General features: G+C 40.4%; 3 protein-coding genes, 1 long non-coding RNA gene and 2 pseudogenes across 7 annotated transcripts in view; 5 read left to right on the top strand and 1 right to left on the bottom strand.

Moving 5' to 3' along the window:
* Positions 1–7,659: 7,659 nt before the first annotated feature.
* LOC104591987 (arogenate dehydratase 3 pseudogene) lies at positions 7,660–9,288 on the top strand (annotated as a pseudogene).
* A 184-nt stretch (positions 9,289–9,472) lies between these two features.
* Positions 9,473–34,234, top strand: EMB3011 (RNA helicase family protein). 3 transcript variants are annotated; one of them, XM_010250652.3, is made up of 18 exons: positions 9,540–9,631; positions 9,964–10,030; positions 11,695–11,833; positions 14,761–14,985; positions 16,494–16,564; positions 21,216–21,483; positions 21,653–21,826; positions 21,953–22,095; positions 22,324–22,412; positions 23,402–23,510; positions 29,034–29,211; positions 29,996–30,225; positions 30,330–30,509; positions 31,466–31,537; positions 31,641–31,817; positions 32,022–32,083; positions 32,212–32,364; positions 32,450–34,234. In XM_010250652.3, the coding sequence occupies exons 3-18, from the start codon at positions 11,695–11,697 to the stop codon at positions 34,050–34,052; spliced, it is 3,873 nt and encodes a 1,290-aa protein (XP_010248954.1). In that variant the 5' UTR covers positions 9,540–9,631; positions 9,964–10,030; the 3' UTR covers positions 34,053–34,234. The 3 variants fall into 3 exon arrangements, with proteins under 3 accessions (XP_010248953.1, XP_010248954.1, XP_010248955.1); XM_010250653.3 differs by lacking the exon at positions 9,964–10,030 and adding an exon at positions 10,604–10,662 and having other exon boundaries at positions 9,569–9,631; XM_010250651.3 differs by lacking the exon at positions 9,964–10,030 and having other exon boundaries at positions 9,473–9,631.
* Positions 34,235–37,294: 3,060 nt separating this feature from the next.
* LOC104591686 (calcium-binding protein CML37 pseudogene) lies at positions 37,295–37,956 on the top strand (annotated as a pseudogene).
* Positions 37,957–51,392: 13,436 nt separating this feature from the next.
* LOC148791986 (uncharacterized) lies at positions 51,393–54,795 on the top strand. Its single transcript, XR_016085561.1, has 3 exons — positions 51,393–51,593; positions 51,812–51,874; positions 52,119–54,795. It is a non-coding gene; the product is annotated as an uncharacterized LOC148791986 (long non-coding RNA).
* A 2,921-nt stretch (positions 54,796–57,716) lies between these two features.
* LOC104591988 (protein LYK2-like) lies at positions 57,717–60,391 on the bottom strand. The gene is given in 2 exon segments (XM_010251138.3): positions 57,717–59,546; positions 59,549–60,391. Coding segments are annotated over 2 exon segments (1,875 nt in total). The 5' UTR covers positions 60,033–60,391; the 3' UTR covers positions 57,717–58,155.
* Positions 60,392–63,552: 3,161 nt separating this feature from the next.
* The window catches only part of LOC148791985 (uncharacterized), a 7,215-nt gene continuing 5,034 nt past the window's right edge, over positions 63,553–65,733 (top strand). For both annotated transcript variants that reach the window (XM_088902848.1, XM_088902847.1), the window contains exons 1-3: positions 63,553–64,040; positions 64,148–64,290; positions 64,505–64,593. In XM_088902848.1, coding sequence (XP_088758974.1) covers positions 63,824–64,040; positions 64,148–64,290; positions 64,505–64,593 — 449 coding nt within the window. In that variant the 5' untranslated portion in view covers positions 63,553–63,823. The remainder of the gene's footprint in view (positions 64,041–64,147; positions 64,291–64,504; positions 64,594–65,733) is intronic.

Genomic DNA, 65,733 nt, shown 5'->3' with positions numbered 1-65,733 from the left:
CCTTACGTGTAAATCTAAAAAGAAAGCAAAAGTGTTTAAATGCCATAATGATTGGAACTTGGAACCTCGGGGGATGTTTTTGTTATTTGCAAAACACAAGATAGGTTTAAAAATGGTTATAAAATACAGGGTAGGTTCTATTAACTTACACAACACTACTTTACTTTGAAAAAATAATTAAAAGAATGGGAAAATCTCTTAAGTTACCCTTAATTTAAAAGAAATGGACTAGCGCTACCTTTACTGCTTTCAAAGTCCCTTAAAAGTACCCTTAATTTTTATGACAATTGACTATATTTTCCCCCATGAATGCGCCATCACAATCTGTTTACACGTGACACCATGTGACTTATATATCTTTTATTCCAATCTTACCCTTTTATGGTCAAGAATGCCCTTTGGCCTTGAACCCTTGGAACATTGGGTTAGGTCTCATTTAAAAACAATACTAGTGGAAGGGGTTGGAATTGCAACGCTGCTATTTGCTATATTAAAAAAGATAATGGTTTTTCAATAAGAAACTTGCAATTATAAGTACTCAAATCTTGAAACTCATATAAAGAATTAAAAGAGATCATCATGTGCTCATTTTTTAAATATTGTTCCAACAAAGCATCTCATATAAAAGAATTAATACGATCATATAGTGATAGTTCTGACTTATGAGATCTACTTCATAGTTGTCCTTTGTTTCACATCGAGAACTCCTAGTTGACTTGGATAGTAGGACTATTTGGCCCGAGAACCGTCCAGGCATGGTTTAAAGTATTGATACGATATGCCCCATATCATATCTTTTGAAAAAGATACGGGTGTTTCAGAACCCCATCTTTTTTTTTTAATAAAAAAAAGCTTATTTTTAGCTTCCCAAAAAACTAAAATTTGAAAAAACATAAAAAAAAAAGAGTTTCGTGTGTTTCTAAGTACCGATACGATACTATCGATACGCGTATCGTATCGATACTTTGAACCTTGCGTCCAGGCAACCAGTTCCATTTTACCCCAAACCCAGTTCTTGGCCAAACCCATTTTTTATTCATTTTTATTTTTGTTGTTAAAATGGGCCATCCGTTCGAACCGTCGACTTGGAAACCGGTGGCCAGAACAGTTTCATTTTTGGGTCGTTTTTTCTAGACATCAATAATTAGACAAAATAACTTTGTAGTCATAGTCATGGGAAGGGTGGACATTACAAGGGATTTCAAAACCTTGAAAGATAAATCCAAAGTGACCTTAAACACATAAAAAAGAAATTGGCGGTAAATCCACCAAACTGGAAAACCCAAGGAAAAAAAACCAAAAAATCGAATTCAAAGTTCCGCTTTGAAACGAAGTTAAACATAGATGCAATCAAAGAAAGAGACAAGGCAAATCGTCTTGTAAGAAAATAAAGAAAAAAAACACTACACAATAAAACCCAAAGAAAAAACAAAAGGGAAGAAATAAAATAGTGGTAAACCCTATACCGTTTTGGAGGATCTTGAAGAAGAAGACCAAACACACACACACACACACACAAAACAAAAGACAAAAAACAAAAGCAAAAAATGAAAAAAAAAGAACATACCACACACGCTCGAATAAAGCCAACAGTAGAAGAAAGCTTTGAATAGTGAAAATCCAAAAACACAAAAAAGCATGGTTTTCGAACCGCCTTTGACCCAGACGGAAGGACATTTTGGCCCAGGAACCGTCCAGGCAACCGGTTCCGTTTTACCACAATCCCGGTCCCCTAGCCGAAAACCGTTGAATCAATCAATGACCCATTGACCCGGGCAGTCGAACTGTTATCCAAAATTCCCAATCTCGGTCCCTGGTAAAAAACTGTTGAATTGATCATTGACCCACTAACCCAGGCGGTCGAACCGTCGACCCGTTCAATGTTTTTTTGCCTTTATTTATTTTTTCTTTTTAATTTTTGTTGTCAGAACGGGCCGTCTGTTCGAACCGTCGACTTGAAAATCAGTGGCCAAAACAATTCCATTTTCGGGTCATATGAGTCGCACGCTCAAATGACATAACACGTATAATACTGCTTAATGGACCTCACACACTCAATTTTTTTGCTTGTACTTTTTGTTGTCATAACGGGCCATCCATCGAACCGAATGATCAAACTATCATTTTTTTTTTTTAATTAAGAATCGTCTAGACAACCGATGGCCAAAACGTTCTATAATTTTTTGCTTATAATTTGTGTTGTCAAAACATGCCATTCATTTTGGACAGGCATATGCAGAAATAGAGAAAAGGGTGGTATTTGTTTTTTCAATAACATGATTTCAATGTAGAAGATGATTGGAAAATCGGTAACGATGCTAACATTACTGGGTTGTTGTACGTTGGGTCGGAGAGCTGAATAGTTGTTGTCACTGAAGACAGAAGATTTCTAACACGAAACCAATGCATTGTTTCTAGCCAGTAAGAGGTCTTCATATTACTATTCAAAAAAGATACTAGTTGTAGAGGGTCTGAATTGATGATTTGCTTTTTGATTCCTTCTCTTTGTGCTGCTTCTATGCCATCTATAAGAGTTCGAATTTCTGCATCATAACAAAAAATGGCCCAACCTGATCTAATCCAATATGAGTCCATTACAGATGGACCAAATTCATTAAGTTTGCACTGGTCCAATTCAACATTATCTTATCACATTCAACACATTCAACACATTCAAATTGGTTTTGATTCAGATAAGGTCCAACAAAAACCATAAAAACACATTAGCCTCAACATCTCTTTATTGTCATAAAACTTGAGCTGCAGTTAAGCACTTAAGCCTACTAAACTAGAGTTGATTCTGTTTTGTCAACTGGAATGAGTATAGTAACCATATCATCTGAACATTTTTGGATCATCTGAGACTAATAATCAACGTAATCAAGCATAAGACCAGTAACCAGATTCCTATTAGTAGTGGCAAATTATAAGAAAATGTCTGATTTAGTGTCTCATTCCATAATTAAAAAGCAAAGAAATAAATGCGTTTAGAATACATGATACATTTGTTTAAGAACATAGCAACTCTACAGTATAGAAAACAGATCATTCAAAAACTATATTTGGTTCCATTGAAACCTGTTCAACTTTTCCCCAGTTTAGGAACAAAAGTCGAACCCAAAACCAAAAACAAAACAAAAACTAAAGTGTTTGAATGACAGGGGAGAGAGGAAATACCTGAACGAGCGAGGAGTCTACCACTGGATAGAAAGAGAGATGTGATATAGATAATTACATGAGGGACTAAGGAGTGCCGATGTACTGGATAACACTAGAACGATGGAACAATGACCACTGTTGCTATTCGCTATAGCCTAGAGAGAGAGGGGGAGAGGGTGAGAGAAAATAACCAAGTATAAATCACTGGAGAGAGGAGAATGCCACAAGGAATACTGCCAGAGAGAAACCTTCTTCAGTTCTTCGTTCAACCGTTGGAGGGAGCGGTGGAGGCATGGAACGCTAGGTCTTTGAATAGAACTTCTGAATAACCTCAAATGAAAGGGAATAAACCTTTCGATTCAGCGGTTTTGTCCAAATTCGGTCTGCATTATATATGGACCACTTAAATTTGGACTGGTACATGTCCATGCAAGTATTTGGACTTTCCAGTCTGTCTATAACACCTTCAGATTGGACAGGATCCAACCCGAAACCGGTCGATTGACGCCCCTAGTTGTCAAAGATAGTGGTGGTTTTATTAAGTTATTAAAAGTAACTTGGTTGGGGTTGTGACCGGGGAAGTTTTATCTGGTTCAAGGTCAGCAATGGTCGATGGAGCTAGTAGGGGTTTGATGATTGATGTTGGGCTATATGTAACTTAACTTTTGAATTTCCAATTGGGTTTCTTAATAGGACGATCTTAATGAGTTTCTCAGCCAATCACTAGTGTTTTTTTTTTCTCAAGCTATTTGTGATCTTCTTTAAGATATGTTGTTGGGTTTTAGTTAGAATTAGCGGGGACTTGTGTGTAGACCTGTTCATGGGCCGGGCAAAACCGCGGGCTTAACCTCGGGCCAAAAAGCCCGGTCTGTATAAAATTCAAGTCGGGCTCGGGCTTTGCCAAAATAGCCCGGCCCGACCCGACCTATAGTTAAACCTAAGTAAAAACCCTATGTGATGTCCATTTGAATAAATTTTTTGATTTGAGAAGGTTGTTGATTCACTTGTAGGCCCATTATTCATTTAAATAGGGGAAAAAACACCTGAATTAAAATAGATAATGTCTATTTGAATAGGGAAAAATTTGAATTTCTTTTATTAGGTCGGGCTTCGGGATTTTTATCAGGGCCGGGCTCGGGCCCAAGTTGTAGGCCCGTTGGTCGGGCCGGGCTCGAGCTCGGGCCTAACATTTTTCTGTTAATAAAGAGTCAAAGCCCGGCCCGGCCCATGAACAGGTCTACTTGTGTGATGTATGGGATTTGTTAAGCGAAAGCTAAATAATACAAACACATAAGAGTATACAATTTATTATATTTTAAATTTTTTAAATAATTAATAATTATTTGTATTTTGGGTTCGACTATGATATAGGAAAGATATAATATCTTAACAATTTTTTACCAATCAACTAGTACCATAAGCTTGGTAGCCAATCAAGTGTTATTTATCAAAATTAATGGGTGGCTTTTGATTGGTCAAATCTCTTAATGATACCATATCTTTCCCGAATCATAGATTCTCCCTTATATTTTATATACTACTTTTAATAGTTTTTTTACAATACAAAAAATAACAATAGTTAATTTCAACTAGGGTTGTTCATCAAACTGATGAAATTGACCAGCCTGACCAGCTTGATCGGTTTTCTAGTATTTTATGATTGACTTTGGCTCAACAATTTCTCAACCTAGCGAGGTTGGATTAGTTTCACTTTGGCTATTTGTAAATCAACCAAAATCAAATGACCTAACAATAGATATATATTAATATTTTATAATTTAATATAAATTTCCAATATAGGGAAGTGGGAAAATTCCCATATTCCTTAAATTTTTTAAAATGTTTTGTTTAATAAATTAAATTTTTATTTTTTTAGTAGTGCCACTGTAATTTTTTAAATTTAAATCTTTTGAACCGACCGACCAAACTGAAAATCGGCCCAAATTGATACAACTTGAGTTGGCCGGTTTTCACTAATGGTTATTTGGTTTCAAGTGACCAACTCCCCAACTTGACTAGGTCGATTTGATTGGCCAAACAATCTACAACTGAATCGAACCAACATGTGAACACTCTTAATTTTAGCTAAATTAATAGTTTAATCTTTAATAAATAACAATAGTTTAATCTCCAATAATTATTGAAAATTTGTTGCAAAAATACATAATTATTGGAAAATATTAATAATGAAAATACAATAGATAACAATATAAATACAACAAATACTAAAAAATATGTTAAATTAGCCAATAAATAAGTAATCCCACATAATAATTTAATATATAATAAATATTAATCAATAAGTTATAAACAAATACAATAATTATAATAAGTATAATAAATTAAACTTAAAAAGTTAAAAAATAATAGTTTAATCTCCAATAATTATTGAAACTTGTATGTTAAATAATAAAATAAAAATAGATTTATACATAATTATTGAAAATATATTTATCATAAAACAACAAATAATTATTTAAAACCTAATAAATATTAATTTTAGAATACATAAATATATAATAAGTATACATTAAAATTTTAAAATTATTAGTAATAAATATTAATTTTTTGAAAGTTATTTGGTAGAATTATTAAGTGATATAAGTGAAATTAGTTATATAGAATATTATTTAGTTATTTAAATTATATCATTATTTATTTTTAAAATATTAATTATTAAATTTAATAATCCATAAAATTATAATTTATTAATTTGAATGTCATGTTACAATTATTTTTCTAGCTTTAAGAAAATTTTTATTTTATTACATAATTTCATTATTTTAACTATTTTAAATCTAGTTATGTTAAATGGTTCGTTAGTTAAAATATGTAGTTATTTAAATATTTAAATATTATTATTATTTAAATTTTATTTGTTTCAAAGTTATTGCATAATATTAAACATTTTATTATATAATTATTTAGTTATCTTTAATATTTTGTTATCAAAATACTTAAATAATATTATATTTTTAATGTTAATTTTTATTATTTGAATAACATTTAAATTGAATAGTCTAGAAAATCAAAATTTATATTGTTAATATATAATTCCATGATGAATTTTATAAATATAAAAAAATTGTTAAAAAGCATTCAAAGCGAGGCAAGAGGTGTACGTCTAAAGGCGAGGTTGCCAAAAATGCCTGGCCTTGTTAGCTTTTTTTTTTGGTAATAAGCCTTGGTAGCCTCTTCAAGATGTTGTAGGGCGTTTACGTCGTGAGATGTATGCCGCTAGCCTCGAGGCGTAAAATAATTGACGCGGTAGCATAAAAAAAGGGTAAATTTCTTAAATTACCCTTATGGTTTAGCTAATCGATTAAGTGTACCTTTACTGTTTGAAAATTGACTAACACTATCCTTGCTATCTCTGACAATTGACTAACTCTACCCCTGTCGTAATGTCCATTAACAAAAGGGTGAAAAGACTATTTTACCCTTTATTCTTCTTCAATTTTTCAAAGTAAAACAGAGAAAAGGGAAAAGAAACACTGAACTCGGTGATTTCAACACTTACATCCCTATCATTTTTGCACCTAACCCCTTTCATAACATCGGATAATGCCTGTTGGAGAATCTACTATTTAGCTCGGAGAATCATTGGGAGGGGTGTCATTGTCATTGTTTTTTTGTTCGAAGGAAGTAGGCGATGAATGAGAGAGAATGATTGTGGCCACTATTGTTTTGCCCGAAGACTGCTCTGCGAGACGATGAGCCCTTCGTTCTCTCTCCCTCTCGGCACAACGACGAAGGGCTCCCTCCCTCTCTTTCTCTCCTACTCTCTTCATCCCTTCGTTCTCTCTCCCCCATTTACCCTCGTCCCTGTTTCATCACTGCCACTGCAGCAACGACAGACCCCTCCATGCACTCAAATACAGACGAGTGCTCTATTCACTACTCAACGACAACCCCTCCACGCACCGGCTTCATATTCAAATCAAATGGGTTTGGTGCGCAGCTTCTCTCCACTCTACGCACCGGCTTCTCTCCACTCCGCTACAACTTCCGTCTAAAACCTGTTTGCAAACTGAATTGATGATGACCAATCCTTTTCGCCATTTGAGAATCCGAGAACCATTGATGGAGATTTTCGAGTGGTAGATTCTGGTACATACAATGAAGATGAATGGGGAAGGTTTTAAACTGAGGCACCGTCAATGATGCATCAACTATGAAGATTGGTTTTCCTAGTTCGACTTATCTCCCCTCCACGCACTGGCTTCTCTCCGCTCCGCTGCAACTTTCAGCTTCTCTCCCCTCCATGCACCAGTTTTTAAATGGGTTTGGTACGCAACTTCTTTCCCCTCCACACACTGGCTTCTCTCCACTCCGTTGCAACTTCCGTCTGAAACCTGTATGCAAAACTGAATTGATGAAGACCAACTCTTTTCGCCGTTTGAGAATCCGAGAACCATTGATGAAGATTTTCGAGTGGCATATTCTAGTACATAAGCTACGAAGATTGGTTTTCTTGGTCTGACTTCACCAACAGCTACAATGGTTCTCGCCGATGCTCTCGACGATCTAGGCTCCGTCGAATATGAAAAGATGTAGAATCTCAGTCACTCCGATGACTCTAGGCAAGAGCGGAGAAAGATTGAAGCTGCTATTCATCAGCGATGGTCGGTATAAGTGGAGCAGTGGCATAGATGAATGATCCGTTTCCGCCATTTCTAGAGGCGTTAGCAAGCCAAAGTTGGGTTTGCCGAGCAGCGATGATCGGTATATGTTTGCATCCATAGATTGAGAATGGAGAGAGAGACCAAAGAGAGACGAAGGCAGAGGGGGAGGTATTAAAAGAGAGAGAACGGAGGCTCAGGGTACGAGGGCAATATTGGGTTTTAAAAAAACTGTATAGGTCACATGGGGTCACATGTGCATAAATTGTGATGGAGCATTAATGGATGCTAACGACAGGGGTAGAGTTAGTCAATTGTTAGAAACAATAAGAGTAGTGTTAGTCAATTTCCAAACAATAAGGATACACTTACTCAATTAGCTAAATCATAAGAGTAGTTTAAAAAATTTACCCTAAAAAAATGGGAGAAGTACGGACAGACCCCTTGCAGAAACCTGAATCCCAGGCCAGCCCATACAAAATCTATAATAATAGTTAAATTCAACTTTTGAAATTATAGGACAAATTCCCACGCCAACTAAGCATAATGCTTTTCCCTATGCTTTTCCTGTGAGGTGGCAATCCAGCTTGCCATCACCGATCGACAACATCAACAACAATCTCCCCAAACCCCTTACCATCACCAATCTCTCTCTCGCCCTGATGCATGGCTCCTAGCTTAGCGTCACTTATCAGGGCGTCTCTAGAGCTTACAGTGAAGCTACTACAGGCAAGGCCTCCCCAAAATGCCAGGCCATCCCTTGTGACCAATTCGAAGTGGTGTGGCATTTCAGGCAATGGAGCTCTAGATCGCCAATCAGGCCATCTTGCTCGTTGAGAACTCGCTGGGGGTAGCATTCACCAGAATTACGACCCGCTCCTCTGTCATCGCCTCCACATCATGGGGGAAGTACAACTCCTCGTCCACCACTGCCTGCTCGCCTTGCTCAGAGTGAAGAAGGAGTACTTGAGCCGTGTCATAGCTACCCGCAAGCCCTCTCTTAGTGTGAGCTGACTCTGAATAAAATGGGTCTCAACGTGGTGCAAGAGGCGCAGGACGACATGGTGGGAGTAGCAGAGTTCGTGGCGACAAACAACCTACGGGACACGACGGCCATAGCGAGCGCGCGGGCGGCGGAGCTTACGGGATGGAGGTGCTGGCGGACGGGATACAGGACGACTCAAGCAATGTGACCCAGTTCGTGATGCTGGCTTGAGAGCCGATAATCCCTTGGATGGACCGTCCATTCAAGACCAGCATAGTGTTCGCCCACGACAAGGGGACGTCGATGCTGTTTAAGGTGCTATCGGCGTTCGCATTCTGGTATATAAGCCTGACGAAGATTGAGAGCCGGCCGCACAGGAACTGCCCGATAAGGCTAGTGGACGACGCCAACGTGAGGACGACGAAGCACTTCGAGTACATGTTCTACGTGGACTTCGAGGCATCGATGGCGGAGGTGAGAGCTCAGAACGCACTGGCCGAAGTGCAAAAGCATGATGCTTAGTTGGTGTGGGAATCTATACTATAATTTCAAAAGTTGAATTTAACTGTTATTATAGATTTTGTATGAGCTGGCCCGGGATTCAGGTTTCTGCAATGGGCCTGTCCGTACTTCTCCGAAAAAAATTGGGTTTAAAGTCGTTCTGGGGGTAAATATGTAAAAAGACGAAAAAAGCCGAACAGGGACTTGGGGTGGGAGTCGAACAATTTTTTTTTTTTGATAGATAAAAACCCATGTTGGGTATCATGCCGTGGGAGTCTTAGCATATTGGGGTTTTCCCTCTTTTCTTCTTCCTGGTTCGAACTGAGTGAGAAGTGAGAACTGCACAATTGAAACGACGATCAAGGTGAGTTTTCGCATTTTCTTTCTTTCTTTTCTTCCTTTCTTCTTCTTCTTCTTCTTGCTCTTCTGTTCTGGCGCAAATGCGCAAGGGTTTCTCCCTTATTCTTCCGTTCATCTCTTTCTTCTTCTATTTTTTTATTTTTTTATTTTTTTATTTTTGCAATTTTCATACGGTTTTTGCTTGTCTACCGCATTGGTAACTCCAATTTTTGAGTTTTTATTTGAAATAGAAACTGAGAACAGAGTTTTGCTTTGAGTTTCCTATTGTTCCATCTTCAATATTCAATATAGCCTTTTGTTTTTCTAATTTTCTAATTTTATTATAACACAAAACAGAGTTTGGTTTGAACTTTGAAGTCTGTAACTTACTAACAATCGACTAACCAAGTGATCAACGGCCAAGGTAATTTCTTATTCTTATTTCTTAAATCATAATTTTCTATGGTTAATCTGTTGCGGTTCTACTTAGTGTTACATAATTACCAAAATTTTAAAAATTAAAACCGTGGTTATGGTTATTCTGAAAGCCTTTTTCATTGCCAAATGAAGATGGAGTCCGAAACTATGGTTTTAATGATAAGGTACTTGCTCCAAAAGAAATGGGTGTAATTTGAAAGGTCATTAGAAATTTAGAATTTAGAAAACAGGATTTTAAATTTTGATATCAAAGTTCAAACCAGGTTTTGATCTTTAATTAGGCTTCGAGCCTTGAAATTAGAATTTTAATTAAAAAGTTGGTAATTTTTTTTTTATTCAATTGGGAATTAGAGAACTTGCTTATACTAATAGGAACAAATTATAGTTAAATTCTCATAACTGGATGAACATGTTTGATATACCTTGCTTGCTAGTTGGTACTTTTAATGAAAGTGTATCTACTAATTTAAAAATTTAATTGTTTTGCCTAGTTTCATTGGTAGGAAGTCTATTTATTATAGGAAATACATTTCAAAAAATTTATTGTAATTTTTTATAGGAATTTGCAATTTTGAACTTCACGGATTCATATTTTGTAAATTGGGTATTGAGTGTCAGGTGTGTTCTTCATCCCATCTTCCTTGTTTTTACCTTTTTCTTATATAGTCTAGAATTTGTATCGTGGTATCAAATTCTATATGGTGATTCGTAGTCACTAGTTATTTCGATTATAGTATTGTTTTTTTAGTGCTTAGATTTCATAAGAGTAACCTTGAAAAAATTTCAACACATTTAATAGTTATTAGACCATTATACATTAAATAAGTCACACATGATTACATAAAATTTAAATTATTTGTTTCTTTTTATGCTTTTTATTGAAGGAGCTCTAATCTAGTAGTCAATTAAACTTCACCTTCAGTCGATCAATCTCCATTGATATAAGTATTCAGGGTACAAGTACAAGTAGGTATTTATTTATTTATCTTTCTGTTTGTTTCTTTTTATCTCATTTCCTTCTTCTTAGACACTAAAGTAGGGAATTCGCCCAATCTCCTGAAGTCCTCTCCCTTATTTCCAAAGCCTAAAATACGAATTTTGTACACTCTTCTTTCCCTCATTCTCCATCTAAATGAAGGGCTTTGTCACTTTTTTCTTTTCTTAAGGCCATCTGGGTTTTGCCCATCCTTTTATTTTTATGCGGTTTTAATCTCCATTAAAGGGAAAAACCAAAACTTCGATGTTTTACTGACCCGTATGTGGCTTACTGGTTTTGCATTTTAGGAGCTCCTGAGCACCACTCTTCCTTGCAATTGTCTTCTGGAATATATAGGAACTACTGTTGAAGAGTATGCATTTGTTGGTCTATTTTGAATTGTTGTATGTCTTGGTTTACACAACACGGACATAGGATGTCCATTAAGTACTGCATTTGTGTTTTGACCTGATACACCAGCTAAATGTCTTATTTGTTGATGTAGTAGAAAACAGGAGAAAAATCATAATTTGCTAATCAGAAAAAAAAGAAAAGTTGAAAATTAAAGATGACAAGTGTCTCTCTTCAATTTATTGTTAATTATTCAATTACTTATTTAGTCAATATTTGGTTTAATCAATTTATGAATTGTTAGCATTTCTGTTAATTTCTAGATGCCTGGAGGTGAAGCTGGACCCATTGACCTGGACCAAACAACAGCAACATTGGAACCTGAGAAGGTTACGGGAGGGTTATATGTTCCTGGGAAAGATAGAGTGGTGTTCAAACCTCCTGAGAGGAAATCTATTCTAGGTATGCTCCTGATCTGCACACAATACAATTGGTAAAATCTTCTTGCTAGGTTGTGGTTGATAATAATAACAATCTTTTTTGAGATAATATTCTATCCTTTCTAGAATATTGTTTTATGTTTCTCAATGAATATTTTAAAACCATTATTTAAGATTAGGACCTGCGTTAGACAGTTAGTTGTTGAAAACCAATAAGAAACACCGTTGGTGAAGATATTCCATTATTTTAGACATGTCAATTATACTTCACTAGTCTATTCCAACTTTTATGTTGATAAACACTGGCAAATAATTTTGCCAAAAAAGGGTATTTATAATCAAGCTCAATGTCAATCACAGCATAGTTGTTATTCTGCATGCTATTTACTATTTCTAAAAGCTCTTCTCTCTCTCTCTCTCTCTCTCTTAATGGATGTTAGGGATTATTAAGGAGGTGGTGGATGAATTCAAAGAATTTTAGTGCAATTCTGCTCATAAATGTTGAACTCTCTCCTTCAATATCTCAACATCCTCGGATCCTCCTAAATGATCTCCACAATGAACATGGTGTTGACTAGAGTCATTCAACTATGAGTGTCCGGTCTTGGGATTGTTTTTTTTCTTTATCGTGGGTGATTTCTTATTACTTATTTTTGTAATCTCTTTGTTCTTTATTTCTTTATAAATTTCTTTTTAATATAAAAAAACTATGACACCACAATGACTCTGTAAGCAACCAATTAACGGACTCTTATCAACACATGTCAACATAACTAATCTGGACTATAAAATGCTAAATCAATATAACAAAATAGCAACTTATGACCAAACTAAATTTATTAAAAAAACTACAAGATACATCTGAGGTAGCTTCATTATTAGAGGTTGGACTTTTGGAAAAAGGTGCACTAGTAGCTAAGTATGTTCAACCCCCTTCTGTTGCATGTTGGTAACTATGTATCCTTCTTATGGGTTGAACTTTTGGAAAATTCCTGGGAAAAGCCTTGTTGATCACAAGGCATTGGCGCATTGCCTGGTTTTGAAGTGGGGGATGTGACCTTTTTTCCAAGAAAATGTGGCCTGGGGATGTGTGTTTCCAATTTATGTGCATGTGACAAGACCATAAATTAGATTTACTTATAAAAAAAGACCATAAATTAGAATTATCATCTACAAGCTGGTTTGGCAGTGTGGTGTCCAATATTTTGAAAACCTCATTTAGCTGGTGAGGTGAGCGATTGCTTTTTTTCTCCAAAATAATTATTTATTTATTTTAATCTGTTGAAGGGTTTGGAATTGGATGAAGGGTTTGGAATTGGACTCAAAGGAAAGTTCTTGGAAAAAAAAACTTTGTATTCTGTTCTTGATAGTGATGCTTTGGAACTAGTAATTTGGATTGCATTTTCCCCATGATATGGGGGATTTTGGATGAATTGGTCTTCATTTTAGGTGTTTAAGGTGGTACTTTGTAATGGTTTTTCTGCAGGTTTTGTGTCTCTTTTATGTACATCCATATACTTAAATTATTTTTTTCGATGGTTGTGGCAGGAAGGGGAATAAAAAACTTACAAAACAGGTAGACTTGAGTGTCATCCCCACTTCTAATTGGTAAAAGAGACTTCCATAAAGATTGAGAGAATGAATAACCAGTGCTGGTTCAACATTTTACATCCCAATTCCCTTTTAGGTCCTCTAAATAACTGATGTACACTACAATCAGTGCCCCTACTGGGATGCTGATGCTGTGCTGGTTCAAGAATTGCAAAAAGAATGTGGCCTCCTTCACTCTTAATGCTTGAACCTGAATGGTAGGTTCTGGCCAGTGGAGACTGGCAGAATTCCCTAATGGGATTAGAGATATTCTGAGCTCCTTTCATCTTCCTCAAGATGGATTCCTAGGGGATAAAACACCATGACTAATGATCTTGCTAGGAGAGATGTGATGATTTTGTGTAGCATCAGTCCTACCCCCCCATTATTTTGTTCGAGGATGAACTTCTAATAGAATTGGGTGTTTTTAATGAAATTTATCAGTTAAAAATTCTATCTGATTTTTTTTTTGCTCTAAAAAGATCCTTATATTTGATTTGGAGAAAAAACCAAATATCCTAACTAGCTTTAATTCTAGATAGAGATAAACTTTAATGTGATCCCATCAGCTATCAGTGAAGGAAGAGTGTCTTATCTTTTTCTGTTACTAAAATTCTTGTTATTTCCTTGCTATATAAAGAAGAAGAGTGGCTCCAATTAGGGGACAGGGAGGCTTAAATTGGGAGTGAAGAATCTTAATAAGTTTCTCCTTTTGGGTATCTCTTAAGGCCTTAAAAAGCTTATCTATTATGTGTGTGTGTGTGTGTGTGTGTGTTGCAGCTATATCTGGGGTCTTAGGTGGGGTGCACCATGCACTGGGTACATGCCTAACTTTTGGCCTTTTTTGGGCACAAGACTCAAACCTGCATTCTCACGTTTGTCAGCTCGTTATCTTACCATTACACTGAACTGACTCCTTCCCTATCATGAAGGTTGTTAGAGACTATGTTTGGGGTGAGACTATATTTGAAAAATACCGGCTGAGGGGGCCGCTTTCCAATTTGATGTGGTTTTGGTTTCAAAACATTTCTTTTATTTTGATCAGTGGTTTCAATTTTTTTTTTCATATATTAATAAGTTCCTGTTTGCACTTAAAAATCTTGGAAGCCACAGTTCCCAATTTCCATACGATGATAAAGGACGAGTTCAACCTTTGCATTTTTGTATTCAATGTTGAATATTTAAAATACCTGTCTTAAATGAGTTACATGTTCAACATGCTTCTTCCTTGAATCATCCTTGTGCTGGTTAATGGTACCTTGTTACTGCATTTGAATTTGCCCTTGCTTTGTGAACGTTATTGAACTTTGTTTATACTCTAATATGTCTTTTAACGAATTGTCCTATTAATTTTAACAGGCTTAGATGTCCTTGCTGATGCCAAAAGAGCGTCTAAGGGTGACAGTGTATTTAAAGTTCCAAGAGAAAGACCTATATCAGTTGCAGCTTCCATAAATGAAAATGAAAATGAAAACTCTGCTTCCTCTGGATTAGATGAGGTTGAGACTGATATATCACATAGTGGACATCAGCATGCTGGTCGTCGTTATCGTGAAGCGACTTCAAAAGACACATCCCATTCAGGTACAAATCATGCTATTACTTGACTGATCATAGACCTCAATTGTTAATGATTTTTATTTCTTTCAATTTTATCTTGTCCTTGAATTTGATAATATTTTCTTAAAAACTTGATCAAATTAGTATATATTAGAAAATTTTTGGTTCACTAAGTTGGGATTCCTGATGGTTGGGAAAGGAGTGGCATTTAATCTGGGGCTAGATAAACATGCAGTTGCAGTATGAATGCTCATGTGTTGCCAATATGAACTATTGCCTTACAGGCTTACAAAAGAAAGTAAATGATTTAATGATAACTTACATCTGATTGAAAAAAATGACTGATGAGGTTTTAATAACTAATTTGCTTCAACAGGGAGTAAGGGCCCTAATTTTTCTCTCTCTCTATGTAAACTCATGATTATCGATATCGATGGTTGTCCACACTCGTATCAATATATAAAAGGGGGCATAATCATTTATTTGTCCCCATTAATAGGGCTGTTCATGAATTGGGCCAAACCGATGACCCAACTCGATCCGAGTTGGTTGGTTTTCTTAAATTTTCAGTCGACTCCAGTTTAAAAATATAGATAAACCGACTGATCAGTTTGGGTTGCGGTTTATGAATTTATAAACCGAGTAAAACTGACCGGAACGACTATATATAGTGTGATATAGTATAGCCGTTAAAAAAAGTGATCTCTCTCTCATATAAGAAATGTCCCACTTTCCCGTAAACCACTTTTTACAATGAAATGACCTATCACTTTCTGTTGTGTCTGCAACCTAGCCCCTACCTCCTAGGCCTATTTTAGGACCTACCCCTATGACCTACCAATTAATTAATTTTTATTTTAATATTTGAATAAAATATTCAAAATTTTCAATGATGATTGCTGTCATAACAATTTTGTCCTAAACCTATAACTCTAGGATTCATAATGATTTTCTTTTTTTCTTTTTAATTTTTACATCATTTCTGACAGAACATTAAGCTACATCTTATGAGAAACTGCAAAAGTACAAGAAAAAAGTATCCAAAGTTAGAAAGTATTAATGGAGATCTCTGTTCGGTTTAAACCGACTAAACCGAGCACCCGACAGAATTTTTACAAATCGGTTTATGCTATTTGTCGTCAGCTTCAGTTGGCACAATAGCCAACCCGAAATGTTCTGTTTGGTTGCCAAAAATCTGTATAACTGAACCAAACCAACCTGTGAACAGCCCTACCCATTAAGATGATTTTATCTCTACCACCTGCTTGGTTGGTTGCCTAGGTGGCCTCCCAAATGCCCAGGTGGTCACCTAATCTTAGACATTACATGGTCGGCTATGCCCTGTTGGGGATCTGTTGGGGGAAGGGGAACTATGCACAACTTGTTTAGATCAAGTGCAAGTACTTTCCAGGTTGTGTATGAATAATATGTACTTACAAGTTCTCCATGAGCTTCTAGTTAGGCTTCCATTATTTTTTCTTGTGGTGCTACCTTGTTTTAATTTAGCACTGTGGATATGTTTGGTATTGCAGAAAGTGATCTGACATTGGAAGGACCAGTTAGTGATAGAACTCATCGTTCAAATGACCATGCACGTTCCAAGGTAAGTAATTGTATCTCCTTAGATCATATTAATTTATTGCACATCCTTATATTCTAGTGACTTTATCTGATAACCAAACTTGTTCCAAGGTAAGTTATTGTATTCCTTACCTTGTATCAATTTCATTTGATGGTGATCAATCAATCATGATTGATATTAAAACTGTATTGTAGACCTTCATTTTTCAGATCAACACTTGTTCTAATTTGCAGTGCTTCATCCTGATGTGCACTTAGATTTGCAAGGGGATCATTCTCTAAATATTTTATTTTTATTTTATATATTTGTTGCTCTAGAATCAAATTTGGATTTGCATAACTAAGGCCTTGTTTGGCAATACTTTGTGCTTTGCAATTTTGATAGTATAAAAGTACAAACTACAAAGCATGTGTAGTACTTTTATTTTCGTACTTTTACTTCGAAAACCGTTTGGATGAACATTTTTCAAAAATATACTTTTCAAAGTAAAAGTAAATAATGGCATTTGGATACAACAAGATGCTGTATTACGTGTGCATGCCACCATGTGGCATATATTGAATATGTTCAGATGCCCAGTGACATCCATATGCGTTGCCATGCAGCATCTATATATGCTGCCACATGGCACCATGACATAAATGTGTCACTAATTACATTCAAATGCCACATGCCATCCATATATGCTGCCAAATGGCATACGCTTGTCACTAACTTCCTTTAAATGCCACCATATGGCATAGATATGCCATTGAATATGTTCAAATGCCATGTGACATCCATATATGCTGCCACATTGCACACACATCATTGAATACATTGATGTGCTTATACTTCCATGTGGCATCCATATATGTTGCCACGTGGAGTGTGTAAGTATTGCATGTGTGGCTGGTGCACACATTTTAGAAAGTATAAAGTACATGAAAGGGAGAAAAAGCATAGAGTATCGAAATTCAACTTCGTGCTTTTCACATTTTTTTGTACTTTGCCTAAGTTACTGAGTTACTTTTTTTTTGTTAGCGAAGTTACTGAGTTACCTTATGAGAGCCAAAATTTGGTCTGGTTTAGGGTGTCTAGTGTTTTTAAATTTTCCAAGGCATTTACTAGTGCTCCTTTCTTTCCTCCCGTCCCCAGCTTCTTTCTTTCCTCCCTTCTCTTCAGGAATAGTGCCCCTTATTTATAATGGGAAGGAAGGGGGGTTTTTGATTAAAAATTGAGAAACAAAGGGGGTTATGGTAGGGAAGCTAGGGATTGGGGGGCACCCACTTGATATTTTTGGAAACTTGGGGTGATCTGGGAGTTAGGTCGGGGGGAAACTAGGGAATTGGTCATAGGGTAATTTAGGTAAATTTTGATAATTTTGGAAGGAGGGGTATTTTTGGGAATCAGGTTAGGGGTAATTTGGGAATCGATCAAAGGGGTAATTCGGGTAATTTTGGTCAAGGGTATTTTGGGAATTTAGGCGAATTTTGGAAGGAGGGGCATTTTTGGGAATTAGGTCAGTGGTGTATTGGAAATTGGTCAAAGGGTAGTTGGGCAATTTTGGTCAAGGGTATTTTGGGAATTGGTCAAAGGGGTAATTCGGGTAATTTTGGGACTTTAGGGAAGGTGGGGTATCTTGTTAGGTCAGGGGTATTTTGGGAATTTAGGTTAGGGGTATTTTGATAATTTTGGCTCTAAAGGGTATTTAGGTATTTTCAACTGAAATCTGGGAGGGTGGGGTTTTCGGACATTCTGAGTTGATTGGTGGAGTGGGACTGGGCTAAATGGTCCTGGATCAGGAAGATCTGGCAAGGGCTTGATTCGGTTAATCTAGGGGCTCAAAACAGAATATTTGTGTGATCGAGGGGCAAACAAGGTCTGATTTGGATGAAATTTCATAGGGTAGGATTTTTCGGCAGTCTAAGGTGATTGGTAAGGTTAGATTGAGTAAATTGGGCCCGGATCGGGCAGATTTGTAACCTGGTCAATATGGGAAATGGAATCTTGGTGCGATTAAAGGGTAAACGGAGGTATTTTGGGTTGAGATTTCACAGGTGGGTGTTTTGGGAGGTATTGGGTCTGATGGTTGTGTCCAATCCAATGGTTGAGGTGTAAGTGGAAGTTGATCGGGGCCATCGGATAGGTATCAGGCAGGTTTAATGGTGGATCTGAGGGATTTCAGGGTGAAAGTTGGGGTTTTTGGGTGTTTTGGAGGGATCAGAAGGGTCTGATTGGGTGTTTGGGGCAAATTGGAGGTTCAGGTGGCGGATCGAGCGAAAATCGGGTGCTGACAGTCCCTAATTTCCTTGGCAGTTTCAGCCAACATTAACTGATTCCTAAGAGAAGCCTGAATGGTGGAAACAAGCCAAGTCATTATCATGTAATTTTCTTGCTCCCACTTCTCATGATCACCCCCATCACTAGTAGGTTCCTTAATCTTTCTAGTAAGATATTCCAAATTTCCCCTTCCTCTAATAAACATCCTCATAGCCTTGTCCCACTCCAAGTGGTTGAGATCATCAAGAGGGATGATAATAATTGGAAAACTCATATTGTCCAAGCTACTACCAGGCAGGGACTGACTTCAAGAGGAGACTGACTCTCCGAAGATTTTGTTTCAGGCACCAAATATCACCCTCACACACTGCTTGAACCGTCCAACAATAAACTATCACCACACACCTCTAGCAGCTTAATGACTACATGAAAAAACACTAGATGAAAACCCAACAGCACCATTGTAACAGTCAAATTACATATAGTTCAATAACGCACCATCAAATACTTGCAGAGCATCTTCCAAGGCTGAGATTAATAAAATTTCACAGTAGCCGCCCCCACTGAGATGATGTTTGGGGTAAAAAAGTTTTACATGATAGTTATGGACCTATAGTGTAGGGTATTTTACCCCAAGGAATAAAGTAACAAATAGGTTTCAGAAAGCAAGAATGTCAAGAAAAAGAATTTTCTAGCAAAAGTGTCTAAAAGATGAAGAAAAATTTAAAGAGATTCAAGAAGATAGCACGCTCAATTCTCATCACCAGCTGTCACCTTGTCACTAAAATAACCATAGCTTTCTAAAAATATGTTGGATTTATAAGATCTTGACCTTGTTTGATAGAAAACTGAATAACGTATCTAATGACAATGTGGTACTTAATGCAACGAGCATAAAGCTTTTTACCTATACAGAATAGGCTGAAAGAAACATGATTACAACTTTCACAAAAGAATTTTTTGTTAAGTGGATACTCCACATACAAAGACAATTTAAAATCTCTTTATAATACTATTACAACCTGTATTGATAAAAAAATACTACTCTAACTTGTTGATACTAAAGAAGCTAAAAGAAATGTTTAAATCTAGAGAAATCAGCCCAGTTAATGGAACATGTGGAATTTGGCAGAACTTATATTGAAAGAAAAAGAGGTTTCGAAATTTATCTCATGGCTTGAAGTTTTTATCTGCTAATTGTATTGCTCATCATGTCTAGGCATGCCCTGTGGGTCCCACTTTTGGCTTTTGCCAATTTTTCTCCTGTGAACTTCTTATTAGTGGGACTGGGGTCAGAGGACTTTCAGGCCCTTTCTATCTTTATTTCATGTCTGTCAGCTTCTCTTTGAGTTTCTAAAGAGGCTCAAACTGATCTTACCATGTACACACTGCTGCACCAATCAAGTATATTTATGGTTCTTTTTGGTAAATGTTGGACTGGGTATGCTAGTAATTCAAATGTTTTGCTGTATTGAGTGGACCACCCTGTTTCTTGTTTACATGATGAAACTCTACTTTTTCCCCTGCAATTAGGAGTAGATATATGAATCAGGTGTTTGGTAGGCCCTTACCGAGTAGGGAAATCATAGAACACATGCTTCTGTTCCTAAAAAAACTTGAAAAGATCCTTTTTTTTTCCCTAGTCATGATATTAGTTATGGTGGAAGGTTCTCAGTGAGGTAACTCTATATTGCCTTTGCTAGAAGTGTCATGGGGAACTGTTGATTTTTGATGCATTTAAGGAAAGTGGTCCCTCTTTGGGTTGAAGCCTTAATGTTGTTGGCTTTCCTTAACCAGGTGCTCGCCATGCATCAGATAGTGGAATCTTTCTTTCCTGCGAGGCCTCCTTCTTGGGGGAATTCTTTTTCCCCATGTTTCAGACATTTTGGATCTGTTCCTTAATTCTTGAGGCTATTTTATCTCGGACATTGCTGTCTTTGGGACTAGGGGTTTACTTGGTGTTGTGTATCTTTCGTGTTTGTGGTCTTTATGGAAGGATAAAAATAGGAAAATTTCAGACTAGTCTTATACACCAGTAGTGTGTCTTTGTGCTAATACCTGTCATCTTTTGATTGATTTGGACTCTAATGAATTCAAAGGGCTGAAAGTTAGAGATATTATTCATGGGAAGTTTTTCCTTTGGGTAAAAGGTTGGGGTGGGGGTATATTGTAAAGCTTTTGGCCACGGGACTTTCTGTACATTTTTATACTCTCTTCTAATCATTAATAAGTTTCTTATATTTTCTTTTATTTTTTGGTTATTTAAAAGAAGGTTCTTAAGTTCATGTTTCAAATGTATGCTTTTATATGTGTGTGGTTGCATAGGTCAGAGAGATGTCATTGTATACCACGTCATTAATGGTACTTTATCTCTACCACAAGATTTTCTTACTTTGCTTTCTTATTGAAGGTTCCTTCTCCATCTACTGGAAGTTCCCGGAGTATTCGTTCTAGGAGTCCTGTTCGTCATGATAGAGACGGACATCATGGTGAGAGAAAAAATATCCAGGATGAAATGAGGGGTGAGAGCAGGAGGGTGAGGCAAAGATATAGTGATGACAGTAAAGAACACTCTCATGGAAGAGAAAAACACAGCCGTTATGCATATGACCAAAAGTATGGTGGGGAACATGAAAGAAAACGAAGTAAATATGAGTATTCTTCTAGGAGAACACCTGGTAAGTTATGCTTTTCAGTTTCTTTTATAGGAGAATGAATGCATTCATATCCCAAAATCATCATTATCATTATCGTAATCAATGAGAGTTATATTTCATATTTTAACTTAATAGCAGTAACTGTAATTATTTTGTTATTTATATAATAAAAAAGTAATATACTTTGTAGGTAGATCTGCCTGGGATGATGGAAGATGGGAATGGGAAGATACACCACGGCGGGATAGTCACACTGCAAGTGATAGGTATCATCAACCTTCACCATCCCCAATGCTAGTTGGGGCATCACCTGACGTACGATTGGTTTCACCGTGGTTGGGTGGTCATACACCTCGTTCTGCAGGTAGAAAGTGAAATCAGTTTGAAATGTTGGTTCTTACTTCAGCTGACAAAAAAATTGTTATCCTATTTTAAATGTCGTGATGGTTATTAAATTGAACACCTAAGTTTATGTAATTGTATTGTACAGGACATTCTTCTTCTCCCTGGGACCACATTTCTCCTTCTCCAGTTCCAATACGTGCATCTGGATCCTCAGTCAGATCATCAAATTCTTATCCTGGTAGAAGGTCCCATCAATTTTCTTCTGAAAATTCAGAACCAGGTTATGAGGTATTATGTGCTTATGAACCTTATTTATTCTTGAAATTAAATGCTAGTGCTGGGTGCACATTCATCCTTGTCTCCTCTGTGTTGCTTTTTTTTGATATCTCTATGTGTTGCTTATGCCCTGCTTTTTGTGTTACTTTATGAATTATATTGTATTTTTGATGTGCTGCTTACAGATTTCATTTTTTCCCTTTGTATAATGTTTCTAAGCTTCCTTTATCTTATTTCCAGGATGGGGAAACTGACAAAACCAAAGAACATAACCATGAGGTTACTGAAAGAATGCGTCTAGAGATGGACTATAATTCTGACCGTGCATGGTAATTGAATGCTTTGAGTTTTTTTTTTTTTTAATTTGTTTCCAAGATAATTGGTGGAAGTTTTATATGTTTTTGTTTGTGAATAATGTTTGAGGTTCATTTGATGCCATATTTGGTTATCATTTTTAGTAACCTGAAAAGCATTATAACTTGTAAGATCAGTTTGTACGGAACTCAAGTAATTCTTCTTCTAGTAATCGGTTTTCATTTGTACCATGTTAGTTGTTTTCAATTAGCAAGGTCAAGTAGATGGTCGGTCATAGAGGTTGTGGATAGAACTACCCTGAAAAATGCTTAAGTTAACTGTACATATTTAAATTGCTTATTTAATGTATGTTTGGCAATGATGTATTTCATGAAAGTTTTTTTTGCCATCTTTGCCACATCAAAAAAATGGAAACATCATTTAATTGCATTTGGAAAAATGTGTTTTTTGGAAAAGTGTTGCTGCAATGGTTATGCGTTGGGTTTAGGGTGGGTTTCTTGAATTGTCAAGATGGTGTTTACTCAGTTTGCATGGTGATCTTGAATCACCAATATGATGTGCACACTGAAGTTTGAAAAAGTTGACAGCTTTTCTGAGATGTCATACCCTTGTTATAATGAAAATATTTTAAAATAAAGTCAAAGCACTTTAGCGGTATGCATCTCTACCAAATGGTTTATGTGTTTTTTTAAATGATGCATAATCAGGAGGTGGCATTCCTGATTCTTGGTAAAACAAAAACACTTGTAAAATGCAGTGATGCCAAACACCCTCTTAGTGAACTTCTAGATTTATTTATCCTTAACTTGTTTTCGAGTGTTGGTATTTATGAGGCTTTGATTTGTTGGTAGTCTTTATCTCTACTTTGGTAATTGTGGTTTCAGCACTGTCCAGATTATCAATCTGGAGCTTCTGTTATGTTTTTTTTTTTTTTCATGCACAGTTACAGTTTATAACGGCTACCCAATTGTCCTAACCTTTATTGTTTCTGGTTTTCATTTAGGTATGATAGAGAAGAAGGTAATACAATGTTTGATGGTGATAGTTCCTCATTTTTCTTTGGGGATGAGGCTTCATTCCAAAAGAAAAAGGCAGAATTGGCCACGAAACTGGTATGTGTGAATATATAGTAGGTAGTCTTTCCAATTGAAAACAATATTCTATCAATGCTTGCATGCTTAGTTTTGTAAATGTTGCGAGAAAGACATGTTATCCATTCCTCTAGAATCCTTTTTAATTTATTTTTTCCCCTTTTCGGTGGATAAATATGAACATATTCATGAGGCAATACATCACAAGTTTGAAACTTTGAATTATGGGCTTAAATAGTATGATAGTTATTGGTCAGTGCTCATGCACATTGCAAAAGAAGAAAACCAGTTATCATAAGATGAGTGACTGTGTAGTAGTGCCCAATGCCAAGAACTCTTTTTTCAAGTCTGTGGATAAGTGTAAATGACTCTGGAAGAGAGGAATTATGAAACTCAAGGAGACGATCTCTTAGTTGCCCATCATAGGTACAATGGGTACCAAAAGATTTTTGTGGGGTGTTAAAGGATTATGCTATACTACAATATTTCATACTTCATAGGCATTGTTTTATTGATAGGTGTAAACTATTGGCATTGTTTTCTGCAATATTGTGCAGAGAACTTGATATGGGATTTTGGGTAGCTTGAGAATTGCTTTTCTAAGGGTGCCCTTTTCTTGAGGTCCTTTTATGTACAACTACTCATTATACACAAGACCTTTTATTAATACAATATGCTTCACCTTTTTTCAAAAAAAAAAAGGATATGTACCATAAAATCTCACTAGATGGTCTAAGCAGGATCATTCTTTTTTATTTTCATTTTCTATTCCTTTGGAATATTCAATAGAGTCAATCTAGGCAGATCTGGATATAACACAAGCCCAAGCCCAAGAGTGTTAGATTCAAGTTATAGGATGGATCAACTTGATAATCAGTTCAGGTGGTAAAGTGAAACTTGGTGGATTAGGACAAGTTTAGAGACAATACAAGCCCAATCCTAAGACCTGGACCTTGGGCCCAATTAGCCTGAGATAAATCCTATAAATAAGGCTTGTGCCTGAGTGCCACGGTCTGACACAGGCTTAGCCTTGCCTATGCTTGGTGGGCTTACGTTAAGGAACACCATCGTCATTTTTGCATGTAAGATTTTTGGGAAAAGTGATGTTATCTTTAGGCAGACCACCAAAAGCTTAACGTACTCTTTGAGGAGGGGTGGTCGATCTCCTTGGGTGCCTAACCTTGGCACTCCTAGACCAACATCCCTTGTGGGGCAGCCCTGGTTAATGGCTAGCATGGCTACCAGGGTTCCTCATGGGCGCACACATGCTCATGGGGACAGTGCATGGACCGACATTGCGCCACCGACACTCAAGTTAGGCTTGGCATGCAGGCTTGGCTCAAGCATGACCCTTCACCACGCCAGCCCCTTGCCTAAGTTGAATGAGCTATCCCGTTGCCCATAGCGCACGGGCGTGTTTCGGTCCAAGCGGTTCCCTATCATCATCGACACTTATGTGCCTACATCATCGGCGTATAGGCACATCGGCGCCAAGTCGCCTCACATCATGGCCTTCCCCCTTTAGCACGTAAGAGGCGCCTCCCATGGATCGGCAAGAGCTAGTCGAGAGCCCCGGCCATGCGACTTGAGGTCATGATCCAGTGCTACTGACCTCGGTTGAGTCATCTCATCGGGCAACTCCTAGGCCTAAGCACACATCAGGCTTGTCCTGGCCTACCTTGGCTTGGACGCCACACGGGTTTCTTTCGCTGCAGAACTACCCCCGTGACAGTTGGTATCAGAGCAAGCTAGCCAATTGCTGCCGTAGTTGGTATCAGAGTCGATCAACATAGAGCCAGTTGAAGCGGTCATCACGACAAGCAACACATCGTGGGGTGCGGTCCCTAGGCACTTCCACACGGGTTCAAGAAAGAATTCATATCAGGCCTGGCAAGAGGCCATTCATTCGTGTCCCCATTCCAATGACTCCAAAACAGCGCCCTTGTGGGGGTAGACGCATTGAGCGCTGTGCTCATGCGGGGGCAGACGCGTGAGCCATTACATGGAAGGCATATTGTGGCGATTTGAGTGGGGGAGTGCCATGCTTCCTCACGAACATTAGTTGCTGTTCATTTTAGTGAGTTGTGGGCGGTGCGCCTACATCTTGGTTTCATGACAGATGAGCCATTGTTCTATAGCTTTGTCTGAGGCACTACTAAGGTGGGGACAACAGTCCGAAATTGGTTGGTGTCGACGGTTGGTCAAGGAATATCACTGCAGTGACAGTTTTGCCTCAGATGGGTCCTTGGTTGAAGCCACAATATTGGAATGATAGGAATGTGGGTACACTGGCCGTTGGAGCATGGCGGCCCTACACCGGCAAAGCATCGAAGGACATGCTCAGCATTCACAAGGCAGAACATTCGCAGCAACACACATCACATGGCGAGTGCATGTTCGGCAACATCATGGGAAAAAGTTGCCACGCTCGCGCACAACTCAGTTAGATCTCCTTGAAGCATCACACGTTGGGGCCCCCTCGGAGCGAAGATGTAGCCCGAACTAGCGAGGTGAAGTGTAGTTTCGAGGGCCAAAAGAGCATAAGCATGGCTAGGTTTGAGTAACCCGAACACAACGAGGTGAAGTCTGCAAGCCAGCATGGTGAAAGGGTACACCTAGGAGACATGCCAACAATAGGAGTAAATCCATCACATCGTATTCGGTAGCACCACCGAAAAGCTACCACGAAGACGGTCGGGCCTTGAGGTAAAGAGATACATGGGGCGGACCTCTGCGAAGCACACATCCAATTTCTTCGAGGGCCCTTCTCACACATTTCAACGGCATAGCCATTGCGCGGTTTGAGTAACCTCAACATAGGGGGTGAAGTCCAGGCCAACTGACATGGTGAAATGGTTCCGTCCCCATAAATGGACACCAATATAGGCGAGACCTGGGTTGGCCAGGCGAGCCCAAAACTGGCACAGAAGTGAATGGTGCGGAACACAAACACCCATTCACAAGAAGAGCCATTGTCGAGGATGACAATGGATTGAGTGGGGGAGCTTGTCACGGTCTGACACAGGCTTAGCCTTGCCTACGCTTGGCGGGCTTACGTTAAGGGACACCATCATCATTTTCGCTTGTAAGATTTTTGGGAAAAGTGATGTTATCTTTAGGCAGACCACCAAAAGCTTAACGTACTCTTTGAGGAGGGGTGGTCGACCTCCTTGGGTGCCTAACCTTGGCACTCCTAGTCCAACATCCCTTGTGGGGCGGCCCTGGTTAATGGCTAGCATGGCTACCAGGGTTCCTCATGGGCGCATACATGCTCATGGGGACGGTGCATGGACCGACACTGCGCCACCGACACTCAAGGGAGGCTTGGCATGCGGGCCTAGCTTAAGCATGACCCTTCACCACGCCAGCCCCTTGCCTAAGTTGAATGGGCTATCCTGTTGTCCATAGCGCACGGGTGTGTTCCGGCCCAAGCGGGTTGCCTATCATCATTGGCACTCATGTGCTTGCATCATCGGCGTATAGGAGAACCTGCACATCAGCGCCAGGTCGCCTCACATCATGGCCTTCCCCCTTTAGCACGTAAGAGGCGCCTCCCATGACTGGCAAGAGCTAGCCGAGAGCCCTGGCCATGCGACTTGAGGTCATGATCCAGTGCTACTGACCTTGGTGGAGCCATCTCATCGGGCAACTCCTAGCCCTAAGCACACATCAGGCTTGTCCTGGCCTGCCTTGGCTTGGACGCCGCACGGGTTTCTTCCACTGCAGAACTACTCCCGTGACATGAGGGAGCTTGGTTCTGCCCAGGCAGATGGTCGGTCTTGAAGTTCTTGCTCATGTTTGAACTTCTACAACATTATAACCCAATATGCACAGAAAATTACATACAATTATCATTAGTTAGTAAATATATACTTGTACACGTATACATGAACATAACTATATGTGCATGTCTTCGAGAATGCGTACTTATGTATATGTATATGTATGTATGTATTTCCATAACATGTAATGGATATATGTGTTTCTATGTGTTCATGCATGTGCGAATGTGTGCCATGCTGATCTTGTACAGTGTAAATGTACTCTAGCATGGACATAATACTATATAAACATTCAGAAAGCATATATACAGAATGTATATATCACTACATAAAAGGGTTATCAGCCAATGCTAGCCGACTCCATGGCATTCATGTCAAGCACAAAAGTGGAGTTGGCTAGATAAATCCTGTTTTATCATTCTGTCTTGTTTAGTGCTATATCCATTATTGGCTCTTATTTCTCATGTTATCCTCATATTTTACTATTGCAGCAATCAATGGTCTGTACTGTACATCAATTCCATGGGGTTCATAATTCATATATCATAGAAGATTGGGTGGGCTTGGGTTGGGGCAGGATCAGACTGGGTTGGTCAAACTGTGCTTGGTCTGGGCTCTGGGTGAGGCATCAACCCGAGCCCAACCTGAGTCAGTGTAAAGCCTGAGGTTCCAGGCCCAGTGATGTAGGACCAGCTCTGTTCTAATCCTTAGAGAATGTTGAATGGTCTTCTTGATCAGAATTTTATAATGGCTTCTTAAAGGAATAAGAGAGAAATAGGGAGAGAAAGAAGAGAGAAAATACATTTATCAAAAAAAAGAAGAGAAAATACCTGGAACTCACAGGGTGCCTAGAACCACTCTAGGGCATGGGAAACACTCACCATAGCCAGCATAAGCTGAAGAAAACTCGATATAATTCATTGCCTTTGTGTAAAACGTCCATACATATTTATAGTCTCTAAACTCGTAATAATCCTAGGGGTCAAACTGTTAGACTCAATACTCCTGGTAGGACTCAAACTAAGTTGTCATATCCTATTTTAATTCAAAGAAGACTCAATAACTCTAATCCTACTTATGCAATTACTCTGAAACTTTAGACATAAACAAACTATAACTAGACAAATTAAACCCTATCAATGGATCCCACAGAAAATTGCAAAATGAAAAAAGTACCCTTGGTGTTCAGTTCAGTCCAAATCCCAAGTACCATCACTATGCCATATCAGGACCTGTTGTAAGGCCTTCTTTCTATAATAAGTCTTCAAGGGTGCCGATAGATTCCTATCACCCAGGATCAGAGTAGACTGTAGAGTCTGAGTTGCAACCTATATTCAAGATGGTTTAACCCAAGTTCAATCTGACTCATAGAGGTGTTTATTGTGTTGACTTGTGTTAAGCTTAGTTACAATATCATTTAATTGGTTGTTCTTACCTCATTGAGGATGCCTTGAAATATTGTAGCATGGTTCCTGAGGCTATTTGTCAGCCTTTGATATCATCACAACATCTCAAACAACACCATCTCATGATCAAACAGAATTTTACACATCAGATGTACAACTGTTTTTCTGTTTTTCCCTGTTTGAGGCATGGTCATAAACTAGCCACGCATTAATTACCAATCATACAACTATGGTGCGCACACTTGCTCAGAGTATTGTCATAACCCAAGTTCAATCATACAACTGCTTTTTGGGAGGTCTGTATTGTTGTCTATCATGTCATTATTTTACTCTTACATGAATATGATCTATTTCAGGTTCGAAAGGATGGAACACTGATGACACTTGCTCAGAGTAAAAAATTATCACAATTGACTGCTGATAATGCTCAATGGGAAGACCGGCAACTTTTGAGATCTGGAGCTGTTAGGGGGACAGAGGTACAGACAGAGTTTGAGGATGAGGATGAACGGAAAGTTATTCTTCTTGTTCATGGTATGTAAATACAGTGATTAGATTTAACCAGTTACAAATGGAACTATACTATGGCTACCTATGCTTTCCCTATTAAAGCATTGCCAAGCAGTTGATCCACCTAGCCAATATTTGGCAACTATGTTAGGGTTTAGATGATTTGTGGTTTTTGGACCAGCAATTAATTTTGTATTAATTTTAAAATACAAATTGTACTCCTGAAGAGAGGAAGAGATATCCTCGAAAGAGAGGAGTGTAGTTCTGGAGAATTGGATTTGAAATGCTGTATCTTAGGCTGCAGTTAACAGTAAATATGATGACTCAAGGTAATGATGGGTGATTTGGAAGCAATGAGAACAAAATCTAGAACTTTTTCTACATAATTAAGAACATCAGAAACTAATTTTAGCCGAATATGTATATATTTTGGCCAGATGTTTGAGTCAATTTGTTAAAATGACCTAGGAATCTTCCACGTGCAGTTTTCCGTCCTTCGGGCAAATCTCATCTGATGCTATATATCCAAACTAAACCATTTCTTCTTGCAATTTTGAATTTAAAAACTGGAAGGTTTTGACTGTATATATCCTTCTTAATGTAGTTGCTCACATTCTCTACTGAAGAGAGACATCTCACTGCCCCCTATAGTCTAATTATTGGTAAAGGATCAAGGAAAGGCACACCATAATTAAGTTATTGACACAATTTTGGAGTATTTATCTACTACTTTCTCACTGTGCTTATGGTTAAAATGCGTCTGCCTTGTTAATCCGTTGACCTAATTCAGCACATCTTGTTATTGCAGACACAAAACCACCATTCTTGGATGGGCGGGTTGTTTTCACAAAGCAAGCAGAGCCTATAATGCCATTGAAAGATCCTACTTCTGATATGGCTATCATAGCACGCAAAGGATCTTCTTTGGTTCGAGAAATTCATGAAAAACAGAGTATGAGCAAGTCACGTCAACGGTTTTGGGAGCTTGCAGGATCAAAACTTGGAAATATCCTTGGTGTTGAAAAGACAGCTGAACAGGCATGCTTCTTTCAATTTTGAATAACATCTATAAATTTTTAATTACCGTTTTGCAACTATATTTATTAATGCTTCATCTGTCTCATTTTATTTTTTCAAACCAGATCGATGCTGATACAGCGTTAGTAGGGGAAGAGGGTGAAGTTGATTTTAAGGAGGATGCAAAGTTTGCACAACACATGAAAGAGAAGGGAGAAGCCGTTAGTGATTTCGCAAAGTCAAAGTCCTTATCCCAACAGAGGCAATACCTGCCAATTTATTCTGTACGTGATGAATTATTGCAGGTTAGCACTTAGTCTCTGTGGAAATCAATTTAGTTTCACATCAGGTTGTAACATGTTAAGATGCCAATGCATGTGGTGCACATTTGAAGTATGCTTTGCTCTATGGATGTACACATTTCCTAATTAGGACCCAATCATTTCATAATAAAATTAGAACAATCTAATTGATATCATGCAGCCAATCTGATATATCTCATTCATTTGGATAACTAGAAGAAATGAGAGTTAATGAAAGTTCCTTGTTGTTTGTAGAAAAGAAGAAACAAGAGAAGCATTAGAAGATTGAATTGTTTTTGTTTTGCCCATTTTCTGATTTTTGACCCAGAAGGACAATTTCATGGATTGGGTAGAACCAGGGCTGGGAATTACTTTGTAATGTTGCTGCAATATATTGAAATCTGATTAGTACTGGGCAAGCCATGAAGGCATTGTAATTATTGAACTGCTACTTGTTTGGGGCAGTTTGATTTTACATTAATAAAAAATATGTTAATTATCAAGAAAGGAACATGTACACAAACATTTTGTGTTTGAGCTCCTGGATGGACCATATCTTGTCAAGGAACTGTAGTGTAGGGAGGGTGATTCCTTCAGTTTATGCATTGCCTCACTAAAATTTAAGGGTCAAAAGTTTGATTAGGCAAGTATTTTGGGTACGGGTTCTTTTGGCCTGTGACTTGGTTAACACTTTGTTAAATCCAATCAGAAAGTCCAGCATTTTATTTTCTCATATACTGGAAAATGGTTTCTGTTAAATGATTTTACTAATTTTAATGAACATGGTATTCTTTGTATCTATGTACTTGCTGCTTGTAGCAATTACATGGTTTGTGGAGTTAAAAAGAGAGAGAGACAGCAACACAATTTTCCACATTTTAATTCAATTTTGGCTGGTAATTTCCCATGTATCATTTAGTAATGCTCCTCTAATTTCATTTCATTTGGTCATGGATTAGGTAATTCGCGAAAATCAGGTAGTTGTAGTAGTAGGCGAAACAGGTTCCGGAAAGACAACTCAACTTACACAGGTTTGTTCAAATCCTCACATGTATCTTCCACATGGTTACACATTTAATAAGAACTTCAAGCATCTTTTTTCCATGCTTTCTAATGTATAGATATTCTTGACAGTATTTGCATGAAGATGGATACACTATTACCGGAATTGTTGGTTGCACTCAACCAAGGCGTGTGGCAGCCATGAGTGTTGCCAAACGTGTGAGTGAGGAGATGGAAACTGAGCTAGGTGATAGAGTTGGTTACGCTATTCGGTTTGAGGATGAGACTGGGCCAAATACAATTATAAAGGTAATCAGTTGATCTAATTTCATATTTTTTGATATAATCTTGTTTATTATTCAGAGTTTTGGTTCCTGTTGTGAGATAAAATTGTTCCATTATGATGTTTTTGTTGTTCCATAGAATAGCTTAACCAATTGATTATGTAGTCCATCCGTTTGTTCATTTTTTTTTTCTTTTTTTGGCTAAACCCTGTCATTCTAATTTGTACAGTACATGACAGATGGAGTACTTCTGCGTGAGACCCTGAAAGATTCTGACCTTGATAAATACCGGTATGGTTGAGCTTTTGCTTTCATAAATTTGGAAGTAGTTATGTGTTTGTCCTATTCTCTTACAGTACCGTATTTGTTTTTTTTTGTGGAACTAGGTGCTATTTTTAATTGAGGTATTATTTTTGCAGTGTCATTGTCATGGATGAAGCACACGAGAGATCTCTAAGCACTGATGTACTGTTTGGAATACTCAAGAAAGTGGTTGCTCAGCGTCGTGACTTTAAACTCATTGTGACATCTGCAACATTAAATGCAGAGAAGTTCTCCAACTTCTTTGGAAGGTAAGATTTCCTACTTGATTACCATTAAAATTGTATCTCTGCATTTCGTCGAATCCTGAAGTTTTTCCTATCCTAATATTTTCAGTGTACCAATTTACCATATACCTGGAAGAACCTTCCCTGTGAACATCTTGTATAGCAAGACACCATGCGAAGATTATGTTGAAGCCGCAGTGAAGCAGGCCATGGCTATCCATATCACAAGCCCACCTGGTGATATTCTCATCTTTATGACTGGTCAAGATGAAATTGAAGCAACATGTTATGCACTTGCAGAGCGCATGGAGCAGCTTACCTCTAGCACCAAGAAAGGGGTCCCTAAACTGTCAATACTACCCATTTACTCCCAGCTGCCAGCTGATTTGCAAGCCAAGATCTTTCAGAAAGCCGAGGATGGGGCTCGAAAATGCATTGTGGCCACCAATATTGCAGAGACGTCACTAACTGTTGATGGTATCTTATATGTCATCGATACAGGTTATGGTAAGATGAAAGTTTACAACCCTAGAATGGGTATGGATGCCCTCCAAGTATTTCCAGTTAGCCGTGCTGCTGCAGATCAACGAGCTGGCCGTGCAGGAAGAACAGGGCCAGGTACCTGTTATCGCTTGTACACAGAGAGCGCCTACCAAAATGAGATGCTTCCAAATCCCGTGCCAGAGATCCAGAGGACTAATCTTGGCAATGTAGTTTTGTTGCTTAAATCCTTGAAGATAGAAAACTTACTGGATTTTGATTTCATGGACCCACCTCCACAGGATAATATCCTAAATTCCATGTATCAGCTGTGGGTCTTGGGTGCCCTGAACAATGTTGGTAATTTGACAGATCTTGGATGGAAGATGGTAGAGTTCCCACTGGACCCACCACTTGCTAAGATGCTCCTCATGGGGGAACAATTAGGATGTGTGAATGAAGTACTGACAATTGTTTCGATGTTGTCGGTGCCATCAGTGTTCTTCCGGCCTAAAGATAGGGCAGAGGAGAGTGATGCAGCCAGGGAGAAATTCTTTGTCCCAGAATCAGATCACCTTACATTACTCAATGTCTACCAACAGTGGAAAGCAAACCAGTATCGAGGAGATTGGTGTAATGATCATTTCTTGCATGTCAAAGGGTTGAAGAAGGCAAGGGAGGTCAGGTCTCAATTGTTGGACATACTCAAAACCTTAAAGATTCCACTTACCACATGTGGGCCTGACTGGGATGTTGTGAGGAAAGCCATTTGTTCGGCATATTTCCACAATGCAGCAAGGTTGAAGGGTGTGGGGGAATATGTGAACTGTAGGAATGGGATGCCATGCCACTTGCACCCAAGCAGTGCACTATACGGTCTGGGTTATACTCCAGATTACGTGGTTTATCATGAATTAATATTAACAACTAAAGAGTACATGCAATGTGTGACTGCAGTTGAACCTCAATGGTTGGCTGAGTTAGGCCCCATGTTTTTCTCCGTGAAGGAGTCGGACACATCGATGCTGGAACATAAGAAGAAGCAAAAGGAAGAAAAGACGGCGATGGAAGAAGAAATGGAAAACTTGAGGAAGTTACAAGCAGAGGCGGAGAGAGAAAGCAAAGTCAAGGAGAAGGAGAGGAGGGCGAGGCAGCGGCAACGGGTTTCATTGCCGGGATTGCGTCAGGGTTCATCTACCTATCTTCGTCCACCAAAGAAGTTTGGCTTGTGATTGTATTGTATGTTATGTTGTATCTGTTTATCGTATTGTTTTTACTTGATAATTTTTACATTGAAATGAGATTTTATTGTACATGGAGATGGAGGAGCGAAACGGTACTCCGTTAATCCAATTAATACGGTGTAACAACCTAGCAGCATGCATAAATATCAAATTTACGTCTTTTTCCAACATGAACTTGTCTAGATAAATAACCAATTGACTTGAAATTTCTTTCAACAAGTATCAAAGATGAAAAAAAAAAAAAAAAAATCCTCTGAAGGATGTCATGGAATATAGTGGAAGCCACTGACTTGGTTACCGTTATTTGTATTTACTTTTGACAATGATGTCGCAACTTGCAACCCAACTAGCTTGGTTGCCGTTATTTGATTTTCTTTTCTTTTTTTTTAGAACGCCCGTTAGTTGATTTCATTCTTGAATTTAAGATCTAAATAGGTAACTGATTTTTTGGTAACGATCAAAATACATAACTGGTGCTACTTCCAGTGGCAGTGGGGATTGGGACGCCACCAACAGGGATAATCTCACGAGTATTTTAAATTCTTGGAAGCCACAACTACAGAGAAATGCATAGAGTTCGCGATGCTGTGAATACACGGGAATGCTTGCAGAACCAAAGATATCAACTTCGTCTACAGCTGCCATCTTAGCCAAGTGATGAACAACACTGTTATGTTTTTGGAAGAAATGAGAAAAGCATTTGAATCTATACGGTGCTATGGCAGCTGCATCTGTGAGAATCGCAATGGGTTGAATCATTGCACCTTGTCTCACTATTTTTTTTTTTTTTTTTTGCCAAAAGAAAATTGTTTAGGGAAATTCAGAGTTCAGTCCACCTTAAGTACTTTTATTAAATTTTTGGGTTTTATTTTCCAATAACTTCACTTATGATTCACTGTCTCCTTGGATATTGTTTCATTTCCAGCCCCCACCTGGCCTTCAAACAACATTTTCTATGACACTATCCTAATGCTGTCCTGAAACAAAAATCAAAGGAATGTGGCCCCACCTTGAATTAAATAAATTGATATTTTAGTAGGGCCACGACAATAAATCATTGTTCCAAGTTCGACAATAACAACCCCTTATTTGACGGAAACCCAGGGTAGGAATAAAGTTTTAAAAAATCGCAATGTATCGGTTGATATGTATAATTTCAGTGATATCCCGATACATGGAATGCTATAAATCTAGTAGTTTCATTTCCTTTTCTTCTGTATCGGATCGATACAGACCTGTATCAGTCATTTTAGGTTTGTATCGATTAGTTCAGACCGATCCAGACCCGTATTGGGTCGTTTCATGTTTGTATTGATTGATACGGACTGATATTTTGAATATAACGGCCAATACATATTGTAATATTAGATTCTCTCTCTCTCACTCCAAACCCCTATAATTATTACTTTTCTCTTAATAACTCCTAATCCCCTATAAGGGGAATTGAACCCTAGTAGTTTGATTATAATAAACACAAACAAATCACTACTCCATATTCAATTATTGATTATAAGTGTATGCATTTTTATTCTTAATCAAATATTTTTCTTCTTAATTGATGTTCAATAATTAATGTTAAAATTGATTATTAAAATTTATATAATAATAAATATTAATATAAATTATATTGATTTTCTGAAAATTAATACACATTTTACTTCTTCCATTATCTTCAACAATTACTAATTTGTCCCTATATCTCACATTTTATATAAACTATTGAGGTATGGGTTTGTATGTTTAAATAACTTGTTTTCTTTACAAGTGTTTATATAACTTATTTAACGCCATATAAAATATATTTATTGTTATTAATGTATTTTTTAAGATTTATATAAATTTTCTAATGTATCCATGCCTATCTTAACTTTTTGTATAGATCCATACCTATCCAAAGTATATCCCAAAATATCTCTTAAAATCGTCTTTCCTTTACGATTCCCATATTTGAACCTTAGGGTAGGAAACTAAGAGTGATTTACCATGTATGAAAAACGGTGGTTGACTATGTCGATTTAATTTAAAAAACTGAGGAATTAGTTTGGCTCCTTTTGACCCTGAAATAAAAACATGTAGATAATACAAATATATAACTATCATGTTATAATATATATATATATATATTATACAAAATATGTGTATTTACCTTAAATTTATGTAGGCTAATTGTCGACTGAACATGAATAAAAAACCTAGGTCCAAATTTGAAATTTTCGAGTCAAGGCGGGGCCATGTTCGGACCGGGCTGAAATGATCACCCTAAGTTTTTGACTTTTCCACCATTCGAATTCACATCTGCGCCCCACAATGCCCCCATCTCCCGATAACAATTACGAGAGCTGATAAAACATCATCAAGATTAGACCTGTTCATGGGCCGGGTAGCCCGACGGCCCGGCCCGGCCCGGCCCGCACCCCGGCCGGGCTTGGTCATATAATTAGGCCCGCGGGCCTGACCTCGGGCTTAACACAGTAAGCCCGACTGTGTTTTGGGTCGGACTCGGGATTTGTCAAAAAAGCCCGGCCCAACTCAGTATTATATATTTTATAAAATATATAATATGTATTTTATATATTATATAAATTATATAAATAATATAATATTTATTAAAATATATATTTATAATTTAATATATATATATATATATTTTATTCTTTTCTTTATAATTTCAATCTATCTCTCTCTTTATTCAGCTGCTTCAACATTAATAATAATAATAATATAGGCTAAATTTCGGGCCCGGCCCAGGCTCGAGCTTCAGGCTTTTTATGAGGGCCGGGCTCGGGCCCAAATTGTAGGCCCGATGGTCGGGCCGGGCTCGGGCTCGGGCCTTAAAAAAATTTGTTAATACACAGTAAAAGCCTGGCCCGACCCATGAACAGGTCTAATCGAGATATATTCCCAATAGTGAGATGCACTGTAGGGCATTGTGAGGCGCAGATGTGAACTCAGTTTGGGACGCCCCTTTGTGGGCGCATATGTGATCTCACTCGCTTTTCCCCGCGGCCCCACCCGTACAGGTACTTGTCATTCTCGATTCACACGGTTGGAATGTGATGTAGGGCGCGTGTGATTCGCAGCTGCGTGGGAGCCGTCGAGCCGATGGGAATTCCACCTACACAGAATTCTTCGCCATCGGAGGTATCTTCTTCGTAAAGGTCAAGCAGGTTCCTCTCCCTCTCCTTCTGTAACAGACGCGGTCAGCCACTGAGAAAGCATATAAATACATATCTTCGTTTGCATCATTCACCGCTGCAGACTCTCGTTGCAAGTTCGTTAATTCTCTCACTCTCGATCTCTATACACCGCTCCATTCCAATTTCCTCACAGAAATGAATAAATTCGACGTCAACCGATACGAAGGTGTCTTCCACTACTTTGATGAGAACAGAGACGGTAAGATTTCGCCCTCTGAACTGCAGGCTTGTGTAATGAGAATAGGTGGTGGGGAGTTGTTGTTGGAAGAGTCTGAGGCGGTGATTGAGTGCCTGGACTCAGATGGAGACGGAATGCTGGAGTTGGACGATTTCGTTGGTTTAATGGAAGCTGAAGGAGAAGAGGAGAAGATGAGGGATACGAGACAAGCCTTTGGAATGTATGAGATGGATGGTTCTGGGTTCATTACAGCCAGGAGTTTGAAAAGGATGCTTAGTCGACTAGGCATGTCGAGGCCGATGGATGAATGTAGCATCATGATTAGTCGGTTTGATCTCAATGACGATGGCATGCTTAGCTTCGACGAATTCTGTATTATGATGCATAATTGATTGATTAATTACAAATATTTTATTTTTCTGTTGTAATGTTGAGTGGATTCAAATTATTGTATTCGGATATCGATTTTTTTAATCGAAATAATCGGAATCGAATTCGATGATTCAATTTCGACCCATTTATACTTTTAATTATGAATGAACCAGGTCCAGTCAAATCCATCAAATAGGATCATTGAATTTTGACTAGTCCAATTAAATATATAATCCACCCAATTCGTCAAATTGATTTTGTTTTGGATGAAGTTAAATTCAAAACAGTCCATTGACACCTCTAGAATTTATTCTGAATCCGATGATAAATTTATTAATTTTTTGAACTTTTTATTAATTTTTCAAATGTTCCTAAGTTTTCTTTTTTAAAATTTCAAAATTCTAAGATCACATAATCCAATTTTTAAAATACCTTCATTTTTTATAATATTCCTAATTCCCATAATTCCATTTCTAAAAACTCCTTTAAGTTTGATTTACTTGGTATATGTTTGGCATCAATGCTGCAAATACAACACTGCTGACGTGTGGGTTGGAAATACCATTTTTTTATTATATATATTTTTGTGTTTAAAAAAATTGCTGTTAAGTAAGACATTTCCTGGAGCAACAACACTTTCTGTTTGATACCATTGCTCCATGTTTGTTTTCAGCACTGATACCCATTATAGAAAATCCATATCACTACCATATTACATTCTCGTTGGCAGCAATGAGTTGCAATTTGAGAAAACGCCAAATTTGGTATTGCTCCAAACCATGACTTCTCAATTTCCAAAGTGTGACTTGGAGCACCGTTTTTTATGAAAAAATAGTTCTAAACAAACATGCATTTCCTAGAGCATTGTTTATGGTGCTGGGATTTTGCGATTATTTGGCATCAATGCGTTTCAGGGCCAATTCGTTTCTTAAAGAATCGGCTAATGGTCAAAAAACGTTTTGGGACCGTTTTAACCTACAATCTGTTTGGTTGTATTTCATGCCACATCAGTACTGAAAGAAACATTTCAACTGGAATCGACTGTAAGTGTAAGCTGTTTCTTTAATGTTTTTTTATGGTTCACATTATCCCATGCTACGCATGTGCACAGGATGCACATACATATTATAATCTAACTGTTACAAATTTGTGTACAACAAAAATATATTAAAATCCATTCAATATTCAGATAAATAAAATTATAAATTTTATTAAAAAGTTATTACACATATAAATGATTATTAAACAACTATTAATCACCGAAATAACGAATAAAATGCTATTATACAATTAAAAATAATATTAAAAACCTGTATTTTTAGGGAAAACTAAGATTTAAACATATGTATAGAAAAATCTTTTGAGAAATTAAGACGTCTTAAAAAATAACTACCAGAGACCATGTTAATAAGTTCTAGGGTGATCCAAAAGATGACTCGAGTAAATAACCACTCTGATAAACAATTAGTTCCAATGTAGAGCTGAAATCTAGTCTAGATTCAGTCAACTCTCTATCCAGTGGGCCAGTTAGATACCAGGCTTTTCAGCCCAAGCAAACCAGCACAAGAAAACATATGAATTCATATGCCAAATAACAAGAATACTTGGGCAAACCCCTAACTAATCTTCATCAGTTCTATTTGCCTTCACCCAACTATAGGACATCCTATCCCTAACAATTTTTCATAACTATTAGTTCAATCATTTAAATTTTCAGAACCGTTAGTCCCTTAACTCATCCATGGAAACATGTTCCAACCAAAACTCTGGACTCTTCATTTTCAGAACTGTTAGTCCACTCCCTTACTTCAAGCTTCACAAACATTTTTCTAGCAAATTCCACAAACATCTTTAATGAGCCACCTTCTTTTAATATCTGCTTTTTTTTTTCTTTGCATGATGCACCTCTTCAATCGGGATTGATAACAGGCAATCACCAAGCGTAAGAAATCTAAGCTCAAATCTGGGTTCTTGATGTTTATAATAGAGCCTTGATATTCAGACCTGGTATGACCCAAATGCACACCCAGCCTTCCAGAAAACAGAAATTCAAAACTCTACATTAATTCATCAAAAAATGTGATATAAGCAGCAAAGGGTTGCCAACAGGAAATAAGTCTGGCAACGATGAATCAGCAAAATAATCTCCATGGATTACTGATGATGTGTAATCTGGCCGGTCTTAGCTGTCAGCGATCTTACCTCTGAACCGAGTAACAGGGAACCTGAAACGGAGGAGATGAGGAAGCTCCGGGGAGGACCCGATGTAAAGGCTCCGAAGCTTAAGTTAGAATCCTTCAAAGGCAAGATAAACCAGATAGCGCAAAGTTTGCATATCTCCTCTTTGGGGGTGGAGAGCCTTTTATAACCACCTCGCGCACTCACTCCTAGACTCCTGTCAGGTCGGGAATGAGTATTTCCGTGCTTCTGCCAGTCCGGGCGTCATCGCCTCTGCTGGGGCAGAACCGTCACTTCTCCTTTTGTCGGAGCCGTCTCTGTAACTGGAGGTAGTGGTGACAGGTGGCAGGTGGCTGTTGGAAATGCGGCCGTCAAGTGTCAGATCCCAAGTCAGTTAGGTGCGCCGCCCCTGGATACGGACTCTTTCGGTGTTAGGTACGGCGTGGTTCGTCCAGTTCAATGCTCCGGAAGCGAAGTGCCTGGAGTGGTGCGTAAGGCAAAGTCTCGAGTTCGGATAAGGGGAGGCCCTGAACTATCATAAGACGGGCCAGTTCGGGTCTTTGCTTTGTGTGACTCGGGGTCAAAAGGGAGAGTTCGGGCTCCTCGCAGGGAGTCCGATCACTAAGTAGGGAGCTCGGGCTTCTTGCTAGGGAGTTCGAACTCCAAGTAGGGAATTCGGGCACTAAGTAGGGAGCTCGGGCCTCTTGCTAGGGAGTTCGAGCTCTAAGTAGGGAGTTTGGGCCTGCTGGTCCCTTCCCTTTGGTGTTTGTACCCTCGGTATGCTGTCTGGAGTGCCGAGCTACTTGCCTTTTTTGCCACGTGTCGTGATTTGCGAGGTCGGGCCAAATCTTCCTTCATCAATTGCCCCCCACTCCTCGTGCTAAGGTCTTGCCCTGGCGCAGGGAGTTCGCAAGGTGTCAGGTAGATTTGTCCTGCACTTTGAACCTTGGTTCTGCTGGCGCGAGGTGCGTTGTCAGGGTTTCTTGGGTTTCTTCGAGCGTCCATTTATGCGGGAAGCGTGTTGGCCTGTCTAAATGTTGCTAGATGTGGTGGTGCGCACGCTTTGCTTCGAAATTTCAAAAAAAGGGGCGCGCCACTTGGGGGCACGAAAGCGGGTGTTTTTTCAAATTTGAAAAAGACGTGCCGCTGCCGTTTTTTCTGAGACGTGCATTGACGTTCCGTCAGTTTCGAAAAGATGCACGCCGTTGTTGTCAGTTTCAGAAAGACGTGCGTCAATCACGGCGACGTGCGGTCAGGGCGGTCGTAGGCCGTTGGATTGGCTTTGATCTGAGCCGTTGCCTTTTGGTCACTGTGAGCATAAATAGCGGGGGGGGGGGGGGGGACCCCGGTTTGTTGTCGCTTTTGTATTTCTCTCGAGCTCGCGTCTGAGTTTCTGCTCGCATCCAGTTCGCGTCCAAGTTTTTTCAGTTCGCGCTCAAGGTCTTCCGTTCGTCCGAGCTCCTGTGGTCTACAGCTTTCGTCTGGGTGAGTACTTTCCTGGGTCTCGTCACTCCCAATGTCTAGCTCGGATGGCTCAGATAGTTATTTCAGCGGGTCTGATGCAGGTTCTACGAACCAAGTTGCATCCCTCGATAGCCTTAGTGAGCCGGAGGTAGAGCTTGAGGAAGAGTTCGAGCCTGTAGGCTGTGGCGCTTCGGGTAGTTTGGCGTCCACCTCTCGCCGGGGTCGGATGTTAGACAAGTTCGGCCCTTCGACCATGACGCCTGAGGGGCTCCAATCCCTCATTACTTACTATAACTTGCCCGAGGAGTATGCTTATTTTATACCTTCGGGTAGCTTTCCTTGGGAACACGGTCCTGATGAGATAGTAATATTCCGGGAGCAGCTCGCCACGGGGCTGCGATTGCCTTTCCACCCCCTCTTCGTCGAAGTCTTGAACCACTTCGGCGTGACAGTCGGCCAGCTTCACCCGAACTCCATTCGGAACTTGGTGGGGACAATCTCCCTTTTCTATGACGAGAGCTTTCCGTTGGACTTGGAGATTTTTTCTTCAATCTTGATGCTCAAGAAGCAAACAGGTTCTCTCCCCGGGCGCAGGCGGGCTTACTACCAGTCTCCTCGCCCGGGTTTTAAGCTTTTATACGAGCTCCCCAACAAGGTCCCAACATGGAAGTGGGACTATTTCGGGGTGCGAAGTGTGCTGGGGTGGCCTTTTCAAACCGGGTGGGGAATGGCCGCTCCCGACTTTGGGGTTACGCTTGACAAGGAGACAGCGAAGGGCCTCCGGCAATGGGCGCGGCTTGGGCTGAAGTGTGAACAGTATCTGATGGAGGCCAAGCTCATTGCGGCCGGCCTGAGCTCGGGTAGGTCCTTCACTTAGAGACTCTTATCTTGCTGTCTTTCTTGCTTTTTACTGATGGCGAACTTCTTTTCGCAGGTGTGATGGATTTGCGAGGGGCCCGAGGTGGACACTTGTTTCAAGGAATGAAGAGGAGAAAGCGGGTTGCCAAGCGAACTCGCGCCGAGGTGCCTCAGGATGTGGAGCCCGAGGTGCTGGGCTACAAGCCAGAAGATCCGCCCAGGGGGCCCGAGATGGTCCCTCCGATGCAGGAGCCAGCGGGGGGCCCTTATGCTGAGACTACATACACGGGGGCTCCTACATACTCCGGTGCTCCTGCTTACTCTGGGTTTGCTCATACGCGAGCTGGTCCCTCGAGCTCGGGGGCCTCGGAGGATTTTAGGAGCGTGTTGACGCCGACCCATGCTCTTCAAAAGAGTAAAGAGGCCATCTTCCCCAAGGAGGTCGCAATAATCTCCCTCTGCATCAAGTGGCCTACCGTGCCGTTACCCATGCTATGGTGGTAAGTGTTCTCCTTTTTTTTAGCTCTTTGGCTTTTGTTTTGTTGGTTCTTTTGATCATTCAGTCTCTTTTGGCAGGTAAATTCTTCCATTCACGCCTTGGCGGCTCAGGTGGAGAGGAGCTCGAGGCAGGCGCGAGCTGCCGAAGAGGCTCGTCGTGCGGCCGAGGAAGCCGCTCGTGCTGCTGAAGAGGCTGCTCGTGCTGCTGAATAGACTGCTCGTGCTGCCGAAGAGACTGCTCGTTTTTCCCGGATCAGGCAGGCGAGGTCTCAGAGAGATGCCGAGGCCATGGGAGTGGTGGTGAAGCACATGGCGGACTTGAGGCTGGATCTGCAGCATCAAGTCGAGTATCTTCAGAAGGACATCAGGGAGAGGACGCAGATCTTTTCTCAAGGTATCGAAGATGCCAAGAAGAAGGCCGTCGAAGAGTACATCGCTTCGCCGGGTTTTGATGATTTGATGGTGGATTCATATAGGAGGGGTTTTAAACTAAGCCGGTGGATGATCCAGAATACGTACCCTGAGCTTGATGTTAGCGCCATATCAACTTCGCGCATAACTTAGTAGATGGCTAACGTTGCTGATGCCGAGCCAGACTCCGAGGGCGAGGCGGGGCCTTCGGGTTTTGTCGAAGTGCCTTCTTACGATGATGAAATAGCTCCTGACTTGTAAACTTTTTTTTTTTTGTACTGCTCTACCTTTTGGAATGGAAGGATTTGATTAAGTGCTGAGCATATTTGCTGAACTGACATTCTCTCCCGAACTAAGCATATTTGCCGAACTGACCATTCGTTTGATTTGTTTTCTGCCTGAGTTAACCGCACTCGTGCGGACTATTTTCTTTGCTTGCTTGTGCCGAGATTCCTTCGTTAGCTCGACATCCTAGCCCGTAGGCTTTGGTGGTGATTTTACCCATTTCGCTTGGCGGTCTATAGATAGTATCGCCTTAGGTTGACAATGTTCCATGCTCGGGATACTTGTTTTCCCTCTAGGGTTTCGAGCTCGTATGCCCCCCGAGTGCTTTCTTTACTCTGTAAGGTCCTTCCCAATTGGGTCCAAGTTTCCCTACGCCGGGTTCGGGCACCATGACCTTACGCAGAACCAGGTCACCGACGTGGAAGTTCCTTTTCTTTACTCTGGCGTTATAGTACCGAGCTACCTTTTGCTGGTAGGCCGTAGTTCGGATGTGCGCGAGGTCTCTCACCTCGTCCAGTAGGTCGAGGTTGGTGCGTAACTCGCCTTCATTTGTCTGTTCGTCGTCTGCTTCTAGTCGCAGCGTAGGTACTTCAATTTCCGCCGGGATTACCGCCTCGGTGCTGTAGGTGAGGTTAAAGGGGGTCTCTCCTGTGGCGGTTTTTTCCGTGGTTCGGTGAGCCCATAGAACACTTAGTAGCTCGTCTGCCCACAACCCTTTAGCTCGGTCTAGTCGTGCTTTCAGTCCGCGGAGGATGGCTCTGTTCATTATTTCTGTTTGGCCATTTGCTTGCGGGTGTGTGACCGACGTGAAGTTCTGACTAATTCCCATACTTTGGCACCACTCTTGGAACTTGATATCCTCGAACTGTTTGCCGTTGTCGGAGATCAGTACCCGAGGTAGCCCGAAGCGACATACTATGTTCTTCCAAAAGAAGTTATGTATGTTTCGGGCTGTAACTATTGCCAAAGGTTCAGCTTCTATCCACTTTGTGAAGTAATTTACTGCCACCACTAGGAATTTTCTCCCGCCTGTCGCTGGTGGGAATGGTCCCAGAAGGTTGATGCCCCATTGGGCGAAGGGCCATGGACTGGTGAGGTATTTGAGGTCGGCAGCAGGCTGATGGTGGATATTGGCATGCTTCTGACACTGGTCGCATCTTCTGACGAGCTCGATGGCCTCTGTCTTCATCGTTGGCCAGTAGTATCCTTGTCGAAGTGCTTTTTGGGCGAGGTCTCTACCCCCCAGGTGTCCGCCGCACAAGCCTCCATGGGTGTCGCGGAGTACCAGCTCGGCTTCGGCTGGGCGCAAGCATCGCAGGTAGGGGAGCGTGTAAGATCGTTGGTACAACCGTTCGTCTATCATGACGTATTTGGCTGCCTGGCGCTGCACCCTCTTGGCTGCATTGCGGTCCGCGGGGAGGGTTCTGTCTAGCAGGAAGCTCGCGAGTGGGTCGATCCAGCTCGGCTCTGCTTCAGTGACGGGAGCGACCTCTTTTGCCCCACCGAGAATGCTGGGCCGAGGTAAGTCCTCTACGTACACTGTTCTTATGGCGTTGTGGCTCGTGCTGGCTAGTCGGGACAGAGCGTCGACCTCAGTGTTCTCTGACCTCGGGATTTGCTTGATGAAGTGTGACTGGAAGTTGAGTAGAGCCTCCTTTACCTTTGCCAAGTATGCAATCATTGTGAGCTCGCGCGCTTCGTATTCGCCTATAACTTTCTTGACCACGAGCTGGGAATCACTGCAGATAACTACGTGCTTTGCTCCAACCTTGTGCGCTAGGTTCAGCCCGGCTATCAGTGCCTCGTACTCCGCCTCGTTGTTGGATGCCGTGAACTCAAAGCGTAGTGTGTATTCCAACTTTGTTCCGCTTGGGCCGCGTAGCACTATTCCTGCCCCGCTGCCTTGCTGGTTCGAGGAGCCATCTACGTGAAGGATCCAGGGCTCCTCATCCCAGTTCGCGCTTGGTCTAACCAGGAGAGATGCTACACAGGCTGCTACTTCACGGGGTTCGGACTCGATTGGCTTGGGAGCTCCGAGCTCGCCCGAGCTGGGGATCTCGGGCTCGACCGGCTCAGGGGCTTCGAGGCCAAACGTGCATTCTGCGATAAAATCTGCCAAGGCTTGGGCCTTAATGGCAGTTCTTGGCTTGTACTGGAGATCGTACTCGCTGAGTTCGATGACCCATTTCGTCAGTCGATCGGAAACCTCAGGTTTGAGTAAAACTTGTCTCAGAGGTTTGTCGGTCAGGACGATGACGGTGTGAGCCTGGAAGTACGGGCGGAGTTTCCGAGTTACTATCACCAGTGCATATGCTAGCTTTTCTATCTGCGGGTACCTTGTCTCTGCTCCCTGCAAAATTTTACTAACATAATATATGGGTCGCTAGACCCGGTCTGTTTCCTTTATTTGTACCGAACTGACCACCTCGTCGCTTGCCGAGAGGTACAGTTCTAAGACCACGCCCTCCTCAGGCCGAGCTAAGGTTGGCACACTGGCGAGATAACCTTTTAGCTCGTCAAACGCGAGCTGGCAGTCTTGGGTCCACTCGAACCCTTTGCCTTTGATTGCTTTGAAGAAAGGTAGGCAGCGGTCTGCTGACTTGGACATGAAGCGGCTTAGAGCGGCTATGCGGCCATTTAGCCTCTGAACTTCTTTTACTTTCCGAGGTGGTCTCATATCTAGGATGACTTTTATCTTGGCCGGGTTGGCCTCAATACCGCGCCAATTGACAATGTAGCCTAGGAATTTGCCCGAGGTGACGCCAAAGACACATTTGTTGGGGTTCAATTTCATGCTAAACTGACGCAGGATTTGGAAGACAGAATCTAAGTCTTGTATTAATTCTTGTGAAAACTGTGTCTTGACGACCATGTCGTCTACATAGCACTCTATCTTCGTGCCAATCAGGGGTCGAAACAGCCTATTTACAAGCCTTTGAAAGGTCGCCCCAGCATTTTTTAATCCGAAGGGCATGACCTTGTAACAGTACAGATCGAACTCGGTTATGAAGCTGGTTTTTTCCTCATCGGACTGGTCCATCCGGATTTGGTTGTAGCCTGAGTAGGCATCCAGGAAGCTTAGCAACTCATGTCCCAAGGTCACGTCCACTAGGCGGTCAATTCTGGGGAGGGGGAAGCAATCTTTCGGGCAAGCTCGGTTCAGGTCGGTGTAGTCGACGCACATGCGCCACTTGCCGTTCGCCTTTTTTACCAGCATAGGGTTGGCCACCCAGCTCGGGTAATGGACTTCCCTTATGAAGTCTGCTGCGAGAAGCTTCTCGACCTCCTCGTCAACCGCCCTCCAGCGTTCTGGGGCTAAGTTGTGTTTCTTCTGTCTAACGGGACTATAGGGTCAGTGTTAAGTTTGTGATTTATAAGGCCTGGGTCAATACCGGGCATATTGGCCGCGGACCATGCAAAAATATCTAAATTTTGAAGTAAAAACTCACCAGTTTGGTCCGTAGGGGTTCTTCGACGAAAGCACCGATCTGGAGTGTGCGAGCTGGGTCCGTAAGCGAAGTCGGGATTGTGACTATTTCCTCTATGGGCGAAGCTTGTTCCTCACCTTGCTCCGCAGGCCGCTCCAGATCGAGGTCGCCGGCTGCCTTCGTTTTTCCCTTTAGGGCGGCAACATAACACTTGCGGGACTCGAGTTGGTCGCCCCGCGCTACCCCCACACCGAAGTCCGTAGGGAACTTCATGGCCAAATAGTAGGTGGAGACCACCGCCCGTAGGATATGCGTGATCGGCCGCCCTATTATGACATTGTATGGGGAGGGGGTCGCGACCACCAGGAAGTCATGGTTGAGTCTGACCGCACAAGGCCATGTGCCGACTTCCATAGGTACGGTTATTTTTTCGAGGGGCCTGACTTCCTCTCCGGTGAAACCCACCAGGGGAGTGTTCGCGGGCTTCAGTTCGCTCCTCCGTAGCTGTAGCTGGTCAAATGTTGATTTGAAGAGGATGTCCGCCGAGCTGCCCGAATCTACGAGTACGCGCCTGACCTCAAAGTCGCTGATCCTTAGTTTAATGACAAGTGCGTCATCGTGGGGGTAGCGGACTCCTCGCGCCTCGTCCTCTGTGAAGAAGATTGGTTCTTCGGTCTTTGGTCTCTTGGGAGGGTTTCGCTCCTCGAGGGCCGCTTCGCGAACTGAAGTCCGGGCTGCTGCCGAGGTACACCCTGCTACCACCGAACCTCCCACAATTACATGGATGGTTCCCCGAATTGGCCTCTCCACCGGAGGCTGCCGCTGCAATGGTTCGGCAGGCCTGCTGCTAGATTCGGGGGCATCCTTTTTGTGCTCCCCTGGCCGATCTGCCTTATTGTTATTATTGTTGTGCTGTACAAAGTTTCTCAAGTATCCACGACGGATGAGCCCCTCTATCTCGTCCCGGAGATTATTGCACTGCTCGGTACTGTGACCATGGTCCCTATGGAAACTACAATACAAATTCTTATTTCTTTCGTTCGGATTTCCCTTTAGGCGAGGTGGCTACTTCACGTATGGGGCGTCTTTGATCGTCATTAAGATCTCTGTCCGCCTTGTGTTCGGTGGCGTGTAATCTGTTCGAACTGCTAGGGGAGCTCGGAACGGCTGATTCAGCTTCGGCTCTCGGGCCGGGTTTTTTCGGTCGATTGGGTTAGAGGGCTCGCCTTCCCTCTTCCTTTTCTCGTTTCCGCCCTCGATTTGTTGGTTGATTTCTTCCTCTGTCCTCATGAACTTGTCCACGAGCTTGAGGAATTCGGCCACGGTTGCGGGCTGGTTAGCTACCATGTGCCATTTGAATTCTTTGTGCGTTACCCCTCTTTTTGCCACCGCGAGCTGCACCGCGGGGTCTAACCGCGGTATCTGCAAGCATGCTTCATTGAATCGCTTGATGTAGCCCCATATGGATTCTCCTTCCCTTTAGACTACTCCGAAGATGCTTTCCTCTGCTCTGGGGCACCGTTTGCTGGTGACAAAATGTGCAGTGAAGACCTGCACGAACTAAGCCCAGCACTTTATCGACCCGGGGCTAGGTTCCTGTACCAAGTGTGGGCTACCCCCTGAGGGTGGTGGTGAAGGCCACGCACATGCATGATTCGCTGGCTTTAGTGAGGTGCATTTGGGACTGGAAGGCGTCAACGTGGTCGTTGGGGTCGAAGGACCCGTCATACTTGTCCAGAGGTGGGAGCTTTAAATCTCTAGGCAAGGGGACCGCCAAGAGTTCTGATGCGAGGGGGGAAGGAACTGAGAGAATCGGGGCAACTCCTATCTCGCCCGAGCTCGTCTCTTCTTTGCCTCTGAGCTCTGACAGGACACGGGTGGCGGTTCGGCAACTTCGTCGGCGCCTTCGCTGTTGAGTTGGCCTTGTACTGGCGCTCCTGGCCTCCGTGTTGCCGAGCTCGATGGGCCCGGAATGCTGGTAGTCTGCTGCTGCCAGTGTGCCGAATCGGTTTTTCGTGAGGGGGAACTCGGGCTTGGAGCGCTGAGGTGCTGACCTCGCGGGCGAGGTTCCCAACCCGCTTGCAAGCTGCGAGGCGGGGATGACTTTTTTCTCTCTTCGGCTTGGGGACGAGGCCCGGCTGTTAGGGGGGTTCTGGGGCCTGGAGGCCTTTCCTTGGTGGGGGCGCCCATCCTGCGGGGAGGCCTTGACTGGCCTCGGAGCAGGGTGGCGAGGTGGATGTAGTGATTGGTTCAGTGGCAGTTGGGGGAACTGCTGTTGATAGTGATACTGGGAGATGTTGTGCAGCACTTGGTGCTGGTGAAGCTGGTGTTGCTGGAACTGTTGCATTTGGGCTTGCATTGCCCGCATGCACTGCACCAGGTCGTCCAACCAGTTTTGGCTGGCTGCCAGGGGGACGGCAGTCGGTTTAGTAAAGGTTGTCTCAATACGGGGAGGAAAGGGGATGCTTGTGGCAGGAAGGTTTACGGGCTCCACTGCTTGTGGCGCATTCAAACTGGGGATTCCATCCACCGAAAGGGGGATGGTGAACTGTCCAACGCACACCACGGGAACTTGAAGCTGTTCCCCGGTGGTGTTTGTCTCTGTGCCGCGTCCGGCGTTGCTGGAAGAGGCCATGAGTGTTGGGTTTTTTGAAGAAGAAAAAGGGGGTATGAGAGTTTGGAGGGAGGCTTTTTGAAGCGATCCCACAGACGGCGCCAATTGATGATGCGCAATCCGGCTGGTCTTAGCTGTTAGCGATCTTGCCTCTGAACCGAGTGACAGAGAACTTGAAACGGAGGAGATGAGGAAGCTCCGGGGAGGACCCGGTGTAAAGGCTCCAAAGCTTAAGTTAGAATCCTTCAAAGGCAAGATAAACCAGATAGCGCAAAGTTTGCATACCTCCTCTTTGGGGGTGGAGAGCCTTTTATAACCACCTCGCGCACTCACTCCTAGACTCCTGTCAGGTCGGGAATGAGTATTTCCGTGCTTCTGCCAGTCCGGGCATCATCGCCTCTGTTGGGGCAAAACCGTCACTGCTCCTTTTGTCGGAGCCGTCTCTGTAACTGGAGGCAGTGGTGACAGGTGACGATGGCAGGTGGGCGTTGGAAATGCGGTCGTCAAGCGTCAGATCCCAAGTCAGTCAGGTGCACCGCCCCTGGATACGGACTCCTTCGGTGTCAAGTACGGCGTGGTTCGTCCAGTTCAATGCTCCGGAAGCGAAGTGCCTGGAGTGGTGCGTAAGGCAAAGTCTCGAGTTCGGATAAGGGGAGGCCCCGAACTGTCATAAGACGGGCCAGTTCAGGTCTCTGCTTTGTGTGACTCGGGGTCAAAAGGGAGAGTTCGGGCTCCTCGCAGGGAGTCCAATCACTAAGTAGGGAGCTCGGGCTTCTTGCTAGGGAGTTCGAACTCCAAGTAGGGAGTTCGGGCACTAAGTAGGGAGGTCGGGCCTCTTGCTAGGGAGTTCGGGCCTGATGGTCCCTTCCCTTTGGTGTTTGTACCCTCGGTATGCTGTCTGGAGTGCCGAGCTACTTGCCTTTTTTGCCACGTGCCGTGATTTGCGAGGTTGAGCCAAATCTTCCTTCATCAATTACCTTCTTGTAGATGGTTCGAGAGGTTGGCGAGCAGAGTAATGAGGAGGAAGAAGGAGAAACCCTCTCAATGGATTTTGGGAGGGTTGATGTGTTTACGGTGAGATGTGATGTACCGTAACACCTTTAAACTGATGTGGCTTAATTGCCAACTCAGATACTAGCAGGATTCATGTAGGACAAAGGTTCTTGAATTGGTGGAGCGATTCAAGAAACACGTCAAAAAATCGTTTCAACTAAATAGTAAATTCCTGAATATTGAGGCAGAATCAGCAGAAATGAATTGTCCCTGAATATCCGGTGCGTTCCATTTATTTGCTGATGTATCATGTCTGCCACCTCAGCAGAAATGAATTGTCCCTGAAACGTATCGATGCCAAACACCATCAAAACGGGGTAGTCTAGATTAGGTAAGAGATGGTGTGTTTGGCTTTAATTAATTTAAAACCTTACGAACAACCTTATTTTACATCGGAAATATCTCTTCACGAAATAAATCACATGACAATTGAAATATTCCCAATCGAAGGCCGCAAAGACTGTTCAAGCGGGTATTGCACCGATCGAAGCTGAACTCACCCCATTGCCATTACAACTTGACTTGTTTTATTATCCCTTTAAAAATGAATATAAGAAAAAAAACTATTACAGATAACAATTAAAGTGGTATTTACTTTTAGAGGTGTTTTAGTGTACTATTTCTCGCAATAATTGATTTCAAGCCTGACCTCAGCTAGACAGCTATTAATCGTGGCGTGGCCAAAAACATACATTTCAACCCCAAAACGCGTAGCATGGGATATTCTTGACAATCATCCAGTAACTATTATTTCATGATTACACATCTAATAAGAGCTTCAATCATCTTTTTTCCATGCTTTCTAATGTATAGTATTCTTGATAGTATTTGCTTGAAGATGGATGGATACACTACTCCGGGACACTCAACCAAGACTTGTTGCAGTCAAAAGTAGTGTGAGCGAGGACTGAGAAGATGGAAACTGAGTTAGGTGATAGAGTTGGTTATTCTATTGAGTTTGAGGATGTGATTGGGTCAAATACCATTATAAAGGTAATCAGCCGATCTGATTTCATATTTTTTCTAATATCTTGTTTATTATTCAGAGTTTTGGGTTCCTATTGTGAGGCAAAATTAATTGTTCTATGATGATGTTTTTGTTGTTCCATAAAATAGTTTAACCAATTGATTATGTATGTAGTCCATCCATATGTTCGTTTTTTTTTTTTTTTTCTTTTTCTAGCTAAACTCTGACATTCTAATTTGGACAGTACACGACAGATGGAGTACTTGTGCGTGAGACCCCGAAAGTTTCTGACCTTAATAAAATACCGGTATGGTTAAGCTTTTGCTTTCATTAATTTGGAATATGGGTCGTGGGTGGTAGTTTGATCGATCTATGGTTGAGTTCCCACTTGATCCACCATGTCATGGGGGAATAATTAGGATTTGTAATGTCGCAGCTTCCAACCCCACTAATTTGGTTGATTTCATTCTTGAATTTAAGATAAAAAACAAAATACATAACTTTGTGTGTGTGTGTGTTTTTTTTTGGTAAACGATCAAAATACATAACAGGTGCTATACTTCCAGTGCCAGTTGGGATGGGGACACCACAAAACACATAGAGTTGACGATGCTGTGAATACACGGGAATGCTTACAGAACGAAAGATATCGACTTCGTCTACAGCTGCCATCTTAGCCGAGTGATGAACAGCACTGTTATGTTGTTGGAAGAAATGGGAAAAGCAGATGTCTTTCTTCTTAGCTATGATTCTATACGGTGCTATGGCAGCTGCATCTGTGAGAATTGCAATCACTGTCTGTCTGGGAGTCCCCCTCAGATGATGAGTTGAGGCCAGGCCAGCTAAAGGATCATGCCAATTTCTTCAATGGACTCAAGGTACTCCGCCTACAGCCTATAGGTGTAATGTGGGCGGGGGTTATTAGAAAGGGCAATAATTTTGCGATTGGTTGTCAGGTTGGGGCGATATTTAGGTTGGGCAATTTTTTGTAGTGTTTAGAGTTCAGTGCACTGTTCACCTTAGATATTTTTATTAGATTTTTGGCTTTTATTCAATTAGGGTAGGAAAAAGTAGGAAAAGGAAGGGATAGATATGAAAATTTATACAAGGTTTGTAAGGTTCCACTGCCGAGAGTTGTAGCGGTGACTAGAGAAAGAGGGAAATGCAAAGGGGTGAAGAAAATGGCAATCAGAGAAAGAAATAGATTTGATTCATTGCTGCCGCATAGTGAAGAAAGCAGTGAAGGATTGTGCCACCGCCGCCTCCTTTGTTTTAACAGGGAAGACAATGAATAGTATCTAGTTTGTTGCTGTTGTCGAAAGGAATGGGGACTATTCGTCGTTGCCGTCGCCACTGGTCCGTGGTAAGGAGACTCTTCATCACTGGTTCATCGCTGCTGTCGAAAGGAAGGGGACTGTTTGCCATCACCTCTAGTCTGTGGTAGGGAGGTTTGTCGCCTTATTCTAGTTGAAGAAGAAGAAGAAGACACATTCCTTTAAATGATTTTCTCAAGTTTTTCCATCGGAATTGCATTGTTTTGGTGCAACCCCAATTACACAAATTTGGGATCCCACATCCCACTTTTTTCTCATATTTTATAAGAACATCTTCATCCCCACAAACCAAATAAAGCCTAAAGGTTTTTCTAACTTTCCCTTCCTTTTCCTACTTTTTACTTCAAACCAAACAACCTTAAGATTCACCATCTCCTTGTAGTTTTTTTCATTTCCAGCCCCACCCCACCTGGCCCTCCAACGACATTTGCTATGACGCTATCCTAATGCCGTGCAGTGCTGAAACAACAAAAATCGAAGCCTTTGATTTATAATGAATTGACATTTTAGCAGGGGCACAACAATAAATCACTGTTCCAATGGTACAAATTGTAAATTTGTAAGAAACTTTAAGGGGTGTACTGAACAATAAAAACTCCTTATCGGACGGAAACCCCAGGGGTAGGAAACTACGAGTGATTTACCATGTATGAAAAGCGGTGGTTGACTAAGATATCGATTTAATTTAAAAAACTGATGAATTAATTTGGCTCTTTTTGACCCTGAAATAAAAACATGTAGCCACCTACTACTTAAACCATGCTATCTGGTAAAGTCTCAGAGCAAAAATCCGAATTGGCACCTTCAATTTCTCTCCTTCTAATAATATTCAAGCGACCCACATCTTCAATTTCACCTTCTACCACCTTTAACTACCATCTTTATAAAAAAAGAAAAAATGTTGAAGCATTAAATACGATCCTGGTTACGTGGAGGACGCTTGATTAGTTCATGGAAGGAGGGACGGAAAAACTCGCTTTTCCCCATTCTCAACTCACACGGTTGGGATGTGATGTGGGGCGCGTGTGATTCGCAGCTGCGTGGGAGCCGATGCGAATTCCACCTACACGGAATTGATCTTGTCATATTCGGTTCAGTCTTTTAATTCGTCTTCGTCTCTGATTTCTTCGCTATCAGACGCATCTTCTTCGTAAAGGTCGAGCAGATTCCTCTCCCTCTCCTGTAACAGAGACGCGGTCGGCCACAGAGAAACTGATGTATGCATGCATATAAATATATATCTTCAATTGCAACATTCATCGCCGCAGACTCTCATTGCAAGTTCGTTAATTCTCTCTCACTCTCGATCTCTATACACCGCTCGATTTCAATTTCCTCAGAAATGAATAAATTCGACGTCAACCGATACGAAGATGTCTTCCACTACTTTGATGAGAACAGAGACGGTAAGATTTCGCCCTCTGAACTGCAGGCTTGTGTAATGAGAATAGGTGGGGAGTTGTTGTTGGAAGAGTCTGAGGCGGTGACTGAGTCCCTGGATTCAGATGGAGACGGAATGCTGGAGTTGGAGGATTTCGTTGGTTTAATGGAAGCTGAAGGAGAAGAAGAGAAGATGAGGGATATGAAACAAGCCTTTGGAATGTATGAGATGGATGGTTCTGGGTTCATTACAGCCAAGAGTTTGAAAAGGATGCTTAGTCGATTAGGCATGTCGAGGCCGATGGATGAATGTAGCATCATGATTACTCGGTTTGATCTCAATGGCGATGGCATGCTTAGCTTCGACGAATTCTGTATTATGATGCATAATTGATTGATTAATTACAAATACTTTATTTTTCTGCTGCAATGTTGAGTGGATTCAAATTATTGTATTCGTTTGTTGTTGTATGACTCCTCATCACACATGCATGAAAGGCTGTTGATATATAAATCATCAATTCATTCTACTTTTGCGTAGCTTTTGGATTTTGAAATTAATTTGAATCCATAATTGTTAATGTTACATAAATCACTTGGAATATGTATTATATTTTAGGGTAAAATACAAAAATCTACCCTGTAGTTTAATTTTAACAAATACTTTCCCTAAACTTTTGAAAAAATCACCAGAAACCTTCCTTCTGTCACTAATCCAGACCGAAAACATAAAATTACCCCTGACTATTTATCAGGGCATCATTGAAAATATATTAAAATTCTAAAGATGTTCTCATTCAATTAACATAACTCTTGTGATTTTATGAGCCTTTTTTTCAAAGCAAAAGAATAAAGTTTAAACCCTAATACCACTAAACACTTGCATGGCACCATCATTCAAAATATTCCATTCACCTAGGAATATTTCCCATTTTCTGTAAACCGTTCTTTACCAGTCACTATTCTTTACCGGTAACTGTTCTTCATTGTCTACAATATCTAGTTCCCCCCTCGAGCAATTTCTCACCAAAGTTTTTTTTCCCATTTCTCTTGCTATGAGGATTGCATTTCACAAATAGATGTGAGTATTCTCACCAATACCACATTGAAAAATAACCAAGGCTCCCAAGGACAAGAAATCCATTCCTCTTCAGTGCTGTAATATGTTAATGCTTTATTTTGAAGGTGTTACTAGCATCATTAGTGGCTTGTAAGTTGAGTAACCAGCAGCCAACCGATAAAAAATTGGGGACCAAACAGAGTTATGCTTCATCGAATCCAAAAGCACAGAAATAATAAAAGCACAAATTCATTGAAGCCCACAAAAACTAAATTAGAGATTCAATAAATGACATTTCGTATGACCCAAAATGAGAAAAAATATGCATTCAGAAGTGTCCATAAATACATAAAACCCAAAAGCAAAATAGGGGGAAATGTTGAACAGTGTAACAATTACTTTTATTTCTGATATGCAATCAAACCCAAGAATTCATCATTTGGTATTTTCGCTAGAAAACCAGTATCATAAATCCAAGATGTGATTAAAAGATTAGGTGGCCTTTAAGTTGATTAACACACTTCTCGGCCAACCTTCCGGTGAAGAACAATCACCTGCAATAGTTCACCTTCTAATCTATAGCTAAAGTTCAAATTTTATCTGCATTTTCCTGTGCATAAACCAGAAAAGTTGCCTCACTTCTCCACCAGACAATTTCCGGTGGTCAAATCTTGTTTCCCTTCTTGACTGGAGTAAGCTTCAGGGCTGAAAGAGTCAACGGTGGTTGCTACCTTTTCTTGAGTTGATGGAGTTTTAAGAATGGGAGATTGAAAGAGGAGAAAATGATAAATATTCTTCCAGGGAGGCTACTGTTGATTTTTTCAAAAGTTCAAGGGAAGTGCTTGTTAAAATGAAACTAGAGGGGAAGTGTTTATGATTGTCAGAAGCTTCAAGGAAGGTTTTTGTATTTTACCCTATATTTTATTAATACAACTTAGTGATGACAATTTTTTCCATTACGCCTCGTGGCTCCAGTGGGGCCGGTTTTCCCCAATGTTAAACAGGGTAGATAGGGATCCCCTAAATTGGGAGCTGAGTTTAGGAGTGCCAATTGGACCAGATTTGGTCCAATCCAATTCTGTCCAATACGAATCCATTACAGATGGACCAGGTCCAATCCAATCCTGTCCAATATAAGTATATTACAGATGGATCCGGTCTAATCCATTCCTATGAATATTTTAGATGATTTTGGATCAGTCCAAGTCAATGTCTGGACTGCCAAATCTATTCAAACTAGTTTTTAATTTAGACTCGTTCCCATTCAAACCTGGTCTATTGACACATGTACTCTTATCTTTTATCAATGCACTAGATATTGGCTTAATCTGACCCAATCTAATATAAATCCATTACAAATGGACCAGGTCCAGTCCAATCCATTATCCATTAAATACTTTGGACCATTAAATTTGGACTGGTTCAATTCAATATGTGGTCCGCCCAATCTGTCCTAATTGATTTTAATTTGGATGGAGTCTAATTCAAAACCAGTCCATTGACACCCAAATCTGGGTTTGTGAATCTGATGATAAATTATTAATTTTTTAAAATTTTTTTTATTAATTTTTGAAATGTCCTTAAGTTTTCTTTTTCAAAATTTCAAAATTCTAAGAACACAGTCCAATTTTTAAAATACCCTCAATTTTTTTATAATATTATTTTTAAAATATTCCTAATTCCCATAATTCCATTTCTAAAACTCCCTTAATTGGCTTCTTTTATATTATTTAAAATTGAATATAAGGAAAAAACTACATAATAAAACAGTTACAGATAATAATCAATAAAAACCCCATGTTATTAAAGTGGTATTTACAATAATTTATTTTATTTGATAAATAAAGTGGTATTTACTTTTAGAGCAGATTAATAATGCAAACTTGTGGCGAGAATAATTAATTATTATAAATAAATAAATAAATAAATAAGGAGGTGTTTAATGTACACTTTGGTTGTGAGGGCCCAACAACATAGGCTGTTGAGCACATTCTGGGCAGTTCACCTATTCACGTCAATGCTTTGGTTTTTAATAAAAATAAATTAAGATATAATTACTAATTTATCTATTCTGATGATAAAATGGTATTCCTAAAAATTCTCTCAACACCATAAACTGTTGGCCCCTAACAGCTAAAGTTTTTTCTCGCATAGTTGATTCAGAAAAATTTTAGCTGCTGGAGGCCAACAGCCTACCTTTGAGAGAATTTTTGGAAATGAAACGTTATAATGAGAATGGGTGAATTAATAATTACGTCTTAATTTATTTTGACTAAAAACCAAAGCATGGGCGTTAATGGTGAATTGCCCTGTATGCCCAGAACGGAACTGTCTCAACAGCCTGTTGGGCCCCAACAGCCAAAGTTAACCCGTTGATTTCAGGACAGACCTCAGCTTGTGGCGTGGTTAGAAACATTCATTTCAAGTTTTCAACCCCAAAACGCGTTCTGAAGTTAAAAAGTTTAGATGGTTGGGAATCAATCATCTCATTATCTATGGTTCTTGGCATCGCGTATACATGACATTCCAGAATCTGGTGGTCGCGCTTGGTTATCGTCATTGTCTATGACATCTGGTTATCAATTATTAAACGAGAACGCGTTCGACAAAATGCTCCACTGGACTTCGTTGATAGCTCTTGTATTCGATTAACTGTTACTTTCATACTAAAAGGAGGCATCTATTCCATCCAAGGCAAGTAATAGTACTTCAATACACATTTCGATTGACTACTGTTTGATACGCCAAAGGTACAACTAGAACTAGTTGATTGAAACTTCTTTTGTTTCGGGTTTGGAAGAGCGTCGTTGTTTCCTATCCATCAGGTAATTCATCCACCATTATTTGTAACTTGTCGACTATGTTTCCCGCACTCGGTCTCGAAGATGGGTTTTCTTCCACACACGCTCTTGCGAGATTAGCCAATGTAACCGCCGAGTCGAACGAATAATTATTCCCCAATGCTGGGTCCATCCAGGCCATCAGTTCGCCCCCATCATCCGACCTTAAAATTGTTTTAATCTTCTCTGAAAGCCGAACATTATCTTCTTCCTTCTCGTCGGCTCTGGTTATTGGAGTTCGACCGGATAAGATCTCTAACAACACCACCCCATAGGCAAATATATCGGTGCTCGGAGATATAGTACCGTGTTGAAGATACTCAGGTGCTAGATAACCTTTGATCCAATAGGTGGGGGGAGTGGAAGTAGACTGCAGTTCCTCAAACTCATCTTCGGTGCAACTCGACATGCCAAAATTTCCAACCTTTGCGTGGAATTCTTCGTCCAAAAAGATGTTTCTGCTCTTTATATTCCTGTGCACGTAGCTGGGGTGCATGATTTGGTGCATATACTGTAAGGCAATGGCTACGTCAAGACACACCCTCAACCTTTGGGTCCAGGTCAAGAAACAATAACAGGAAGCAATGAATTGGCTCTTCATTGCCAACCCAGCATGAAGCCAGTCCTTCAAGGACCCATTCTTGGCAAACTCGAATACCAGGTATGATTCGGTTTCGCCGTTCCAACAGGTTCCTAACAGCCGAAGTATGTGAGGGTGACTACGATTGGCATCATTGAAAAGCCCAAAGTCGACCTTGGAGATGGTTTCTGGATGTATTTGCTTTATTGCCAGATACTTCCCATTAAGGCGGCCTTGAAACACGGATCCCTCAATGAGATTATTCCAACTGAAATCCTCAGTGGCTTTTGTTAGCTCTTCAATGGTGTATGTCTCTAAGATCAACTTATGATGTGTGGTGTCGCCTCTGTGGCTAACGAGATGACGGTCATGGCGATCCTCAAAGAACTCTTTTTTATATCTGAGAGTTCTTATACTTTGCTCTTGTACTTCCATATCTCCGGCCTTGCAAAAGTTTGGCTTCTTCTTCCTTCTCCGTTGGATCACCAGGATTATTGCTGCAATTGCAACACTGACACCTATTGCTATCCCACTAACTGCAATGTAAACTCCAACCCTCCACAATGTTGATCTTTTGGATCGAACCTTTGGTGGATCAACGACTGGTATGCCAACATTGGGGTAATCCAAAAGAGGAGCAAGAGTTGGTCTGTTGTTAAGTGGGATCAGAAGAGTTGAAGCCGATACCAAACTCTTCATGTTAAAGTCGTTTGATCTGTTATTTGCAGAGATTATTGCTTCTATAGTAGTATTGAGCTTGGAGGATAAGTTAGAAACAGTATCATCAACTGCACTCTTTCTTGGAGACCCCATGGTGAGATGCTTGGGTTCTCATAACTAATGGCTTTACAGGTTGTCAAGCCTTCCAGTGATTCTGCTATCCCATAAAAGCTCTCACCTTTAATGGTGGTCTTGGTAACTCTGGCCCGATAGAAACCTCCTCCATTACATTCACAGTCAATTGGGATCAGCAAAGGTTGTCCTTGTGGAAGATAGTCGGTGTCAGCAGAGAACCCACTTGCTTCAGAAATTGCTGTTTGATTAAGGCCCAAGTAGAAACTCAGATTGAAAAGAGACGAGTAATACGAGTTGGTGCGGAACACTGCGAACGTTCCGCACTTGTCCTGTGATCCAAAACCATTGCACCGGTAACCAGAAGCATCTAGCGAATTCGTATCGCAGTTTAATAAGCTCTGTCCCTCCAACGAAACTGAGACAAGAACGAAGAAGAGTAGGGATCGTAAGCAGAGGTAAGAGAAAAGAGTTGCCATGAGCTAACCAATTGTACTCTTAAGTAAAAAGATATGTTGAGCAAGTTAACACTTTGGATCATCAATACACTGATCGATAGTGTTTATTGTTGTAAAAAGTATTATTTAAAAGGTGTTGATCCTAAACGGGGTCCTTGGGTGCGACCAAAAATTTAATATATAAACTGTCAAATCAAATTCCAGGCTTCCAGCTGTTTATGTCCCCATTCACCTTGGATTTGATTCTATAGACAGAGATGATTTTCATCCAATTAAACAGCTGCTTCTGTACTTAAAATTACACTTTTAAAAAACTAATTTAAAGAATTCCGTGCTATACCTTTGGATATGTGATATACCCAGCAAGAAAGAGCTAGTGGCTTTACTGGGCTTTAATTAATTTTTGTTATCTGTTAATTACTTGTATGTATATAACTGTATATGTTACTTAGATATGTAATATGTAGACTTTTTTCTTACTCTCTCACTAACGTAAAGACTGGATTAAGGAAATGTGGATGGTATATAGACGATAGAGATGATGTTTATCCTTGGAGAAATGGAGATAGGGGCTCGGGTTGGCCCAAATGCCCCAATTTAACATTTTACATTATTTTGTGGCTCGAGCTTTGGGTTGGGACTCATTTAAATTTTGACAAAATTTCAACCCTAACACGCCCAGGTTGTAATTCTACTTGGAAAAGATGTTGTAGGGTGGATGAAAACGCTAAAATCCATGAGATGAGACGGTGCTGTTAGCTAAAGATGAGGCATAAAAGATATGCCAAAGCAGAAATTGGTCAATCTAGCCATGGATGGCCTATGTTGACAAACACCACCAATGGAAAGAAAAAAAAAAAGAAAAAGAAAACATGAACAAAAAGGGTAAATTACATAGATATTCTTTGCAGTTTGCACTTTCGTTGTGCAAGATTTTTGTCAATTCAACCAATTCTTTTTAAGTAGTGCATAATTATCTTGTAATTTATTGTAATTTCAAATGGTTTTTAAATCATTTCCTTCTTTAAGCTCGGTTCGCTTTTTTGGTAAGTTATTTATTTGGGTAAATGCAGTTATTTGGGTAAGTTTTTCTTGAGAAACACTCACCCGGGTAAGTGCATTTACCCATGTTCTTTTATTTATTATGTAAATAAGGTAATGCCCATTTTAACCATAAAAATCCATTATTAAAAAGGGCATTTTTGTTCCATTCAAGTGTTGACAACTTTCCCTCTATGTGGGAAAGCTATTTACCCACCTAGGAGATGTGTATCATTTACCCGAGTAATTGAGACCCAAGAAAATAAACTTTCATCTGGTCTCCACATAAATCTGAAAAAAAGAACTTAGGTTTTTTGGTCAATGAGAACCAAAATCCCATTGACCAACTTTCCCCATTCTCAAAATCCGAAAAAAGAACGCCCCCTTAATGAATATATAATATAAATCTATGTATTATAAGACATTTCTAAAGCCCTAAAATGACTATTTTAGTATTTATCCATTTGATTTTACTAAAAGGGATAATACGGCCATGGTATTCTGACCAAGGATTTAAGCCATTGACTTGTGCTTCAAAACCAGTCGATAAATTTTGAAAATCCATAGTGATGGTATTCTGACCAAGGACATCCACCTTTTCAATCACCATTGCAAAGATACTACTACCACCCCTCATCAGCACCATCGTTACTTAAACACCATCACCTATATATATTTCATCTCTCTTTTTACCTTCTCTACTTTCTTTTATTTTGTCCCGTCTCAATATTTTCCTCTAGTCCTTTTCCCCTTCTTTTTAATTGTGCTGCCAGTTCTGATTAGCTGCAGTATATGGCTGTGTTAATGGCGGTTTAATCAATAACAATGTCCCAAATCAGGGAGTGTTTGTATATGACTGATGTAGTGATGTGGGGCCAGCATTTTTATAGGGTGAATTTTCCTTGCAACCTGGGGTAGAGTTAGAAATTTTTTATGAAGGAGCCAAAACCTAAAGTGGAATGGGAAAGGGGGAATAAGTATGGATGGGCCCATACAGGGGGGCCAACCATTGGAATGAAGAATTTAGAAGGAGGGATTTTACATGAAAAATTTTATTCTAAGTAGAGAATTCTGGACCATAGGGGGCCAGCCATCATGTGCAGCTAATCTGGCATGGATGTATGCACTTTTGTTATTACCATTTATGAATTCGGATTAGCTGAACGTTTCAGTTGTTTAGTGGGCTATGAAATCAATGATAATATTTCATGTCAGTGATCTCATTATAAAAAATGCGAGCCCCATGTGTTTAAATACTGGCATGAAATTTTATCACCGGTTCTACAGCCTAGCCTGCTCAACAGTTAAAACGTTCAACTAAACCTTGCTCCCCATTTATACGCATGTCATAATAACGTTGATCTTTTCTTCTCCCCAATCCCAAACTCGTATAAAAGGTCGAATTAGTATGAAGGAGAGGATGTAATGTCTTACTGTCATGTTAGCCGGCCATAAAAGAAACTAAATTAAGATTTTATATTTTGACTACAAATTCAACACGGAAAATTTAAAAACTTTAGCAGCCACCCAATTTACTCGATCTACCACTTGAACTCCCAATTTACTCCGAACACTCAATCAGACCTTTTCAATCCCTCCAAAAACCAAAAAACCTAAGGAACCTGATTCTCATTCCAAAAGCCTCTAAATCCACCGTAAAATTTGTTCAATACCAAACCGATGATCCCAATTAATCCTCATTTATAGCTTGTCCATTAAATCAGACATACCCATCCGAATCCAAACATCCTAAAATACCTACCCACCAAAATTCAACTCGAGACTTCTCTGTTTATTATTTCATCAAATTAAGATTCTGTTTTAAGTCCTCTCATTAGCTTAAACACCCATAACCCAGATCCCCTTGATCTAAACACATTTGAACCAATCAGACCACAACACTGAACTCTAAACATACTAAAACATCTACCCATGAAATTTCAACCCAATATTCCCCCATTTACTCCTTTATCATATTGAGATTTAGTTTTGAATTCTCTTGTTGACCTGAATTCCCATGATCTTGACCCCCTTGAACCAATAGGACATTACCACCAGATCCCATATATCTAAAATACTCACATGCCAAATTTTGTCCCATCGCACCAATATTCCATTTTGAAGTTCCAGACTAACCAAATTAAGCCCCCTCGATATCTGCCTAATCCAAGCTCATTTTAGCCAATTTGACCCCACCAATCGATCCACAATGATAAAAAATCCCACTGTACCAATTTTCAATCAAAAATACCTCTTACTTTCCGTTCATAAAAAAAGGTTCTGTTTCTGTTAATCTCATTAGTACATACACAAAATCACTTTATATAGTCAGACTTATCTCTGCCCTTCATTTATTTATCCAAAATCCCATCATTATACCAGAATCCCTGTTTGACATATTTGACCCAATTTCCGGAAATAACCAAAATACCACTGAATTTTCTAAAATTTATGAAACGGCCCTTAACCATACCTATAAATATAAGACAGCACTCGTCTTTTTCCTAATCCGAAGAGAGCACTCGTCTTCTTCTTCCCTCGACCTTAAACCAGCGGCGGAAAAACCTCCCTCTTTCCGCCTACATCTCTCTCCCTTTCTCTTCTCCATATTTTCCCCCTCTTCTCCATCATCTTCTCGCTGTTGATCGTCTCTTCCGACGTGAACAGGGAAGTTGCAGCGGCGGAGCTCTCACCTTTTTTCTATTCGAATCCGGCGCAATCAAATATTCTCTCTCCCCTTTCCGCTGTTCATCGATTGCTAGCAGTCCGAAATGAGGGGTAATAGAGATGGACATCATGGTGAGAGAAAAGATATCGAGGATGAAATGAAGGGTGAGAGCAGGAGGGTGAGACAAAGATATAGTGATGAGAGTATGGAACACTCTCATGGAAGAGAAAAACACAGTCGTTATGCATATGATCAAAATTATGGTGGAGAACATGAAAGAAAACGAAGTAAATATGAGTATTCTTCTAGGAGAACACCTGGTAAGTTTCGCCTATCTGTTTCTTTAATACTTGAATGGTTGGGGTATCTATTCACTATAATAACAAGTTGAGTTGAACACCTGAGTTTATGTAATTGTATTGTACAGGTCATTCTGCTTCTCCCTGGGACCACATTTCTCCTTCTCCAGTTCCAATACGTGCATCTGGATCCTCAGTCAGATCATCAAATTCTTATCCTGGTAGAAGGTCCCATCAATTTTCTTCCGAAAATTCAGAACCAGGTTATAAGGTACTTTTTGCTTATGAACCTTATGTATTCTTGAAACTAAATGCTAGTGTTAGATGCACATTCATCCTTGCTCACCTCTCTGTGTTGTTTATGCCCTGCTTTTTGTGTTACTTTATGAATTATCAATCATATTGTATTTTTTATTTGCTGCTTACAGATTTCATTTTTTTTCCCTTTGTATATTGTTTCTTAGCTTCCTTTGTCTTAACTACAGGATGGGGAAGCTCGCAAAACTAAAGAACATAATCATGAGATTACTGAAAGAATGAGTCTAGAGATGGATTATAATTCTGACTGTGCATGGTAATTGAATGCTTTCAATTTTTTTATTTGTTTCCAAGATAATTGGTGGACGTTTTATATGTTCTTGTTTGTGAACAATGTTTGAGGTTCATTTAATGCCATATTTGGTTATCATTTTGAGTAACCTGAAAGCATTGTAACTTGTAAAATCAGTTTCACCAAACTCAAGTAATTCTTCTTCTAGAAACCAGTTTTCATTTGTAACATGTTAGTTGTTTTGAATCAGCAAGGTCAGGTAGATTGTCCCAGAGGTTGTGGATAGAACTACCCTGAAAATGCTGAAGCTAAATGTTTGGCTTCATTTAATTGTTACTGATGTGTTTGGCTTCATTTTTCATTTTTCGAAATGCTTATTTAATGCATGTTTGGCACTGATGTGTTTTCTGAAAGTTTTGTTTACCATCTTTGTCACAGCAGAAAAATAATGGAAATATCATTTAATTGCATTTGGAAAAATGTTTTTTTTATCGGAAAAGCGTTGCTGCAATGGTTATGCCTTGGGTTTTGTGAGAGCGTGGGTTTCTTGAATTGTCGAGGTGGTGTTTCTTCAGTCTGCATGGTGATCTTAAATCACCAATATGATGTGGCACACTGAAGTCTGAAAAAGCTGACAGCTTTTCTGAGATGTCATACCCTTGTTATAATGAAAATATTTTAGGGAGAATGACGGTTCAGCCCAGGGTCAGAATTTTTAGGCCCAAAGTACTGTTGGGGCATGTGCCAGCTCGGAATTGATGCCAATTCACGGGCGGGCATTGGTGCATAGAGTGTGGATTATTGACATTTTGAATATTTATAGCTCTGCAGTGGAAATTAGAAATCTGCATTTAGACTGTCCGTATTTTTCCGAATATTTTAAAAATCAAGTCAAAGCACATTATCAGTATGCATCTCTACCAAATGGTTTATGTGTTTTTTTAAATGATGCATAATCAGGAGGTGACATTCCTGATTCTTGGTAAAACAGAATTCTTGTAAAATGCAGTGATACCAAACACCCGCTTAGTGAACTTTCTGGATTTGTTTATCCTTAACTTGTTTTCGAGTCTTGGTATTTATGAGTCTTTGATTTGTTGGTAGTTTTTATTTCCACTTTGGTAATTGTGGTTTCAGCACTGTCCAGATTATCAATCTGGAGCT

This window comes from Nelumbo nucifera, chromosome 4 (genome assembly GCF_055504915.1).
Source record: "Nelumbo nucifera cultivar China Antique chromosome 4, China Antique-T2T, whole genome shotgun sequence".
Taxonomy (NCBI): domain Eukaryota; kingdom Viridiplantae; phylum Streptophyta; class Magnoliopsida; order Proteales; family Nelumbonaceae; genus Nelumbo; species Nelumbo nucifera.
The sequence above is the reverse complement of the archived record's forward strand: the minus strand, read 5'-3'. Positions and strand labels throughout refer to the sequence as shown.

What these genes read in the sequence shown, in the direction of transcription:
- EMB3011 (XM_010250651.3), top strand. Translation starts at nt 11,695, where the DNA reads ATGCCTGGAGGTGAAGCTGGACCCATTGACCTGGACCAAACAACAGCA. An exon ending in TTCTTCTAGGAGAACACCTG is followed by an intron (nt 21,484 to 21,652) that starts GTAAGTTATGCT and finishes TATACTTTGTAG; the next exon opens with GTAGATCTGCCTGGGATGAT. An exon ending in TACGTGATGAATTATTGCAG is followed by an intron (nt 30,510 to 31,465) that starts GTTAGCACTTAG and finishes GTCATGGATTAG; the next exon opens with GTAATTCGCGAAAATCAGGT.